This window comes from Capra hircus, chromosome 11 (genome assembly GCF_001704415.2).
Source record: "Capra hircus breed San Clemente chromosome 11, ASM170441v1, whole genome shotgun sequence".
NCBI lineage: Eukaryota > Metazoa > Chordata > Mammalia > Artiodactyla > Bovidae > Capra > Capra hircus.
Window position 1 is genome coordinate 93,276,074 of NC_030818.1, and position 72,089 is coordinate 93,348,162.

Consider the following 72,089-nt stretch of genomic DNA (forward strand, 5'->3'; position numbering starts at 1 on the left):
TAGAAGGTGAGAGGAAAAAAAAAAAGATGGGAAGGAAGAAATATTGAACAAGTCCCTTCATGGGGAAAGGATGGGAGAAAATCATCTTTGAGAAGGAAAGAGTGTCAAAGAGTATAAATTTATCCATCATGAGGATTAAAATGTAATAATATAGAGCCCATTTTCTCTCAAGCAAAGCAAAACTGTATTTGAAAACTGATTATATGCAAAAATAGTCATAAGCTGTGGTAGTATTCTTCTGACTTTTTCAATACTCATCTCTATATCTTGGTTATTTTCCAATATTTTAACATTATTCTCATCAGAATCTGAGCTCTGCAGATCCTGTTCAGACAACGTGGAGAGATCAAGGATGCTGATTCTAGAAGACACAGAGAGGAGTAGTTCGTTTAGGAGAGAGATGAAGAAATACACATATGTAGATTTGAACAACTCAAAACACCAAACTAAACTGAAATTTGGGAGAGAAACAAAACAAAGGGAAGAATTCCTGGAGTGAGATAGAAAAACATCTCAGATTTCCCAGTTCCCACCTGTACTTTAGGAACATACAGAGTCCTGAAGAAAGGAGAGAGCTAAAGTGTCAAACTCCAATTGTGCTATTCTTATCTTTCTTCTTTAATGAAAGCACCAAGGAACACATAGTCTTCCCTATTTTATCAGTATCTGAATGTTACAGATATGTTTTATATATTACCTTCTTAATTTAAATTCTATTTCTAGTCTTTTCCCCTGTGTTGATGAATCACAAAGGTTGAATCTGAGATGTATAAATCTGAACCTCTTTTTCTCTGTCCCAAGAATATATCTTCAACATTCTCACAAAATAAATTAGGTCCCCTGTCCCACATTTCTTGCACCTGGGGGCCGAAATGTCTGTCCATACCCTCTCCAATTACATGACTATATTCTCCATCTAAGCTTTATTATTTTCACTCAAAAACATATCTTTCTGTGTCATCATTGTCAATTCCTCCATCCCATTGCTTTTTTTGACTATGACATTTGAACCTCACTCTATTCTTGGTATATTTTGAGTACCAGTATCACATTGCTTTCTACAAGAGGATTATGTGTTTACTTATTTCCTATTCCCTTTCTGTTTACTCTTAGGGCACAGTGTAACCTTAATCACACCTTTTCTTTGTACTTAATGTACACTCAGGTTAGAAAATTTGGGTGGAACTGTGTTTCTTCTCCACATTCTCACAAAACTGCTGCTAAGTCACTTTAGTCGTGTCCGACTCTGTGCGACCCCATAGACGGCAGCCCACCAGGTTCCCCCGTCCCTGGGATTCTTGAGGCAAGAACACTGGAGTGGGTTGCCATTTCCTTCTCCTCTCGCAAAACTAGGGCTTCCCTTTTTGTCATTTTCCATAAAGGCTTTTCTGTAGAACAGCTCACCCCAGTGAGACAGCGCCATTTACATGCACTCATTCTGGAATTCTACCAACCCCAGGAGACTCCAATTTTGTTCAGATGAAATATTATTTAGAATGGGCTGAGCCCTTATATCTTCCTTTATCAACTGGGATGGTAGCACAGGTGGTTCCTCCTTCTTCCTTATATCTAAATCTCACTGAGGCTAAGACTGTAAAGCATCTAAAAACAACTGTGCCTGTAGGGAAGGTCTGTCCCTTAGGGGACACAGTGGCCTTGCATCACATCAACAGTTAGACAAGAAAAACCTTAAGGGGAACTCAGTTCCCATATCAGCATCTCAAGAAGCCATCTCTCCTAACCTAGCCTTTCTATAATTATCAAGTGTTTGTTATCAATGCCAACATTTTAACTCAGCTGAATTAATGACAAGACATGAGGCTTTATGATACAGCAGTGGGACAACTTCAGTTGTTATCATGGTTCCATTCTGCTCGCCAATGACTTTCTCAGTTCCTGCCCTCACCCGATTAAATTATTTTGATGGGTTGGGAAATTTATAATACTCCATGAAGATCTTCTATCCTGTTTCAGTGATTTTTCTCCTGGTGATGTATTTTTGTTGATGTAAACCTTTACCTATTAGGGGCTTCCCTGAAAGCTCAGCTGGTAAAGAATCTGCCTGCAATGCAGGAGACCTGGGTTCAGACCCTGGGTGTGAAGATACCCCGCAGAAGGGAACAGGTACCTACTCCAGTATTCTGGCCTTGATAATTCCATGCGCTATATAGTCCATGGGGTCACAAGGAGTTGGACACGACTGAGCGACTTTCACTTTCATTTTCACCTATTCAGTCCAGTTCAGTTCAGTTCAGTTGCTCAGTTGTGTCCCACTCTTTGTGACCCCATGGACTGCAGCACACCAGGCCTCCCTGTCCATTACAAAATCCCAGAGTTTACTCAAACTCATGTCCATTGCATCAGTAATGCCATCCAGCCATCTCATTCTCTGTTGTCCCCTTCTCCTCCCGCCTTCAATCTTTCCCAACATCAGGGTCTTTTCAAATAAGTCAGTTCTTCACATCAGGTGGTCACAATATTGGAGTTTCAGCTTCAACATCAGTCCTTCCAATGAACACTTGAGACTGATCACCTTTAGGATGGACTGGTTGGATCTCCATGCAGTCCAAGGGACTCTCAAGAGTCTGCTCCAACACCACAGTTCAAAAGCATCAGTTTATCAGCGTTCAGCTTTCTTTATAGTCCAACTCTCACATCCATACACAACTACTGGAAAAACCATAACCTTGACTAGACGGACCTTTGCTGGCGTAGTAATGTCTCTGCTTTTTAATATGCTGTCTAGGTTGGTCATAACTTTCCTTCCAAAGAGTAAGTGTCTTTTAATTTCATGGCTGCAGTCATCATCTGCAGTGATTTTGGAGCCCAGAAAAATAAAGTCTGACACTGTTTCCACTATCTATTTGCCATGAAGTGATGGGACCAGATGCCATGATCTTTGTTTTCTGAATGTTGAGCTTTAAGCCAGCTTTTTCACTCTCCTCTTTCACTTTCATCAAGAAGCTCTTTAGTTCTTCTGTGCTGTCTGCCATAAGGGTGGTGTTATCTGCACACCTGAGGTTATCTATATTTCTCCCAGAAATCTTGATTTCAGCTTGTGCTTCATCCAGCCCAACATTTCTCATGATGTAATCTGCATATAAGTTAAATAAGCCAGGTGACAATATACAGTCTTGACATACTCCTTTTCCTATTTGGAACCAGTCTGTTGTTCCATGTCCAGTTCTAACTGTTACTTCCTGCATATAGGTTTCTCAAGAGTCAGGTCATGTGGTCTGGTATTCCTGTCTCTTTCAGAATTGTCCACAGTTTATTGTGATCCATACAGTCAAAGGATTTGGCATAGTCAATAAAGCAGAAATAGATGTTTTTCTGGAACTCTCTTGCTTTTTCCATGATCCAGTGGATGTTGGCAATTTGACCTTTGGTTCCTCTGCCTTTTCTAAAACCAGCTTGAACATCTGGAAGTTCATGGTTCACGTATTGCTGAAGCCTGGCTAGGAGAATTTTGAGCATTACTTTACTAGCATGTGAAATGAGTGCAGTTGTGTGGTAGTTTGAACATTCTTTGGAATTGGCTTTCTTTGGGACTGGAATGAAAACTGCCCTTTTCCAGTCCTGTGGCCACTGCTGAGTTTTCCAAATTTGCGGGTATATTGAGTGCAGCACTTTGACAGCATCATCTTCCAGGATTTGAAACAGCTCAACTGGAATTTCTTCACCTCCACTGGCTTTGTAGTGATGCTTCCTAAGGCCCACTTGACCTCACATTCCAGGCTGTCTGGTTCTAGGTGAGTGATCACACCATTGTGATTATCTGGGTCTTGAAGATGTTTTTCATCTACTAGAGTTCTGAAAATATTGATTCTGATGGCACTGGGTTGGCCAAAAAGTTCATTTGGGTTTTTGCAACATCTTACAGAAAAACCCAAATGAACTTTTTGGCCAAATCGATACTTGCCAGTTTTTTCATGTTTTGAAGGAGGAACTGCCCCTGGAGATTCATCCTCTTTTTTTCTTTTCTTTCTTTTGTTGTTGTTCCAAATGCCTCTGCTGGCATTCAAAGTCTCCTGGCTTACAGTGTTTGTCCTTCATGGCAACCTGACCTATCGTCCAATGAATTACCTAATTTTATTCAAGTCTTCACAAATTGGCTTCTAAAATCAATGATAAAAATCTCACCAGACTATTTTGTAGAAATGGAAAGCAAATCTAATATTGACTTGAAAGGAACCATGGGTTCCCAAAACAGTCTTGAAAAATACTGAAGAACAAAGGCGAAGGGCTCATGTGTTTCTATTTCAAAATTTATTTTGAAACTACAGCAATGAAAATAATATAGAAGTCCAGTGGTTAAGACTTCATATTTTCACTGCCAAAGGTCTGGGTTTGATCCCTGGTCCGGGAACTAAGATCCGAAACAAGCGACATGGTACAGCTAAAAATTTAAATAAATAAACACTTTGTGAAAAATACACTTAAAAAAGAATATGGTACATACAAAATGATAGACATATAGGCGAATAAAATATAGTTGAGAGTCTAGAAAAGACCTATTTATCTTTTCAATTGATTTTTTTTTCTTTCGGCTGTGTGTGTCTTAGTTGCAGCATGTAGGACATTTTGATGCGGTACACAGACTCTTTAGTTGTGGCACATGGGTTCAGTAATTGCCAAGGGCTTAGTTGCCCCATGGCATGTTGGATCTTAGCTCTCCAACCAGGGATCAAACCCCTTGCCTGCATTGCAAGGCAGATTCTTAACCACTAGACCACTAGGGAAATCCCTGTCAATTGATTTTTGACAAGGGGACAAAGAATACTCAGTGGAGAAAGGATCATTTCTTAAACAAATGATGTTGGGGAAACTGAACAAACACATATTAAAAAATAATAAAGCTGAACCTTTGTCCCCCACTGTGCACAAAAATTAGCTCAAATGGATTAAAGGCTTAAACATAAGACCTGACACCATAAAACTGCTAGAAGAAGATAGGGAAGAAGGCCATTCCTATTGATCTGGGCAACTGTATATGACAGTGGCTGTATATAACAACAAAAGCACGAAGAGCAGAAGTAACAGTCAAGTGTGACTGCATCGGACTAAAAAGCTTCTGCACAGCTAAAGAAACATTGAAAAGTCAACATACAGAATGGGAGAAAATATTTGCAAACCATAATCTGACAGAATTCAATAACAACAACCAAAAACATCTGATTAAGAAAAACCAATACAGTATTGTAAAGTAAAATAAAGTAAAATTTAAAAAAAAAATAAAAAGGCAAAAAAAAAGAAAGAAAGAAGCATAAGGTCTGAGTAGATTCTTTTAAAAAAGACATCCAAATAGCCAACAAGTGCATGAAAAGGTGTTCAACATCACTAATCACTGACAGTGAAAGTGAAAGTTGCTCAGTCGTGTCCGACTCTTTGTGACCTCATAGACTATTCAGTTCATGGAATTCTCCAGCCCAGAATACTAGAGTGAGTAGCCTTTCCCTTCTCCAGGAGATCTTCCCAACTCGGGGATCGAACCCAGGTCTCCTGCATTGCAGGCAGATTCTTTACCAGCTGAGCCACAGAGGAAGCCCAAGAATACTGGAGTGGGTAGCCTATCCCTTCTCCAGCAGATCTTCCTGACCCAGGAATGGAACCAGGGTCTCCTGTATTGCAGGCAGATTCTTTACCAACTGAACTATCAGGGAAGCCATTGGGGAAATGCAAACTAAACCCACAACAAAACAGCACTGCACACAGGTTTGAATGGCTATCATCAAAAACACAAGTGTTGGCCAAGATGTGGAGAAAAGGGAAACTCTTGGGCACTGATGGTGTAAATATAAATTAGTATAGCCACTATGGAAAACAAAAAAAATTTAAATATAACTACCATGCAATCCAGCAATCCCACTTCTGGGCATATCCTGGCACTCCCATGTTTATTATAGCATTATTCAACATAACCAAGATAGGGAAACAACCTAAGTGTCAATCAATGGACAAACAGGTAAAGAAAATGTGATACAAATATACAATGGAATATTACTCAGCTATGAGAAAGAAGGAAATCCTGCTATTTGCAGAAACACAGGTGAACTATGAAGACATTATGCTACATTAGGTCAGTCAGAGAAAGACAATGCTGTATGATACCACTTATACATAGAATCTAAAGAAAATAAAATCACAAAAACAGAGTAAAATGGTGGTTACCAGGAGTTGGGGTTACAGGTAGAATTGGGAAGATGTTGCTTAAGGGAACAAACCTACAACTAGTAGATACAAAAGCCTTGGAAATAATGCACAGCAGACTAAATATAGACAATACTGTATCATAAACTCCTAAATTTCTAAGCAACTAGATCTTAATTGTTCCCACCACAAAAGAGAAATGATAATTATATGCTAGAGGGGATACTGGTAATCAAACTACAGTATATAAATGCAACAAATGAACACATTGTACACCTTAAACTTACACAATGACATATGTTAATTACATATCAATTAAAAATGTTTTGATTATCACTGTAAATTTAAGAGATCACAAAATAGAGGTCTATGTCTAGTTCTTAAAAATCTAAGTACAACCAATTTATTTTATCTATTGTTTAAATAGTTCAGTTTCCTGTATTATGCAGCAAAGTATTTAGCTTGCATTTTCTTCATATATTTTACTTTAATAAATGTAAATTAAAATTAACTGAAAATATTAATATACAAAACAGAATTCACATGCATCAGAATAAGACATTCATAACATGAGAAGCCCATGGAAACTGGGGCTCAGGTGTGGAATAATAGAATCATGGCCCCCGTTTCACACTCACTTCTGGGCATATATTTGCTCACTTAATGAAAAAGGTAATAAATTGACATCTCTATTTACCCAAACTTCTCTTCCACTAACTTTCTCACATACACCAACCCGCTCCCCACAAACCAGCTCACAGAATTCAATGTGACTGTAATTAACTTCACTGTCTTTGCTTTAGCTCAGAATTTCACATCATTCCCATATTTCTGCAACTGGAATTACATAACCCAGGCTTAGTGATGCACTTCTATCCTCTGAAGATAAATGGCCAGAGGGAAAATTCTGGAGGCTTGCTAATGAGGAAGCCCTGAGCATGTGTGGCATGAATGTGGGAATTTTCACAGCTGTCAGAGCACCAGATCAACAAGAACTAAAACTGGAGTTCCATAAATTGCCCAGGCCATTCCCCGCTTTCAACTCCAAAAGCAGCCCTGCTCAAATCTGCCCACTTCTTTCTTCATCTAACAAACATGACTGTTTGTTGTTGCTGTTCAGTTGCTCAGTCATGTCTGACTCTTTGCAACCTCATGGACTGCAGCACCCCAGGCTTCCCTGTCCTTCATCATCTCCCAGAGCTTGCTCAAACTCATGTCCATTGAGTCAGAGATGCCATCCAACTATCTCATCCTCTGTTACCCCCTTCTCCTCCTGCCTTCAATCTTTCCCAGCATCAGAGTCTTTTCTAATGAGTCAGCTCTTCACATCAGGTGGCCAAAGTATTGGAGCTTCAGCTTCAGTATCAGTCCTTCCAATGAATATTCAGGGTTGATTTCATTTAGGATTGACTGGTTTGATCTCTTGTGGACCAAGGGACTCTCAAGAGTCTTCTCCAACACCACAGTTCAAAAGCATCAGGCTAATCAGGAGGCCACCTTCCCTCCTCTAAGCAGCCTATGGAATGCACTCTTGACATCCTTGTTGCGAAGGCTGTACACAAAAGGGTTGGCCAAAGGAGTAATGGATGTGTACATCACAGCAGCCACCATGTCCTGATCCTGAGAGCTCTGGGAAGGAGGCTGGAAGTAGACCCAGATGATGGTGCCATAGAAAAAGCCAACCATGGTGAGATGGGACCCGCAGGTGGAGACTGCACGGCGGCGACCAGCTGCTGAGGGCAAACGTAGGATGGTGGCCCCAATGCAGACATAGGAGAGTACAATGAGGGTACAAGGGCCCATCATGAGGAAGCCTCCCTCCAAGAATATGGCCAGCTCATTGGAATGGATGTCAGAGCAAGAGGCTCGCAACAGTGGTCGGTGGTCACAAAAGAAGTGGAGAAGGCGAACGTTGCCTTCGGCATCCGCAGCCCAGGAGAGAGGCAAGAGGAGACCCACATGCAGCATGGTGTGCACCACAGACACCACCCAACACAAGGCCAGTAAGCGGGCACAGCATTGGCGATTCATCACTGAAGGGTAGTGCAGAGGGTCACAGATGGCCACGTATCGATCCAGAGCCATGACAGAAATAACAAGTGTGTCTGCAACACCAAACACATAGAAGAAGAATAACTGGGCCAGGCAGCGGGCAGCAGGAATGGCTGGGTCATGAGTGACCAGATGGGCCAGCAACTGGGGCAGAATGACCGTGGACAGCCCCATGTCTATAACTGAGAGACCATGGAGCAGATAGTACATAGGTGAGTGGAGCCTGGAGTCCCGGGAGATGAGCAGCACTAAAGTCACATTCCCCATCATGGTGATCAGGTAAATAGCCAGGAACAGGACAAAGAGGACAACGGGGGGGACTTCAGCTCCTGAGAACATGAGAAGCAAGAACACTGGAGAATGTGAAGCATTAGGGGCACAGCCCATGATGAGTGACAAAGAGCCCTCCTGAAAGAGTTTGAATCAAAAAGCAAGTCATGGGTCATAGGTTACAGCACATAATAATTCTAGTTAATTTATGTATATTCTTCAAGCTCCTTAAAGACTTAAATTCAACTGAGCACTACAGCCCTTCCTAAGTCTATGGCTTTACTCCCTGAATTTGTTATAGAATTTTTTCCTTTCCTTCTTCCTTTCCATCCATTCTAATGGGTTCTTCTGTGTAATCCACATACCCTGATAAAGTCTCTTGTACTATAAAAACCCTTCATTCAATACTGTCTTTTCGCCCAACTACCAATTATTCCTTCCAGTGACAAACTTCACAAAAAAATTTCTATACTCACTGCCTCTAGCGCCTCATCTTCTAGCCACACTTCATCACCTGACCATCTTCATGATTTTTTCTGTATGAACCTGTAAGGAATATATGTATTATTTAATATGTAACATATGAAGAAATGGATCTTTATAAGTAGTTGGTTTTTGTAGCAAAATTGCTTCAGGTTGTCATGAACTAGCTTGTTTTTCCCTTTTATTTGATTTGGTTTGTTAACAGCATCATCATTTTCATCGATGGACCAAACCAAAATCAGGGGGACTCTCTCCATCATCTCCCCTATCCAATCACTCCTTGACTTCTTTTCCCTTACAGTAATCACCTACCTATAAAATCTTCCTCTTGTAGCATCATATGAGCCCACTGGAGAGCACCCACAGGTAACGACTGCTACATTCTTCCCAGAAAAGACTAATTCAAACCCTTGCTCATCCCTCGGAACCCTCTCTCAGGACTGACATCAGACTGTATCCCTCCAGACTTAATTGTCTAAGATTGTCTAACCCAAACTAGAAGCCTTTCAAGATGACACAGCTCATGCACCCTCCTTGGATCTAGCTATCCCAAGAAAAACTCATAATCTCATTCCAACAAATTCTGGAAATACAGCCTTCTCAAATTGTTCTCCATGCACTGGCAGGAATTGTATGTGGACCCTCCCCAAATGTTCATTAAGGCCTTAAATAACACTTTTAGATGTATCTTCGTTTCCAAACTTGTTTTCTTAAACTATCTTTTCATTATTGATTTTTACTATAATAACATTGTGATCAAATAATTAAATCTCTATTAGATTATTTCTTAGAAGCATTTTGAGACTCACTTTGTGAACTAAAATGTGGCTAAATGGACCTATGGAATGCAGAAAGTGGCCCCACAATAGGCTCACAATTTTTAGAATTGACAAGGCATTCTCAGTGAATGATGGATTATTCACCTAAATACTGTACTATATGTATATGTATTTTTTCAGTTCAGTTCAGTCACTCAGTAGTGTCTGACTCTTTGCGACCCCATGAACCACAGCACGCCAGGCCTCCCTGTCCATCACCAACTCCCAGAGTTCACCCAAACCCAAGTCCATTGAGATGGTGATGCCATCCAACCATCTCACTTTCTGTCGTCCCTTCTCCTCCTGCCCTCAATCTTTCCCAGCATCAGGATCTTTTCAAATGAGTCAGCTCTTTGCATCAGGTGGCCAAAGTACTGGAGTTTCAGCTTTAGCATCAGTCTTTCCAATGAACACCCAGGACTGATCTCCTTCAGAATGGACTGCTTGGATCTCCATGCAGTCCAAGGGACTCTCAAGAGTCTTCTCCAACACCACAGTTCAAAAGCATCAATTCTTCGGCGCTCAGCTTTCTTTATAGTCCAACTCTCAAATCCATACATGACCACTGGAAAAACCATAGCCTTGACTAGACAGACCTTTTTTGACAAAGTAATGTCTTTGCTTTTCAATATGCTATCTAGGTTGGCCATAACTTTCTTTCCAAGGAGTAAGCATCTTTTAATTTCATGGCTGCAGTCACCATCTGCAGTGATTTTGGAGCACAGAAAAAGTCAGCCACTGTTTCCACTGTTTCCCCATCTATTTGCCATGAAGTGATGGGACTGTATGCCATGATCTTCGTTTTCTGAATGTTGAGCTTTAAGCCAACTTTTTCACCCTCCTCTTTTACCTTCATCAAAAAAGCTCTTTAGTTCCTCTTCACTTTCTGCCATAAGGGTGGTGTCATCTGCATATCTGAGGTTATTGATATTTGTCCCGGCAATCTTGATTCCAGCCTGTGCTTCCTCCAGCCCAGGGTTTCTCTTGATGTACTCTGCATACATATATTTTAACTGTGATCTACTCATGTTACACAGCACTTGAAACCAGAACCCCGTGCATCAAGAAGCTTAAGTCTTCAACACATATTAATTGAAAACTGCCAGATCAGGATGTTAGAAAAGTACGGCAGATATGAATTTTTAAGATGTGAAAATACTGTGTTATTTTTATGAAACAGATATAATAGATATTATGACTACTTTATTTAGGATAGTGGGTGCCTTCTTTGGGGAAGGAAGAAAGGTAGAGGATAGCATAAACAAGTAGTATGGGTTTTATTGTATCTGTAACAGTTTATATTTTCAAAATAATAATTGAAACCAAAAAGGGAAAATGTTAAGCTTTGTTAAAGTTCGATATTAAGTGTAGGAACTTCATTGTCTTGGTCTCACTATATTTTTCTATAATTAAACTTTTCCAATTAAAAATATAAACAGTAAAAGCAAGGATAACCACTGAGATATGAGAATATTTTCCTATATTTTCTTTATTCATTCTATCATAAGACTAAGCACACCATTCTAACTCAAAATAACATCCACCATCGTCAAACCACACATTCAGCATCAGGACATTTAAGCCAGTATATCACGGAGAATCCAAAATTAGGTAATATTCATCTTAGAACTGGGAGGCTCAGGTTTAGCTTCAAAATAATTTTCCAAAACCTTATGGAAAAAGAAAGATGTCACAATACATGTGCACTGAAACTGTCAGACCTGCAGTAAGCTAATGAGCCACAAAGTTTTCCTAACTTGTTTTTCTGCAATCTAAGTTATATTCCATGTTTCCGGTTACCATTCCCATTTCTCTTCTCACTCGAATAAGTTCTATGGTGATTTTCTGATGGAAGCCCTTTGCTTAGAGTTTGATTCTAAAGATCTAGAGTGAGAGAAAATTTTTAGGCAGGACTCTTATAATAACGGGGAGAAATCTTAAACCAAATTGTAAGAAACACAGGTAGAGTAACCATCACTGCCTATGTTCCTCTGGCATCAGGAACTCGGGACTAGGTTAATCATAACACTAGGTTGATGCTATAGCCTCTTCATTGGTCTAAGCATCACGTTCTTGCTTTCTCCTTTGGCTTTGAGTATGATTAAATGAGCATTAACTTATTATTTGACTCAGAGGCTAGAATATTGATGATAATTCATACCTACTTCTATGAACATTATCCATCACCTCTCCTTGTCACTCTTCACCTAAGATAACCAACTTCCTGAATCTCAACTCCAAAGCAGCCTGCTCAAATCTGTCCACTTCTTTCCTCATCTAACCAACATGGCTCTTTGTTGTTGTTGTTTTTCAGTCGCTCAGTCATGTCGGACTCTTTGTGATCCTGTGGACTGCAGCACACCAGGCTTCCCTACCCTTCACCATCTCCCAGAGCTTGCTTAAACTCATGTCCATTGAGTTGGGGGTGCCATCCAACCATCTCATCCTCTGTCACTCCCTTCTCCTCTTGCCTCTTTCTTTTGTCAATATATGCTTATATTTGTTATATATCTGCTAGAGGTATTCTGAGAATATTATTAAGTTTCAGATGATCTGAAATTGGTAAAAGAGTAAAATCCTTTAAGTAAGTTGTGGTTATCTGATTTTATGCCTCAATATTATATTACTTAGATTCACTGATATTACTGGCTATAGCTGTTTATTTGTCTTTCATTGCTATGTAACAGCCTCTTGTGTGGATACACCACAATGTATTTAACCATTCACTGTGATGTGTATTTGTGTTGTGTACTTGTTTCTGCTATACAGTATGGGCCTAGGCTGACATAAGTTTATATATCTGTGCTCCAAGTTTCTAACTTTTTTACGTGACCAAGTGTCTTGACTAGTCCAAGTCTTGTCCAAGTCTCAGATTCCTTTACCAAAACATGGACATAGAAACTATGTTTGCAAGGTTGTTAGAATACGATAAAATGCCAATTAGTGTTTTTAAATTGTAATTCATATCTTATGCTCTATCAACTATTTGCTGCATTTCATACATTTAGTATAATTAGTCTACTTACAAAATAATTCATTTAAAGTTTTGCTGCCAAGGTTATCAGTGAACAATCTTCACCATATACAATGATATTTAACAATGTTATTGTTAGTAGTAATAGTAGTAATAATAAGTAACATGTCTGGAGTTCTTGCTCCAACACAGCACAATGCACTCTACATGTATGATTTTATTAAATCTGTACTGTACACTACTTTATTCCTCACTTTACAGATGAGGAAACTGAGGCAGAGAAATTAAGTAAACTAGCTTTAATACTCAGAGAAGGCAATGACATCCCACTACAGTACTCTTGCCTGGAAGTTCCCATGGACGGAGGAGCCTGGTAGGCTGCAGTCCATGGGGTCGGAATAGTCGGACACGATTGAGCGACTTCACTTTCCCTTTTCACTTTCCTGCATTGGAGAAGGAAATGGCAACCCACTCCAGTGTTCTTGTCTGGAGAATCCCAGGGAGCCTGGTGGGCTGCCGTCTCTGGGGTCCCACAGAGTCGGACACGACTGAAGCGACTTAGCAGCAATAGCAGCAGCAGCTGTAATACTGCACAGCTAGTCAATGACAGAGCTCAAATTGTAACACAGAGAACTGGACATCCTGACTATTGCTTCTCTCAACTCTTCTTCATTTTCCTTCTCTACTTATGGCATTATTAATCACTATCCATCCCCCCATTCTGGACATTTGTTCTCTTCTAATCTTACTGCGGCAAAACTGTGAATTTCATCTTGCTTCTCTCAATGGTTGGTTCCTTTCTATCTACTTGTTTTCTCTTTTCTCATTCCCTTCACCACAAAGGGTCCCCAAGAGCAAACCTGAAAAAACATGTCTATTCCTAGAGCCTTATTGACCAACTTAATACTGACTATTCATAAATCCATATCTCCAAACCTAGCTGACCTCACTGCTACTGTAAAGAGCTAGAGGAGCCATGCTATAGTTCTGATAAAAATAAAGTTCATAAGGAAGCAGAGTATATAGGGAGGACTAAGAATATAGATGAAGGAACTAGAGAGAACAGTGAGGATTGGAAGAGAATACAAGAGACAAGAACCATCCAAAAAAGCACAAAAGGAGGTGGTATATGGAACAAGGAATAAAATACAGGTCTAATTACTACAAATCATCCATATTGGAGACTTTTGATAATTTATAAGAGCAATTGCCAAGACTACTTTTCTCACAAAGCACGGTTGTTACTTTATATAATGATGGGCAACTGTAATCTGTGTCTTTGGAAATGTCTGAGAAAAGAGAGAATGAAAGCATTGGGTTTTAAAAGATTCATCTGATACCTGAATTTTCCTATAATGCCCAGGAAATAATTTTGGCTAGATCAAAGGGAGAAGATAATCACATGATCCAGAAGATCATTTACTTATCATCCACTTATTGATTAATTTGTCTATTATACAAATATTTCTTTTCTGTAAGACAAGCTACACAGACTCTGTCATGAAGAAACCACAGTATGGAAAGAAAGTAAGACCAATATTGGATGAAAAGCAGTGTGATAAGTGACTAACATAAGCAAAGGGGCTTGTGGTACTTACTTGGAGCAGGTCCGGTCTCAGCCTTAGGTGAGGTCAGGGATGGGATGAGGTGAAGAAGAGATTCCTAGGAGTGAGCAAAATCATAGCAGGTGTAACATAAAAACTCTCTGCATGCTGTGTCACTTCAGTCATGGCTGACTCTGTGCAACCCTAGGGACTGTAGCCTGCCAGGCTCCCCTGTCCACGGGATTCTCCAGGCAAGAATACTGGAGTGGGTTGCCATGCCCTCATCCGGAGGATCTTCCCGACCCAGGGATAGGACCTGTGTCTCTTATGTCTCCTGCACTGGCAAACGGTTCTTTACCACCAGCACCACCTGGGAAGCCTCTTCTAGTTGGTACCAAAACTGTTCTCTGTTTTACTCAGTGAACAGCTGGCATTCTGTATGAATAAAGTGAATGTGATATAACTACGTGTGTGCATGTGTGGGTACATACATGCATGTTGTATATAAGCTTCATGTATATGACAAAAAGTCAGAAAATAATTATTGAAAAGCAGAATTTACTCTCAAATTAGTTTCTTCTAAACTTTTGTTCCTTGACATTCCATCGTTCTAAAAATAATTGTGTGGATTCCATGAAGAGATGATTGAAAGGAATGCCGAGTGTCAGAGATATAGAAATGAAGATGCAATAGAGAAAAGAATTAAAGGGAATGGGAAACAAAGCAGTGGGAAAGGGAGGATGAAAACATAAGATGAAAGAGTTACAGAGTGAATGGGTGAATGGAAAGAAAATAAGGAAATAAGAGAAGGAACTTTTGAAATGAAAAGAGAGAGAAACATAATTAAGGAGGGGAAACTTTTTAATGATTGGGACAGAGACCAGGAGCAGAAATAAAGATTTGGGGGAGAAAGAAGGAAGGCACGTGGATGACCACTAGGAGAAGGGTGGGGATGTGAAAAGAATAGGAGAGCAGAATGGAGGGGGTCAAGAAATGGTGCAAATGAAAGAGAAGAGTAGGCGGGTGTGAGAAATGGAACATCAAGTGAGAATGAACAGAAAGGAGGGCTAGTGAGAGAGATTGTCATGGTGATGAGAGAAGGCAATGGCTGTAACATAAAGGAAAAAGGATGATGTTTAACAGGATGTGTCCAGAGTGAGAGAGGGGTTATTGATATAGAAAGATAAGAATTGATCAGGAGAAAACAGGGGCTAGTTTTCCCACTCACACAGTCACCTGGCATAAAGCACTTTGACCCTGGACTTTGTGGCTTCAGCTTTCTGAGATCAGGGATCTGGCCATGGTGCTGAATAACAGAATAAATTCCAGTGCATGGGGCTGAAAGTCAGGACTAGGGAGGTGAGGTGGGATTTAGAGATTGTGGGGCCCTAGAGACCTCTCCTCTAGAGCCACCTGGGGGAAGTCAGGTATATTCCCTGCCATTGCAGAGAGCAAGAATGTATGGACATACTCTCAAGGGAAGGCTAAATGTACTTCAAGTCCCTGGCAACAACTTCATGCCACTGATCCTGATGGGATGGAGACAACTTGATCAGTGTTCAGGCAACACAAATGGCAGACTCTTGTGTCTCATTACCCAGATCACTCACTCAGTCTTCACTGTATTTTCTTCCTGTGATATAATAAGCATGATGTAAGGGCCTAAATTATAGCTCTGGAGACAAATAGAGGTAACTATATTTCTGAGATATAGCACTTACAAATTTTGCTCATTTGCAATTATTTCACACTTCTTAACTCTAGTCTGGCCTTCCCTGATAGCTCAGTTGGTAAAGAATCTGCCTGCAATGCGGGAAACCTGGGTTCGATTCCTGAGTTAGGAAGATCCACTGGAGAAGGGGTAGGCTACCCACTCCAGTATTCTTGGGTTTCCCTTGTGGTTCAGCTGGTAAAGAATCCAAAAAATATAGGAAATTCACAAAACTTAGTTTTAAAACCCTCAAATAACCCAATTTTTAAATTGGCAAGAAATTTGAATAGGTATTTCTCCAAAGAATGGGCTCCCTGATAGCTCAGGTGGTAAAGAATCTGCCTGCAATGTGGGAAACCTGGGTTCGATCCCTGGGTTGCAAAGATCCCCTGAAGAAGGGAAAGTCTACCCCCTCCCGTATTCTGGCCTGGAGAATTGCATGGACTACAGCCTATGGGGTCACAAACAGTCAGACACAACTGAGCGACTTTCAATTCACTTCACTTCACTAAATCTAGTCTACGTAGAAAGTGCTAATAACACCTAATTTTTAAGTAAATGATTGCTTTAAAGATTAGAATATTATATATAAAGTTCTGGTTATAGAGACTGTCATGTAGTGAAAGGCTCAGATAATAATTGTTCTTGTTGCTGCCACCACCACTACTGCTACAGTCACTGTGGGTGTTACACAACCAAAGTGAATTCAGGTTTTCCAGGCTGGTAGGGTGCACTTTGAAAACCTCAATTCCTCCATTTGACTTTGTGCTCCCTGAAGGACAGGGCTGTGGTTAATTCACCTCTGTATCCAGTGTTGAGCATGGTATCTGGCACAAAACAAGCACTCCAGAAAGAGTGGCTGGATAAGTGACCAGCCAGTGACAATCTTCTCTCATTCACCCTGGTTCCCTACAGCATCCCCCTCAAAAAATGCCCTATCTTGCCTGTCGTTCTCCAACAGAGTATTTACCAAGAGTAAATATTGATGACATTAAGGAATTGTTTTTCCCATTACTTCCTCTGCCTTCACAAAGAATTAGTTAACTCATTCTCCAATCCTATTACTAAGTTACTTAAACATCCATAATCCATAAGAAAGAGGGATCCATGTGTTATTGAAGCTTTTATAATAATAAAATACACAGTCACACAGTTTTATGGTGCTTTAATCCTTTTCAGGTGAGACAGAACAGATACAATGCTCACTTGATTAAATCATTAGAATCAGGGACTCACGACCAGGCTTTGATCTCTGGCTACAAGCAATGTACTGGACTCTGGAGGCTTCTTTTTAGAAGCCTAACTAATGAAATTCCAGAGCTTGTATTCATATGTTTACTTCCAGTGGCAATTACAACAAAATAAGATAAAAATGAGGTCACCCAATTTTGATGTTGTTAAGTGATTCTGCATACCACTAAAATGGCTTGTCCCAATGTAAGCATGAAATAATTGCCCAACATCTTTAATAATATGGCTGCTGGCACTGTTTATAATAGCCAGGACATGGAAGCAACCTAGATGTCCATCAGCAGATGAATGGATAAGAAAGCTGTGGTACATAAACACAATGGAGTATTTCTCAGCCATTAAAAAGAACACATTTGAATCAGCTCTAATGAGGTGGATGAAACTGGAGCTAATTATACAGAGTGAAGTAAGCCAGAAAGAAAAACACCAATACAGTATACCAATGCATATATATGGAATTTAGAGAAATGGTAACAATAACTCTGTATGTGAGATAGCAAAAGAGACACAAATGTATAGAACAGTCTTTTGGACTCTGTGGGAGAGAGTGGGGTGATTTGGAAGAATGGCATTGAAATACATATAATATCATATAAGAAACAAATCGCCAGTCTAGGTTCGATGCAGGATACAGGATGCTTGGGGCTGGTGCACTGGGATGACCCAGAGGGATGGTATGGGGAGGGAGGTGGGAGGGGGGCTTCAGGATTGGGAACACGTGTACACCCATGGTAGATTCATGTTGATGTATGGCAAAACCAATACAATATTGTAAAGTAAAAAAATAATAATAAAATAAATAATAATATGGCTGCTGAACAATTTAAGTTTAAAGACTAAACTATTGGAATTGAAACACATTTTATAAAAAAAGTCCTTAATGTCAACTATTTTTAAGTCTTTCAAACTTTGATTTAGCATTAAGAAAGCAATTTAAAGTGACAGAAATTAATTCATAACTTTTACGCTTCTGAAGTTATTAGTTAAAAGGTATTTCTTAGTTTACACATTCCAATTTAAAGAAAAATGGAAATAATTATAAGAATTGTGATTTGTTATGAGTTAATTTTTGTTACCATTTCTAATATTTATTTATTTCACTTGAGAGTCAACTAGCAAATTCTATGTTGAAATTGAAAGTGTTTTTCAGTATCTTTCATAAATAAAGATAAATCCAGATGCTATTTTCTGTAATTTCAGAAATAACTAGATTGGATACTATTTAATGTGGATTTATGTAATAGTGCAACCCATACTTACCTTCCACTAAAAACTGTCGAATGACCTTCATTAAAATTGATTTTATATGATTGATTACTAGAAAGTTTAATTAAGTACCTGGTTTTATCTGAAACTAGTAAATAAAGATTTGAAATTATTAATATCATTTTGTCATATAAAAATCTCTATCTGCATTTACAGTATTAGCAAAATTAAAAACCAGGAAGATTTAAGTTCAGAATTGTACTTGAATTTAAGACCCCACTGATAATGCCACCATTATTGATTTAGTTTCACTTAAACTTTTATTAGTCTTTTTATTTTAAATGTATCTACAATACTTGGCTTAAATTTAGGTTGTATCTGTATTGAGGTTTTTAAAGTTAAAACTGTATATTAATATATTTATTAAGGCTTATAGTTTTCTGTTCATTCATATGATGCTGATACAACAAAACATGTTAACCCAGGGATTCCAAGAGAATTTTTTCATTTGAAAGGAATTTGTATATTGCATAAGTTTGATGACTACTGTTTTAGATGATTTACCAAAAAGTGATCCAACAGTGACCATCAGTATATTAATGTATATTGCTTGAATCCCCCGGGAATGGAAAGATATCAGGGGCTAATTTACATCTCTTCTTTCCTCAAGTTGTAGAACATGCAATATAGCTTGTGATCACCATGCAGAAGTCAAAAACTTGCTCCAAGCAAAAGTTGCACTCAGTGTCCATTACACTAGGCTGTAATTTCCACAAACTGGGACTCACTTTGGGTCCTGCATTCCTGTGGTCAAAACAGCCAGAAAGAAACTCAGGACTCAGGCCAGCTAGAGGAGACTGATCATCAGGTCTGTGAAGGATGGGTGCTGGAGAAGAGGCGGTTGATGACATGTGGTAAGTTGACCAAGATGAAAAAGGAACACATCTCTCAAGGACAGAAAAGGCTCTGTGAGAAAATAATAACAACATTGAAGCTGAAGATCCAATACTTTGGCCACTTGATACAAAGAGCTGACTCGTTGGAAAAGATCCTGGTAAAGACTGAAGGCAAAAGGAAAAGGGAGTGGCAGAGAATGAGATGGTTAGATAGTATCACCAACTCAATGGACATGAATCTCAGCAAACTCCGGGAGATACTGGAGGACAGAGGAGCCTGTCATGCTGTAGTCTATGGGGTCACAAAAAGTTGGACATGGCTTAGCAAATAAAACACCAGAATAATAACAAAATACTGGTTAACATGCTGAGTATTGATCATGTGACAGACATCATGCTAAACTATCATATATTTTGTTCATTTTGTACTCACAAGAGCACTCGGGGGTCAGTACTATGAAAGGTAGCTTAGTGTTTAGGCTAATAGACTGGGAAGTTGTAACCCCACCTCTATCCCTTACCAACTATGTGATCTTGGGCAAATGTTCTAACCTATACAGACCTCAGTTTTCTCATCAGTAAATGAGGGTAATAACAGTTCATACCTCATGACATCATTAATTAGTAATCAATGAAGATCATGGCATCCGGTCCCATCACTTCATGGGAAATAGACAGGGAAACAGTGGAAACAGTGTCAGACTTTATTTTGGGGGCTCCAAAATCACTGCAGATGGTGACTGCAACCATGAAATTAAAAGACACTTACTCCTTGGAAGAAAAGTTATGACCAACCTAGATAGCATATTCAAAAGCAGAGACATTACTTTGCTGACTAAGGTCCATCTAGTCAAGGCTATGGTTTTTCCAGTAGTCATGTATGGATGTGAGAGTTGGACTGTGAAGAAGGCTGAGCACTGAAGAATTGATGCTTTTGAACTGTGGTGTTGGAGAAGACTCTTGAGAGTCCCTTGGACTGCAAGGAGATCCAACCAGTCCATTCTGAAGGAGATCAGCCCTGGGTGTTCTTTGGAAGGAATGATGCTAAAGCTGAAGCTCCAGTACTTTGGCCACCTCATGCGAAGAGTTGACTCATTGGAAAAGACTCTGATGCTGGGAGGGATTGGGGGGCAGGAGGAGAAGGGGATGACAGAGGATGAGATGGCTGGATGGCATCACTGACTCAGTGGACATGAGTCTGAGTGAACTCCAGGAGTTGGTGATGGACAGGGAGGCCTGGAGTGCTGCGATTCATGGGGTCACAAAGAGTCGGACATGACTGAGCGACTGAACTGAACTGAACTGAACTGAGATTATGTAAAGTGCTTAAAACAAGTCCTTAATCACAGGAAACAGTACCCAAGAATTCTTATTCCTGTTGAAATACTTCAAAAGTAGATAATTGAGGTTCTCTACAGTCTTAACAGAGATTCAGAACTGCACCTAAATTTAAAATCTCCACTATTAGTGCCACCAATTTTATTTGGTTTCATTTAAGCAGCATCATATGTCTTTAAATTAGTGTTCCTTATTTGAAATGTGTCCACAACACTTGGCTTGAATTTAATTTGTAGCTCCATTAAAATTGTAGAGTTAAAATAATATGCTAATAAATTTACTAATAAACTTACTATTGTTTCTTTACTCTTTGCTATATAAATAAATGTCTTTGTTAAATTTAACAATGATTCAGTTCTTAGCATGTCTGAAACCAGACCTATCTTCTTAACCACCAACTTTAGCTCTTTCCTATGACTGTGCTAAGTGAAGTTGTAAGAACATATTTCTCCAACTTCCCAGTCTTTCTCTTACTAATTTTTAAAGGAATCTATTCTTGTTAAATATAAAGATTTTGTTGTCAGGACACTATTCAACTTACTCATGCTCAAGATACTCTTGGAAAGTAGGGAAAAAGCAGCTCTCATTTATCAGAAAACCTACTTACTTCGACTATGGACTAAATAATTCACTCATCCTGACATTTTGCTTTCAATTTTATTGAAGTATAGTCAGTTAACAATGTTGTGTTAATTTCTGCTGTACAGCAATTTGACTCAGTTATAAATATATATTTTTCATATTCTTTTTCATTATGGTTTATCACAGGATATTGAATATAGTTTCCTGTGCTCTACAGTAGGACCTTATTGTTCATTCTTGTATTTATTTAAATTGATGACCTATTATGTGTAGGGATGAGCTTCCCTGGTGGCTCAGCTGGTAAAGAAGCTGCCTACAATGCAGGAGACCTGGGTTTGATCCCTGGGTTGGGAAGATCCCCTGGAAAAGGGAACAGCTACCACTCCAGTATTCTGGCCTGAAGAATTCCATGGACTGTATAACCCATGGGGTCACAAAGAGTCAGACACAACTGAGTGACTTTCACTTTCACTTATGTGTAAAGCATTCTGATGAGTATTAAGGATGTACCAGTGAAAAATAATAAATTTTACCCCTAATAGATCCTCCATTCTAGCGAGGATGAAAGATTAAACATAACGTCAAGTGTCATGTGAATAAAAGAGAAGTACAGTTACAAATGAGAAAAGTTTCACTAGCATTATTCTACATCATTGAAAGGACTGATGTTGAAGCTGAAACTCCAATATTTTGGCCACCTGATGCGAAGAGCTGACTCATTTGAAAAGACCCTGATGTTGTAAAAGATTGAAGGCAGGAGGAGAAGGGGAGGACAAAGGATGAGATGGTTGGATGGCATCATTGACTCACTGGACATGAGTTTGGGTGGACTCCGGGAGTTGGTGATGGACAGGGAGGCCTGGCGTGCTGCTGTTCATGGGGTCGCAAAGAGTCGGACATGACTGAGTGACTGAGCTGAACAGAACGTATGGATGACTGAAACTATAAGAACGAAGAGGTTCATTCCTGCCCCCCAATTTGGAGACAATATGCTGAAACTAGCTCAAAACGTCAGTCTGAATCCAATTTCTCCACTAAATCATTGTCTTCTACATGGGAACTCAGTGTCCTGCTAGTTCAAGAATATTCCTTTTCTCTCTGCTCTAACCAGACAGGGTCAATTTCTTGGGGTTCTGACAATGTTTTTGTTCTGAAATTCCACCAAATTCCCTATTATGTCTTACAACTATATTCTCCCTGGAAATACATTCTCAGAGAAGGTACCACTCCCTCTCATCTTCCATGATATCTCTCCATTTTTCCAAGTCCTCCACTGCTATTCACATTTATCTCCTAGGCCAATTGTTTTGAAAACACTGAAGAAATTTTTCAGCTCTTTGTATATATAAAGTACAATAGGGGATCAGGAAGGGACATCTAACTCTAACTTAGGCTTCCAAGGGCTCAGACTGTAAAGAATCTGCTGGCAATGTGGGAGACCCAGGTTTGATTCCTGGGTCAGAAATATCCCCTTGAGAAGGAAATGGCAACCCACTCCAGTATTCTTGACTGGGAAGTCTCCTGCACAGAGGAGCCTTGCGGGCAACAATCCATGGGGTCACAAAGAGTCAAATATGTCTGAGCAACTAACATTTTCACTTTCAACTTTAACTTACATACATTAAGTGTGAGATAGCTAGATATATATCACATTCTCTTTTTCTATTCATCCATCAATGGACATTTTGTTTGTTTCCACATTTTGGCTATTGTAAATAAATCTGAAATGAACATGAGATGTTCATTTGTGATGAGTCATCTCAGAGATTTTGATTTCTTTTCCTTTGGCCATATACTCAAGACATAAGATTGTTCAGTCTTATGATCATTCTATTTTAAATTTTTTAAGGAACTTGCATGCTGTTTTTCATAAAGACTATATCAATTGACATTCCCACCAGAAGTGTTCTTGGGTTCCTTTCTCTCCACTTCCTCACCAACACTTGCTGTCATTCATCTTTTGGATAGTAGCCATTCTAATAAGCATGAGGTGATATTTCATTGTGCTTGTTACCTGTATTTTATTGATGACTAGTGAAGTGGAGCGCTTCTACTTGTTGTCTTTTTGGATGTCTTCTTTGGAGAAATGCCTATTCAAATCTCTTGCCAGTTTAAAAACTGGGTTATTTGGGGGTTCTAGTACTAGGTTCTATGAGTTTCTTATATTTTTTGGATATTAAGTCCTTATCAGATATGGCTGAAAACGCTTTCTTTCATTCCATAAATTGCTTTTCATGTTGTTGATTGTTTCCTTTTCCAGAAAAGTACAAGCATGCCAAGGATTTTCAGAAACATGGGGACAGACGGGGCTACTTGGAGAAGAAGGCATGAAATATCCGCTTGGTTCCTTAGAGGAATACCTTACTTTCTCAAATATAATTGAGAAAATTGACTGCCTTTTACTTGTTTTCCAAATTGAACTCTAGGGACTTGAAGACAGGGCACAGGACAAAGGCACAGAGCATGTCACTGTAGGTCATCCGAAGGGAAGAGCCCTGCAGTTACCCACAAAGAAATCACTCTGATTCAGGAAGTGTTTCTTAATGATCAGGTAAGTCCTGGGCATCTGCGTCTATGGTTGATATAGTTCTAGGGACAAATTCACACTTAAAAATAAATATATTTGCACATATACAGACAGCAATGTTAGAATCCACAAGGTGGAGGCCTAGCATACAGTAAAAAGATATAAAATAAAGAAGTTCTCTGTCCATGTCATGCTGGATCTATGTCTCTGTTTCCATCTTCTCTTCTCAAATAACTTGCTGAGGCAGGAAGGATATATGTACAACAGCAATGGGAAAGAAAAGCTTGCATGATAGTATCAGAATTCAGCATCCAAAGTCCAGGATGAGTGATGGGGGCATCACACAAATACAAAGTACAGATGATTCAAAAATGGACAAGTAATTACCCAGACAAATTTATCCACTAAAATTTCTAAACAAAGACTTTTTCCTGTGCCCCAAACTCTGCCCAAGCCCTACCACGATGAACCATGTTTGGCAGAAACCAACAAAATTCTGTAAATCAATTATCCTTCCATTTAAAAATAAATGTTTTTTAAAGAGTGAACTCTAAGATAAACTATGGGCTTTGGGTGATTATGGTATGTCCATATAGATTCATGCTTGTTAAAAAAATGTTTCACTCTACTGAGTGATGTTGATAACACACAAGGCGAAGCATGTGTGGGAGTAGGAAATATATGGGAAATCTCTGTATCTCCCTCTAAATTTTGTTATAAACCTAACACTGCTCTAAAAAATATGATTATTGAAGAATGCAGATGTTAAAAAAGGAATTCTCTATCTCTGTCCATTTCTCTCTCTGTTCTTACTACCCCTCTTATAACCTATTTTCCCAACATCTCTAAGTAGCTCAGAAACTAAAAAGGAGGTAGAAAAAAATATTTCACCCTGAATTCTCTACATTATTGGAGGAAAGAAACATCACAGGTAAATATTGTTCTTACCATATCTCAGTGAGAATAAAGCTTAAATGTACTAGGAAAATGCATGCTTCAGATGAAAGGAGAGTCTATTAATTTATATTTCACTTCCCTTTAGCAAAATCAAAACTATGAGATGGGACAACATATCAAGTCCCTCTGAATTTATCCTACTGGGGCTCTCCTCTAGGCCTGAGGACCAGAAGCCTCTATTTGTCCTCTTTGTTACCATCTACCTGGTCACTCTGATGGGAAACCTGATCATTATCCTGGCCATCTATTCAGATATTCACTTACAGACCCCCATGTACTTCTTTCTGAAAAGCCTGTCCTTTGTTGATATTTGCTACACAACAGTTATTATTCCAAAGATGCTGATGAACTTCTTATCAGACGCAAAGACCATCCTCTACAGTGAGTGCATGACCCAGACATACTTCTGCCTCTCCTTTGGTAATGTAGATAGTTATGTCCTAGGGGCCATGGCCATTGACCGTTACGTGGCCATATGCAAACCCTTTCATTACATCACCATCATGAGCTATAAATGTTGTGTCCTTCTACTGATAATCTCCCTCACCATCCCATTTCTTCATTCACTCCTTCATGTCCACTTGCTGAATCAACTCACCTTCTGTGCCTCCAACATTATCCATCACTTCTTCTGTGAACTCAAGGCAATGCTAAAGTTGTCCTGCTCATCTACGTATGTCAATGAGATAGTGATAAAGACAGAAGGACTGTGTGTGGTCATGGCCCCCTTTATGTGCATCATTATCTCTTATCTGAGGATTCTCACCACTGTTCTGAAGATCCCTTCAGCTGCTGGGAAGTACAAGGCCTTCTCTACCTGTGGCTCCCACCTCACCGTGGTGAGCCTGTTTTATGGGAGCATCAGCTACGTCTATCTCCAACCTCTGAACAGCTACACCGTCAAGGATCGGATAGCAACAGTTATCTACACTATGTTAACTTCCATGTTGAACCCTTTCATCTACAGTCTGAGAAACAAAGATTTGAAACAGGGCTTGGGGAAACTGATAGGTAGGATAAAGTCACAATGACATGGGTTTTATGCTAAGTCTTGGGCAATTCTGCAGATTCACTATTGCCTGATTGCAAGTTCTTGGTGTTTGTGATCAACTGAGAAATTTTAGTAAAGGTGCTTCATGAATGATGGGAAAATATTAACTGAATATAATGTTTCCCCTGACATTTCCTACATTGAACCCAATGATATCCATCATTGTTGTTGTTTAGTTGCTAAGTCATGTCTGACTCTTTAGATTATTATATAGGAAAACATCAAAGTATGTGATCGTTTAATAGTATTTTGAACTATACTGAGGTAGGGAAATTAATGAATACAGACATTGTTTATGATGGAAAATTGACACAAGGTCTTTGAAATGAAATTTGTCAATATATATAATGTACCCCCTTTGACCAGAAATGCCATCTAGAATTTTAGCCTACAATTGTGCTTGTGGAAGCCAAACAATAGTAGCTAAATGTCTATCTACTTGTCTCTTATTATATACACATACGGTTGAATGCTACAAAAAAAGAAGCTGTTAAAATGAATGAACCTATATTCATTCATCCAAGAAATCACTGTATGTGCTTATTATGTTCAAGCAGTGTTCTAGGTGCTAGGATACAACAGTGAACACAGAATCCCATCATGGAGTGATGCGCCAGTGTAAAGTTTAAGTTTTCCATTTATTGACATACAACAATGTTCAATATATATTGTGAACTGAAAAAATTTAAGGAACAGAACCATACGCATTTTTAGATATGTGGGTGAGTGGATGTGAATGATTGTAGTGCACAGACTGTCTGTTTTCTGGATGCTTACCCTAGAAATTGCTATTTGGTTACCTGCCCCTGGATGGTTCCAGGATGAGAGAAAAACTTGTTTATCAGTCTTTAGTCCTCAGCACTATTTGAATTTTTATTCATACATATTTTTAATACATATATTTTTAAAAGTTTTAAATAGCTACTTAGCCACCTAGGCTTTTTATGTGTGACTGATTTCAGACCAGATCATCATGCCCAGATTTCTCTTCCATGAAGATACCTTTCATGCAGATTTGGACTGACACAGACTTCCTTCCTAAAAGTTCATGGTGATGGTCAGGTGGTCATATTGCATGCTTTTTTATGTTGTAAATGACATCATGTCTTCCTCCAAGACATCATACTAACCATTGGCAAAGGTCATACAGAAGTTGTAGGATGTTGAGATATAAATAATAAATATTTGTCATATTCTTAAGACTCTGTCTGGTATAGAGCACTCAAAAATGTTAATAGCTATTATTGTTGTATTAGTGGCTAGATTTCCTCACCTATCTGGGTACACTCTACTGCATATTTCAACATGCTGTTGTTCAGTCCTGAAGCTGTGTCTGACTCTGTGACCTCATGGAATTGCAGCACGCCAGGCTTCCCTGTCCTTCACTATCTCCCTGAATTTGCTCAAACTCATGCCCATTGAGTCGATGATGCCATTCAACCATCTCATCCTCTGTCACCTCTTCTCCTCCTGCCTAAAATCTTGCCCAGCATCAGGGTCTTTTCCAGATTCCAATGCTAATCCAAGTGTGATCAGTCTGAGTTTTTTTGGCCCCACAGACTATAGACCACCAAGCTTCTCTTTTCATGGAATCTTCCAGGCAAGAACACTGGAGTGGGTTGCCATTTCTTACTCCAAGGGATCTTCCCAACCCAGGGATTGAACCCCCATCTCTCGCATCTCTCCTGCATTGGCAGGCAGATTCTTTCCACCTGGGAAGCCCATGCTAATAAAACCTTCGAAGAAACAAAACAGATATATGAAACTGTCTAGAAACAGCTCATTAAAATTGACATTTTTGAATTGTTAGCTAGCAGAGTTTTGATTTAGCATAATGTTTTAATTTTTCTGCACCAAAAACTCGGCGAAGGCAATGGCACCCCACTCCAGTACTCTTGCCTGGAAAACCCCATGGACAGAGGAGCCTGGTAGGCTGCAGTCCATGGGGTCGCGAAGAGTCGGACACGACTAGCGACTTCACTTTCACTTTTCACTTTCATGCATTGGAGAAGGAAATGGCAACCCACTCCAGTGTTCTTGCCTGGAGAATCGCAGGGATGGCGGAGCCTGGTGGGCTGCCGTTTATGGGGTTGCACAGAGTCGGACACTACTGAAGCGACTTAGCAGCAGCAGCAGCAGCAGCAGCAGCAGCACCAAAAACTAAATTCTTCATTTTATTAATGGCATTTTTACTAACTCCTTATGTAAATAGACATGATCTTCATTAACATGGTTGAAATTCCAATGTGAAAAAAGATTAAATAAAGAACTGGATTAGAATCGCATAATACCAATAAAGGTAATTCATCTCATCAATGTAACATTATTCATCTATTACTTTGTTTTCAGTTTAAATTGTTAGTATAGTTTACATGACATTTATTTGTAAAAAACTTTATTTTCTGTTGTTTGGAGAGCTGAAGTTTATAAGCAATATAGTTCACTTCAGTTTAGTCGCTCAGTCATGTCTGACTCTTTGCGACCCCATGAATCGCAGCATGCCAGGCCTCCCTGTCCGTCACCAACTCCCGGAGTTCACTCAGATTCACGTCCATCGAGTCAGTGATGCCATCCAGCCATCTCATCCTCTGTCATCCCCTTCTCCTCCTGCCCCCAATCCCTCCCAGCATCAGAGTCTTTTCCAATAAGTCAGCGCTTCGCATGAGGTGGCCAAAGTACTGGAGTTTCAGCTTTAGCATCATTCGTTCCAAAGAAATCCCAGGGCTGATCTCCTTCAGAATGGACTGGTTGGATCTCCTTGCAGTCCAAGGGACTCTCAAGAGTCTTCTCCAACACCACAGTTCAAAAGCATCAATTCTTCGGCGCTCAGCCTTCTTCACAGTCCAACTCTCACATCCATACATGACTACTGGAAAAACCATAGCCTTGACTAGATGGACCTTAGTCAGCAAAGTAATGTCTCTGCTTTTGAATATGCTATCTAGGTTGGTCATAACTTTTCTTCCAAGGAGTAAGCACCTTTTAATTTCATGGCTGAAGTCACCATCTGCAATGATTTTGGAGCCCAAAAAATAAAGTGTGACACTGTTTCCACTGTTTCCCCATCTATTTCCCATGAAGTGATGGGACCAGATGCCATGATTTTCATTTTCTGAATGTTGAGCTTTAAGCCAACTTTTTCACTCTCCTCTTTCACTTTCATCAAGAGGCTTTTCAGTTCCTCTTCATTTTCTGCCATAAGGGTGGTGTCATTTGCATATCTGAGGTTATTGATATTTCTCCTGGCAATCTTGATTCCAGCTTGTGTTTCTTCCAGTCCAGTGTTTCTCATGATGTACTCTACATAGAAGTTAAATAAGCAGGGTGACAATATACAGCCTTGCTGTACTCCTTTTCCTATTTGGAACCAGTCTGTTGTTCCATGTCCAGTTCTAACTGTTGCTTGCTGACCTGCATACAGATTTCTCAAGAAGCAGGTCAGGTGGTCTGGTATTGCCATCTCTTTCAGAATTTTCCAGTTTCTTGTGATCCACACAGTCAAAGGCTTTGGTAGAGTCAATAAAGCAGAAATAAATGTTTTTCTGGAACTCTTTTGCTTTTTCCATGATCCAGCGGATGTTGGCAATTTGATCTCTGGTTCCTCTGCCTTTTCTAAAACCAGCTTGAACATCTGGAATTTCACAGTTCACATACTGCTGAAGCCTGGCTTGGAGAATTTTGAGCATTACTTTACTAGCGTGTAAGATGAGTGCAATTGTGTGGTAGTTTGAGCATTCTTTGGCATTGCCTTTCTTTGGGATTGGAATGAAAACTGACCTTTTCCAGTCCTGTGGCCACTGCTGAGTTTTCCAAATTTGCTGGCATATTGAGTGCAGCACTTTCACAGCATCATCTTTCAGGATTTGAAACAGCTCAACTGGAATTCCGTCACTTCCACTAGCTTTGTTCGTAGCGATTAAGAGTAAAGCTTGTTTTAAGTTTATACATATTAAGTAACATCACAAAAATACACCTACATAAAACAATAAAAATGTACATATATTTGTTGTAGTTATTTGTGCTCTTCCTTTAAAACAGACGTTCTGATTGTGTGAGCTTGAGAAACTCTGCTCTTTCACTTCATTTGGATCTCTGCTCAAATATTCCTCTTTCAGAGAGCCCTTCCCTGACTGTGCTTTCTGAAATGCTACCCTCCCTGTCGCACTATGTTCACTTGTTGTACATTTTTTTACAATGCCCCATGTGACTTTGCGATGTATTATATTTTTATTTGTTTAATATCTGCCTTTCCTCACTAAAATTCAAACTCTGTGAGTACATGTGCTTTATTTTATTTACTGCTGTATTTCTAGAACTTACTAAAGTCCCTGGTACACAGCAGACCTTCAGGATATATTTACTGAATGAATGAATGAAAACGTTCCTTACAGTTCTGGGCGGAGCTGGAATTGAATGAATTCTTCACTTTGGACTCTTCACGAATAGCCACATGCAAAAGAATGAATTTGTACCCTAATCTTATGCCATATACAAAAATCAACTCAGAATGGAATAAAAACTTAACTGTAAATCCTGGAACTGTAAAACTTCTAGAAGAAAACACAGAGAAAATTCCTTGTCATTGGTCTTAACAATATTTTTTTTTAGTATGACATTAAACGTGTAGACAACAGAAGCAAAAATAATTAAGCAGAACTGCTGAAACTAAAAGGTTTCTACACAGCAAAGGAAACCATCGACAAAATGAAAAGGCAAGCTACATAACGTGAAAAATATTTGCAAACCATACATCTGATGAGAGGTTAATATCCAAAATATATAAGGAGCTCATACAACTTTGTGGAAAAACAAGTAACTCAATTAAAAACTGGTCAAAGCACAACTGAATAGACTTTTTTCCAAAGAAGACACACAAATGGAAAAGATGACCAGCATCACCGCTAGGGAAGTGAAAATCAAAACCATAATAAGTTATCATCACACACCTGTTGGAATGGTTATTACTTAAAAAAAAGAAAAACTTTTTTTAAGATTAAAAAAAGGAAACCCTGTACACTGTTGGAAGAAATATAAGTGGGTAAAGAATCTGCCTGCAACGCAAGAGACATAAGAGTCTCAGGTTCAACTCCTGGGTTGGGAAGAGTGGGCATGGCAACCCACTCTAGTATTCTCATCTAAAGAATCCCATGGATTGAGGAGCCTGGCAGATTACAGTCCAAAGGGTCTTAATGTTTGACAGAAAACAACAGAATTCAGCAAAGCAATTATCCTTCAATTAAAAAATAAATAATAAACTATAAGCAAGGGGAAAAGACAGCCTTCAGAATGGGAGAAAATAATAGCAAATGAAGCAACCGACAAAGAATTAATCTCAAAAATATACAAGCAACTCCTGCAGCTCAATTACAGAAAAATAAATGACCCAATGCATAATACTAGATGCTTGGGGCAGGTGCACTGAGATGACCCAGAGGGATGGTACAGGGAGGGAGGAGGGAGGGGGGTTCAGGATGGGGAACACATGTATACCTGTGGCGGATTCATGTTGATGTATGGCAAAACCAATACAATATTGTAAAGTAATTAACCTCCAATTAAAATAAATAAATTTATTTTTTAAAAAATTGATTCAGTCACTTCCTAGTTGTGTTACATTGGGCAATATATTTCACCTCTCTGAGTTCAGACTCTTCATCTTCAAAGTAAAGAAAATAAGGCCACCTACCTCATAAAAATGATGCAATAATTAAAAGAGATACTATATTTGCTTCAGTTAGGGGAGTGGATAGCACAGAGAAAGTACTCACTAAGTTATTAATTTGTGACATTTCTCTTTTTTTTGGCTGTGCCATGAGACTTGTGGGATCTTAGTTCCCCTGACCAGTGATTGTACCTGAGCCACAGCACTGAAAGCACCAAGTCATATCCACCAGGCCACCAGGGGATTCCCTAATTTGTGAATTTTTAAATTAATGTATAAGCAGTCAGGGACTTCCCAGGTGGCTCACTGGTAAAGAATCCTCCTGTCAATGCAGGAGACACATGTTCAATTCCTGGGTCAGGAAGAATCCCTGGAAAAGGAAATGGCAACCCATGCCAGTATCCTTGCCTGTGAAATCCCATGGGCAGAGGAGTCTGGCGGGCTACAAGCCATGGGAATGCAAAAGAGTCAGATACAACTTATCAACTAAACAACAACAATAAGCTGTCGGACAAACAGATTGAGTTATTACTTAGAATGGAAGTCCAAAGTGTTAACAGAGGACAGAAGACAAGCCCAGTGCAATGGTAGATCACCAAGCAAAGTGTCCTGGAAGAGGCTGATTTTAAGCGTCCCAGGTTAGGCATCAAGATTGCCGGGAGAAATACCGATAACCTTAGATATGCAGATGACACCACCCTTATGGCAGAAAGTGAAGAGGACCTAAAAAGCCTCCTGATGAAAGTGAAAGAGGAGAGTGAAAAAGTTGGCTTAAAGCTCAACATTCAGAAAATGAAGATCATGGCATCTGGTCCCATCACTTCATGGGAAACAGATGGGGAAACAGTGGAAACAGTGTCAGACTTTATATTTTGGGGGGCTCCAAAATCACTGCAGATGATGATTGCAGCCATGAAATTAAAAGACACTTACTTCTTGGAAGGAAAGTTAGGACCAACCTAGATAGCATATTCAAAAGCAGAGACATTACTTTGCCAACAAATGTCCATCTAGTCAAGGCTATGGTTTTTCCAGTGGTCACGTATGGATGTGAGAGTTGGATGGTGAAGAAAGCTGAGTGCCAAAGAATTGATGCTTTTGAACTGTGGTGTTGGAGAAGACTCTTAAGAGTTCCTTGGACTGCAAGGAGATCCAACCAGTCCATCCTAAAGGAAACCAGTCCTGGGTGTTCATTGGAAGGACTGGTGCTGAAGCTGAAACTCCAAATACTTTGGCCACCTCATGCAAAGAGTTGACTCATTGGACAAGACCCTGACACTGGGAGGGATTGGGGGCAGGAGGAGAAGGGGATGACAGAGGATGAGACGGCTGGATGGCATCACCAACTCGATGGATATGAGTTTGAGTGAACTCTGGGAGTTGGTGATGGACAGGGAGGCCTGGCGTGCTGTGATTCATGGGGTCGCAAAGAGTCAGACATGACTGAGTGACTGAACTGAACTGAGGTTAGGCATAGTAGATGATGGTAAATAAACAAAGGCATGATAGTATAAATGGGTAAGGGAGCAATGAGTCATGAAGAACAGGATATTCTTGGGTGATGGTTGTACTGGAAGAAGGAGGAATTACCTTGGGAATTCCGCAGTGCACACAAAGTGAGATGGCCCAAATGGAACATGGACTCAAGATTCCATAAAGCATAAAATATATTCACCGGGTGGTTTTCCTGACTGGAAAACCAAAGATCATACACCAGTATTTTACAAGTAGACCTGGGGACAGGAGAGTAAAGAGTAAATTCTGGTATCTAAAGTCTTCACCTTATGAGTTTTTATGTTCTGAAGTTCTAAGAATGTTACCCAACCAGGGGCTTCTTCAAAGCCTGGGAGATGGAAAAGTGACTGATGGCATGAAACTTTCAAGTCTTTTTAGTCTAAAGCCATGTGGACTCTGAAAAAATGACCCCCCCCCACCTTATATATTGTCTTTTGGTGTGAACAGTACAGAATGATACTAAGGATGATACTCAGGAAGATTGGGAGAGCTAGTCACTGTGGTCTCTACCAACGTTGCAAGGGTGTTCTTTTTGGCCTGAAGGAGCTGAGTCAAAAGGATGATTTCCAGGAGAGAATGAAAGCACTGACACTCCCCGGCCTCCATGGGGAAGAAACTCCAAAACTTGAATAGTTGTTGCCTTGTTTTCTAGTGTCTCCTCCATGTGAACTTCAGGGACTTCTTGAAAGTCTCCAAGGATGCTCCCTAGAGAGAGGGTGACGTCTATGAGTGTCTACAGTGCCCTTAGCATGTGGAGGGCCCGGAGGAGGCAAGAAAGACACCTTTCAGATTCATGAGGGTTGGAATCCTGTCTAAGATCAGGTACCTTTCCTGTAGTTTTTCTGGGAGGCCTGTAACTAAGACAGGAAACTGGAAAAGAACTGCACCAACACAGAACTGCATCAAACACAAACAAGCACATACCATTTTAGATCAGGGGTTGGGCACCAAGGATGGGATTGATATTATCGTTAAAAAGAAATGTTTTTTATTATCCTATGATCTCCGTCTGCCTATCTTTTATGTCTTCCTGCTTATTGTTTCACTCCAATAAGTTTTCACCAAAAAGTGAAGAGCATGGAATAATTACTGGGTGATCTCCCACTTTGATGTCTTTTCAGATGATTTTCAGCATCTAGAATAATTTACGCAGAGAGAAACATCTGAATTAAAGAAAATCATCATTCTGTTAGCTGGCAATTAAACAGGAGAGCAAACTACTGACCACGCTTCCATGAATAAGCTCCTGAAAATACTCAAACAGAAAACAGTTTTTCCACTCTCATTCCCTCTCCCTGTCTCTCTTCTCTTTCCCATTTCTGTAATACTTTTGCTTTACATAGAAAACTGAAAGGAGGTTAAAGTATGTATTGATTTCTGAATTCTCAACATTAATAGAAAGAAGCTACAGTCCAAGTAATGGTAATATTCTTAGTTGTTCTAATTGCTGATAAGAAGAAGAAATGGAAAAATTCTTAGAATTTATCATATGTTGGAAGAATCCTTCATAATGATGACTTCTCTTTAGGTGAACCCAAAACTATGGGAAGAACTAACATAACATGGCCCACAGAATTCATCCTCCTGGGACTCTCCTCTCGACCTGAAGATCAGAAGCCACTCTTTGTAATGTTTCTCCTCATCTACCTCATCACAGTGATAGGAAACCTGCTCGTCATCCTGACCATCCACTCAGACACTCGCCTCCAGACACCCATGTACTTTTTCCTGAGTGTCCTCTCCTTTGTTGACATTTGCTCTGTGACTGTCATCATCCCCAAGGTGCTAGCAAACTTCTTAGCAAAGACAAAGACAATCTCTTATGGTGAGTGTTTGACTCAGATGTACTTCTTTATTGCTTTTGGAAATACAGACAGTTACCTCCTGGCAGCCATGGCCATTGACCGTTATGTTGCCATCTGCAACCCCCTCCACTACATCACCATCATGAACCAGAGACGCTGTGTCTTGCTCCTGGTCCTTTCCTTCTGCATTCCACAACTCCATTCTCTCTTGCATATTCTCCTGACCAACCAACTCATCTTCTGTGCCTCCAATGTCATTCATCACTTTTTCTGTGATGACCAGCCAGTGCTAAAATTGTCCTGTTCCTCCCATTTTGTCAAGGAAATCACAGTCATGACAGAAGGATTAGCCATCATAATGACCCCCTTTTCATGCATCATCATGTCTTATTTGAGAATCTTCATTACTGTTCTGAAGATCCCTTCAGCTGCTGGGAAGTGCAAAGCACTTTCCACCTGTGGCTCTCATCTCACAGTGGTGACCCTGTTTTATGGAAGCATCAGCTATGTCTATTTCAAGCCCCTGTCTAACTATACAGTCAAAGATAGAATAGCAACAATTGTCTACACCATATTGACTCCAATGCTAAACCCATTTATCTATAGCCTGAGAAACAAAGACATGAAGCAGGGCTTGATGAAACTCATGCACAGAGTGAAAGGTCAATAAGAGGAGCTGAGGTCTTAGTGAAAGCGAAAGTCAAGTCGCTCAGTCGTGTCTGACTCTTTGTGACCCCATGGACTGTAGCCTACAGGCTCCTCTGTCCATGGGATTTTCCAGGCAATAGTACTGGAGTGGATTGCCATTTCCTTCTCCAGGGGATCTTCCAGACCCAGGGATCAAACCCGGGTCTCCCACATTGTAGACAGACGCTTAACCATCTGAGCCACCAGGGAAGTCCACCAGGAGGTCTTAGTAGAACCCTACAAATCTCTTGCTCCTGACTGAAGGTTTTTAATATGTCTGTGATTAGATTCTGAAGGATGGTATTTTCAATGGTGGTTCATTCCTGATAAAAAGAATGCTTATTGCATGTGTTGAAGCTAGTAGGTTGAAGCTACTCCTGAATATGATGCCTCCATCCCTGTGGTCTCTAATATCATCTGGCTGGGACAAAGACTACCTGAATCTTGTTCTCTGTGCCTAGATCTAAATCTGAATCAAACTTTCATTCTCCTTTCACTTAACCCTGTGCTCAGTCACTCTGCCATGTCCAACTCTTTGAAACTCCATGGACTGTAGCCTGCCAGGCTCCTCTGTCCATGGAATTTTCCAGCCAAGAATACTGGAGCAAGTTGCCATTTCCTGCTCCAGGGGATCTTCTAAACCCGGGAGTCGAACTCCCATCTTCTGCATTGACTGGCAGATTCTTTACCACTGCACCACCTGGGAAGCCCCTCACTGAACTCTAACCCTGCCAAAATCCCTCTTGGACTTGAGTTTAATCACTTCAAACTCCTGAGTATCGTTATTCACAGGGCTTCCCAAGTCATGTTAGTGGTAAAGAACCCACCTGCCAATGCAGGAGACATAAGAGATGCGTGTTTGATCCCTGGGTCAGGAAGATCCCCTGGAGGAAGGTACAGCAACCCATTCCAGTATCCTTGCCAAGAGAATCCCATGGACAGAGGAGCCCCGCGGGCTGAAATCCATAGGGTCACAGAGTCAGACATGACTGAAGCAACTTAGCACACACACGCACCCTTATTCATAAGGCTGAGTTTTCTTATGCAGTCATTTAAACCTGCGTGTGTTTGTGTGTGCGTGAGAAAGACAGACTTCAGCACATTAGTCCAAAGGCTCCTCAATAAGAAGATCTCTGTCTCTGATTATAAAGATCAGAATGACTCCTTCCTCTGCACCACCTCAAAGACTCAGGACCTGATTTCTAAAATTATTATATTAAAAAAAAAAAACAGCCTACCAGATGACTCTTGATGAACCAGTTCCAGGCCACATCCGTAAGTACCCATCATTTCAGTGTTCTTCCTGCTTTCCACCGGTCGCAACTAAAGAAACATTATGCCCTTCCTTATTCATTTAATTTGACCTGAATTCAACTGCACCACTTTCCCAGGCAGTAAATATCAGGTACCAGTTACTCTAGTAGTAGGTGTTTTCAACTACTGGGGATTCTTCTTTCTCAACAAATTTAAGTCAAGCTACAGAAAAACCAAGTTGAGTAGGAGAAAATGCTTTTGTTCATTGGTAAGTTCTGAAAAATATTAAAGTCACTGCTAGTCCATACATTTTTTAATTTGGAAATTTAGAGGTTTGTGAATCCATTTGTCTGTTCAACTAATTTCTGTTTCTTGTCCACCATATGCCAGCCTACCAGACTTGGAAACAAAGATTATGTGCTAGTTCATAAGTCAACAATCTGATGGCCTAAAAATCTGTGGGATCCCAAGGAAACAAAATAACAGACAATGCAAGGATTTGGAGCAAAATGTTGTACTATTTGGATTGTTTGAGTTTACAAAGTATAGAAGAACACACGCTTTTTTAATTGAAGTATAATTTTAATTGAAGTTTTATTTATAATGTCTTAGTTTCAGGTATACAGCAAAGTGATTCAGTTATATATATATACATATGTCAGATTCTTTTCCATTATAGGTTATTATAAGTTATTGAATATAGTTCCCTGTACAATACAGTAAATCTTTGTTGTTTGTGGACCATGCATACTTTTAAGGAACAGGTGTCAAATTAACAAATATCTTCAGACTTAAGTAAGAAGAGACTTTATTTGAAAGGATTCTTGCAAGAGGGAGGAAAGACCTAGGGCAATAGAAGGGAGGCTGCTATTTCAATTGGGAGGAACCCCCACCATGAGATCTGCAGGGGTCTCAAAGGTCAGAAAGAAAATGACTTTTTTAAAAGGGAGAAGAGAATGAGGCCAGAAAGAACTACGCATAGAAAAGTGGGATGAACCCGTGGCAGCAGTGAAATTGGACAGTTGATCAGGGTAAGTTTTTCCCTGAGGTCAGTGGATGCTACAGAGGAGTCACTAGGAGGGGCTGTATTCTGACTCTGGCTGAGGGTGGGTCAAAGCACAGCCATTTTCCATGACACAAAAGGATGGATGGGTTCTTCTAACTTTGTCTTCCAGGAGCACAGGACTTGGGTAAAATTCAACATTGCCAAGGGAATTTTTGTAAAGGGTAATTGTAAAGATTCACAAGGCAGAAAAGTGAGACATAAGTCTCAGCTGCACAAACACAGATCTAAGACAATAAATCTTAAGTGTTTTCATCATACACACACAATAACTAGGTGGTGACAGATGTGTTGACTAACCTTATTGTGATAATCATTTCACAGTATCTAAATATGTCAAATCATCACACTACACGTCTTAAATTTACACAGTGCTGTCAGTTATGGGCTTCCCAGATGGCTCCGTGGTAAAGAATCTGCATGCTAATGCAGAAGCCACAGGAGGCTCGGATTCAATCTCTGAGGCCGGAAGACCTCCTGGAGGAGGAAATAGCAACCCACTCCAGTATTCTTGCCTGAATCCCATGAATACAGGGGCCTGGTGGGCTACAGTCCATGGGGTCGCAAAGAGTCAGATACGACTGAGTGACTGAGCATGCGCACGAGTTATTTTGTCATTACTCCAAAGGGAGGTGATAGCAGAGGGCTGTCTGTCAGCAGCTCCCCGCCCTCCAATTACTGGGGCAAATAAGTCCTTCATTCCTAAGAGAGGATCAGGGAAATGCATGACAATATCCATCACAGGTACTTAACACAGCAATTGCTCGTCAGTGTTGTTTACTGTCATTTTTATTAGCAGCAGCAGCAACAACAATATCATCCATAGGTTCTTGTTTTTCCTCCAGACACTGAGGATCAACTTTCCTCTGCTCAGTTGAAAAAATCATATATATTGTGATCCCTCTCTTCAATCTTAGCCCTATCCCACTGGTGCTATGTGTACGTCAATCATTGTTAGGCCGTAATAGGTACACACTGAGAAAAACCACTGGGCGTCTACTATACACCAGTCTCTGTCTTAGATGCTGGTGATCCAGTAATAAATGAAATGAAATATGTCCCCTCCCTCATGGGTCTTTCAGACCAACTGATATGGAAGAAGTCATTACAAGTAGGATGAACATTGTAAGAAGAAATTAAGGGGGTCTATATCAGCAAGTCTTTTCCTTCACAATCCAATGAGGTCGACCTTATTAATTCTGTTCTATGGATTAAATATACTGGGGCTCGAAGAGAAGTGCCTTGCCTCAAGTCACTCAGCTTATAGGACAGGGAGCAGGAATTCAACGATAGATACACTGCCAACAAGATCATGCTCTCTCAGGTATCTGGGTTTGTTCCCATGACAGGAGGGGAAATGCAAGTTGCTGGACCCCAATTAAAGTACCAAGGTATATTTAGGTTTAGAAATAGAGTCATTTAATTCAAAATATCTTTCTTAACTTCATCAGAAGGGGTACACTGACTTGTGATTCTATCTCTAAACTAAAAGTTGCCCCACTCATTTATAATTTGGGGAGAAAGGAAGACCCAGGAGAGTAGAAAAACATTTTTTAAACCAAAGACTTCATCTACAGTTTAGTTATACTGGCAACAATGAATGAAAATGCACTGTATAACAAACCCGCCTACAAGGTTAATGAGAATGTAATTTGGCACAGCCACTAAAGAGAGCAATATGGAGGTTCCCTAAAAAACTAAAAATAGAGCTACCATATGATCTAGCAATGCTACTCCTGGGCATGTATCTGGAGAAAATCATAATTCAAAAAGATACATGCACCCCAGTGTTCACTGAAGCGCTATTTACAGTAGCCAACACATGGAAGTAACCTAAATGTCCACCAACAGATGGATGGATAAAGAAGATGTGGGGTATGCATATGTATATTCAATGGAATACTGCTGCTGCTGCTGCTGCTGCTAAGTCACTTCAGTTGTGTCCGACTCTGTGCGACCTCATAGACGGCAGCCCTCCAGGCTCCACCGTCCCTGGGATTCTCCAGGCAAGAACACTGGAGTGGGTTGCCATTTCCTTCTCCAACAATAGAATACTACTCAGCCATAAAAAATAATGCCATTTGCAGCAACATGGACAGACCTAGAGATTATCATACCAGGTGAAGTAAGCCAGACAAAAACAAATATTATATGCTATTGCTTAAATGCAGAATCTAAAAAAAAACAAAACAAAACAAATGAACTTATAAACAAAACAGAAATCACATACATAGAAAATAAATGTGGTTCCAAAGGGGAAGTGTGGGAGGGATAAGTTAGGAATTTGAGATTAACATATACACACTACTATGTATAAAACAGATAACCAACAAGGACCTACTGTATAGGACAGGGAACTGTACTCAATATTTTGCAATAACCTATAATGGAAAAGATTCTGAAAAAGAATATATAATTATGTATATATTCAGATACATATATGTATCACTTTGATGCACTCCTGAAACACACACCATTGTAAATCAACTACACTTCAATTTCAAAAATGTACTTTGTAAACAGTCATTATCTCCTCTCCTAGTCATGTTTGATGACTTTTTACAGTTATCTAAAACAAATTTTCACTTTTGATGACTGAATAAAAAGCAATTTAAGAGCAGAAAAGTCTTACCTCTAATATTAACTGGAAAGAAAAGGCAATAGAGCAAGCCTGCATTTATGATAAGCATAGTTAAGTCTAACTGACATTGAGACCTTCGTTTCAATATGATTAATTGGTTAGCAAAAGACCTTTGTTGAGTTCTTTCTATTTTTTATCATTTTATAGACCAACATCTGAAAAATGCTCTTTTAAGTTCAAAGGATAAGTTTCATAATCTCTTTTTGATTAGGACTAATTATCTCCTTACAGAAAAAATTTTCTGATATTATTTTTTATTCTCAAAGAGGAGCCTTAGATTAGTGTGTTTCCACATTTTCCCTTTGATAATTTACTCTGTCTTATTATGACTTGTCAAATCGCAATTATTAAGAATTTTTGTACATCTTTTTTCCATTCTTCCTTTAGAACCCTGAGATATGAGTATTGTCCCAGTATTTACATCTTCTTGAGGTATTGACTCTTTTACCAATGAATAATGTCCTTCTTTACCCCTTGAAACATTTTTTTTTTTACTTAAAGTCTATTTTGTCTGATAATTACCAAAGCCATCTCAGCTCTATTTTGGTTAATATTTTCACTGAGTATCTTTTTCTACCCTTTCACTTATATTTGTGTCCCTGGATCTAAAGTGATCTCTTGTAGACAGTTTATGTTTAGATCACATTTGTTTGATTTAATCCAGTCAGCCATTCACTGTCTTTTTAATTAAATAGTTTAATTCATTTGCATTTACATTTAAAGTAATAATAGCTAAAGAAGGACTTAACTTCTGCCAATTCCCTGGTGGTGCAGAGGTTAAAGCATCTGCCTGCAATGTGGGAGACCTGGGTTCAATCCCTGGGTTGGGAAGGTCCCCTGGAGAAGGAAATGGCAACCCACTCCAGTATTCTTGCCTGGAGAATCCCATGGACGGAAGAGCTTGGTGGGCTACAGTCCACGGGTCGCAAAGAGTCGGACATGACTGAGCGACTTTTATCTATCTTTATCTACATGTCTTATGTCTTTCTTGTTCCCCAGATCCCCATTACTTTCTTCTTTTGTATATAATTTATTTTTTTAGTTTACTGTTTTGATTCTCCTCTTATTTCCATATATATATATATATATATATATATATATATATATATATTTAACTATTTCCTTCATACTACCCTGGAGATTGCATCTTATATTTATTACACCCCAGTTTGAATTAATATCAATGTTCTGGTATTTAAAACTTCTCAATAACGATAGTAATTAGATAAAGACATATCATTTTGATGATAGTTAAACCTAATTCCTCCATAGCAGTCTGTTTCTTCTTTTCTAGATTAGTAAAATATTTTCTTTAGAAATGAAACCTACTAATTACACCATCTAATTACAGTAGAGTTCTCAGGAGAAGTGACTAGCAGAATGAGTGCTAATTACAATGACCTAGTGGTTTGTATTTATTTAGGTCTCTACTTTGACACAAATATGATAACAAAAATGAATATTTTACTTTAAAAAATATAGTCCAGTATTATAGGAATAAATATTGACATTTTAGAATTGGAATGAAATGAATAAGAAAAATGTTAAATAATATAGAACCAAAGAACTAAGGGAATTTTTGTTACCATCTTCTAACATTGGAAAATATTGCTTAGGCAGTTATCTTAGTCCATGCTTAAGTCAATATCATAAGTATTTACTGAGCACTCTGCAGTAAGGGCTGCCCTTGTGGTTCAGCTGGTAAAGAATCTGCCTGCAATGTGGGAGAGCTGGGTTCGATCCCTAGGTTGAGAAGATCCCCTGGAGAAGGGAATGGCTACCCACTCCAGAATTCTGGCCTGGAGAATTCCATGGACTGTATAGTCCATGGGGTCGCAAAGAGTTGGACACAACTGAGTGACTTTCCCTTGAACTTGAACCTCTGCAGTAAAGGATGGGTGCTAGGTGCTATGGGATTCTAATCTGTTAGATCCAAGGGAAAATTATGTCTCTTTTACTTAGAGCTGTATATCCTCAGTGGATAACAGAGTGTATAGCTCATGGTAAAGACATAACAAACACTTATGGACTGATGCGCTCATAGATGAACTGAACATTATTCTTACCTCCTTAACTCCAGATTATTGTATATAATTAAATCTAATCTACCATCAATTATAAAATACATTATCTTAATATGCCAGTGAGAAAAAGGCTCCCAATTATTTGTGACACACCATAAACTTAAATGAACCTCAATATGAGATATTAAAGTATAAAAAAAGGTGTCTTAAAATTAATAAAATATGGCTTTACTGATGAAATAGCTGGCTCATGAACAATATATAGCACATCGTGTCTGGAATAAGAGACTTCTCAGGTGTCTCAGTAGTAAAAGAATCCTCCTGCAATGCAGGAGACATGGGTTCAATCCCTGATTTGGGAAGATCCCTAGGAGAAGGAAATGGCAACACACTCCCGTATTTCTGCTGGAAAATCCTGTGGACAGAGGAGCCTGGCGGGCTACAGTCGGGGCTGCAAAGAGTCAGACACGACTGAGCGACTGGACACGCATGCTCATCTGGAATAAGGCCTGGATTTGATTCAGGGCTCCAAAAGCTTTCGTGTTTAATCTGACAAAGAAAAAATAAGGCAATATTTTAGCTTCCTTAGTAAATAGAAGCCTGTTTCTTAACATAAAAATTTTAATTTTGTCAAAGAAAAGAGAGAGGCCTTTCAGGGTAGTAGTTCAACTATACAGTTTGGCTTCAAAGAGTCCTTGATTCAAGTTATATTTTGTCGGCTATCTTATTTTTTTTAAGTCACTATACAATGAAGAAAATAAGTGCACATGTTATGAGGCTGTTGTGTGGTTTGTGTCAGAGAGACTTATAAATTCCTGAGTACATAAATGTTAGTTGCCTTCCTTTAAGTGAAAGATTATGTAACAATAAACATGATTTGTGTTTAATGAAAATTCATGTGCTGAGGGAGCAGAGAAGACAGATATATCATTCTAATCAGATCACCAAGGAATGCTCCCTATAGGAGGCTGCATTTGAGCCTGGAGATGCAGGTGAAGGGAGAAATGCAAGACAGTGTGGTGGTTGAATTGTAAGATGTGATCAGGAATCACTAGCTGACAGGACATGAGCAACATGTATTTGGTGAGGCACATTAAAACCCTGATGTAGGGATTCTGTGTGCTTTCATGAATTAAGAAGAGTCAAAGATTTGAAACTGGTGGTTTTCCATAGTGGAGGCAGCTAGGAATGGTAATCAAATATCTGAGCAGACTTGGGGTCACTACGGAAGGGTGATCTAAGGTTGGGTTCAAAAGCTATGATCCTCCCTTTTGTTAGAGGATAGTGACATAAAGCCACGGCTACTGAACTAACAGCTGTATCTAAATTTGGGAGAGATGGAGAGACAGTAGTTGTCCTTTGTTAAAATGGAAGCATTCAGGGAGGCCAAATGGAGACTTTATAGGCTCAAGGGGGATCTTGAACCCAGATGTCCCTGCCTGGTACTCCATCCTCAGGGCTACATGGGACACCGCCCAGGTAAGCCCTCAGAGGGGTTGAAGAGCCAGGGATGGAAAATTATTGTCCCTCTTAGATACCTATGTCAAGATTAACAGAGGTTACACTAGACACACAGGTTTGAAGAAAGGGACTTGGGGCCATCCTGGGAGGCAGAGCATATAATTCTTCTGGATCCATGGAGATGATCCCGCACAAAGTTAATGGATGTTTGTCTCCTTACTCTCTCCTCCACCGAACACCAGGGACTTGGTGACACAGTATTAGAGGATGCTCCCAGGAGGGAAGCAAGAGCTGTAAGTATCTGCAGGTTATGAAGGATGATAAGAATCCAGGGAAGGGAGCATCAGATGGAAGAAACATTAGGAAATGGTCTGCAGTCAATCAGGTACCTTTTTGTATGCTGTCTCTTGGCACAGTTTTGTCTTCTTTTTGACGAGTCATCCCACGGTGCATAAGTAAGGGAAGGGTGGAATAAACAGATGAGGCAAGACTTCAAAGTTTTTCCCAGGTAAGCAATCAACTTTGAGAATGCCTGCCAAGAAGCTGTGAATCTCTGATCTCAGAGAGATAATTAGTCATCACTGGATACTAAATAAGTAATTGGTCATCACTAGAGACTAAATATGTTCATGCAAATGTTGAGTTTTTATGTCTATACTCCAAAGCTGAATCTTCCTTTACCCATCTGTCTGTGAGTCACATTTCTCTGGCCTCAGGACATGAACTATCAGTCAAGGAACAGGGAGATTGGGGCGTTCATTTTCTCATGCAAGTTCACTCCCTCTTTCTCACTTCTCCTTCCCCATCTCTCTTTTCACTACAATTGTTTACATTCAATTCAGTGTGCTTTAGATGACTTCCTCGCTCCATTATCTATGATGTGGAAAGAAGCATCTTGATTCAAAAAGATTCAACTGCAAACTAGATGAGATGACTGTCTTATGATTATCAAGATGTGGGTTAGTCACTGATAATCCTTAATCAGAAGCTGACCTGAACCTGATTCACAGACTGCATCTGTGGTTCCTGTGATTATGAGCCACAGAGTAGGGAAGAGGGAAAGGAAACCAACTCTCAAACCCCTTTTTCTCTCTGTCTCTCTCTCACCAATGCTGCCCCGGATCTGTTTTCTATAGCTCTCCATCACAAAGATTTTTTTAAAAAACAGTGAAAACATACTTTGACCCTGGTTTCTCCATATTCAGGGGAAAAAAAACATTACATTAAAAACTCTATTTATTAATAACTTCTCAGTGTAAGAACAAGATGGAAAGATGCATGTCCCAAATGACGAGAACCATCCATTGACCTTATTGTTTATCTGCAGGTGCATTCAAGTCCATGGGAATGTCCAACCTAACAAGACTCCCTGAATTCATCCTCTTGGGACTCTCTTCTCGCCCTGAGGACCAGAAACCACTCTTTGCCCTTTTTCTCATTATGTACGTGGTCACTTTGATGGGAAATCTGCTCATCATCTTGGCTATCCGCTCTGATCCTCAGCTCCAAAACCCAATGTATTTCTTCCTGAGCATCTTGTCCTTTGCTGATATTTGCTACACAACAGTTATAGTCCCCAAGATGTTAGCGAACTTTTTATCAGAGTAAAAGACCATTTCTTATGCTGCACGTCTGGTGCAGATGTATTTCTTCCTAGTCTTTGGAAATATGGACAGTTGCCTCCTGGCAGCCATGGCCATTGACCGCTATGTAGCTATCTGCAATCCCTTGCACTATGTCACTGTTATGAACCATGGACGCTGTATGTTGCTACTGGCCTACTCCACAGCTTTCTGCTACCTTCACTCCCTCCTGCATGTCCTCCTGGTGAATTGGCTCACTTTTTGTGCATCAAATGTTATCCATCACTTTTTCTGTGATGTCAACCCTGTTCTGAAGCTGGCCTGCTCTTCTACCTCTGTCAATGAAGTTGTCGCCATGTCAGAAGGGTTGGTTTCTGTGATGGCCCCATTTGTCGGCATCGTCATCTCTTACCTGAGAATCCTCATTGCGGTCCTCAAAATTCCCTCAGCTGCTGGAAAACGCAAAGCCTTCTCCACCTGCAGTTCCCATCTCACTGTGGTGACTCTCTTCTATGGGAGTATTTGCTGTGTCTATTTCCAGCCATTGTCCAGCTACGCTGTCAAAGATCGAATAGTAACAGTCAACTACACTGTACTGACACCAATGCTGAACCCATTTATCTACAGTTTAAGAAACAAAGACATGAAACAGGGCTTAGAGAAATTGCTAAGCAGGATTAAGTTTCAAATGAATAGGCTTTCTACTACAAATTCCAACAAAATCCGTGGAACCTGATTGAAATGTGTCTGTGTGGGTGTGGTGCACATGTGCACACTCATGCACACACACATCAGCATCTGAGGAAAGTCTTTTATGGAGAAATACTCTTTCATCAATTGGGTGCACAGTTTTCCACCCTGTGGTCTCCATCATGCCGTGGTTGGATAGTTCTACCCATGTCCTGGTACCTATGCTAGAACTGTAGACTCACTCCATGATACCTCTCCATTCTAAAAAAATCACATCCCCTTTGTTCCTTCTATATTTACTTGGAACTGTCCATTTTTCCATCTATTTATAACTTCAGCCAAGTTTAGCTATTTGAATTTTTGTACACATCTATGGAGAAATCTATTCAAGCGCAAAGATATTTATGCATACATAACCACTCTGTTCTATTTAAACTTTCAGGCATTTTTTGCAGGTGTGTCTGTGTGTGTGTATTTGGTCGGGGGGCGGTGACCTCCCTATCAGACGAGCCCCGGGATCTCCTTACCTGTGTGTTTTTCTCTCTGAAAATGCCTATATTTCCATGTCTTTTTTATCTGCTTATTTTTTCAGAATGAAGGAAGATTTATTTATTCTGTGTAATCAGAAATGTTTCCTGTAGCCCCTGGATGCAGAATCAAAAATCAATGGATGAATTTCAATTAAAAAAAATAAAGATAAATGGATGTAAACTAATAGTTACAAGCATTTGGTTTAGAATGCCTGATATGAAAGAACCTTTCAATTTAGGTGGGGAATGAATCATATAGAAAAGCAGAATCAGAGAGAGGAAAACAAAAACTAGGGCCTACATTTATATGTCGAATCCAAAAATCAAAGCTAATGAATAAATAAAACAGGAACAGACCACAAATACAGAGAACAAACCACTGGTTGCCAGAGAGGAAGGGCAGTTTGGGGCAAGTAGGAATGGGAAAAATAGGTGAAAGGGAATAAGATATAAAATATCTTATTAATAAATGTCAGTTATAAAATAAAGTCACAGGCAAGGGATGTAATGTACAAAATGGGAATATAGCCAATAACATAATAACTTTGTATGGTGTACATTCTATCAGTTCAGTCACTCAGTCATGTCCAACTGTTTGCCACCCATGGACTGCAGCACACCAGGCTTCCCTCTCCATCACCAACTCCCGGAGCTAGCTCAAACTTATGCCCACTGGCAGATGGTGATGCCATCCAACCATCTCATCTTATGCTATCCCCTTCTCCTCCTGCCTTCAATCTTTCCCAGCATCAGTGTCTTTTCTAATGAGTCAGTTCACATCTGGTGGCCAAAGTGTTATAGACTATAGTGTATAATCTATAAAAATATCAAATCACTATTGTTCACCTGACACTAATATAATATTATAAGTCAACTATACTTCAATAAAAAAAGGAAAAGAAAGCAGTCAGATGAATTACTATGCAGTATGTTGTTATAGGTAAGGACAGTTTGGGTGACTTTCTCTCCTGGTGTTTGTACTTTAACAAATGGAATTGTTTAAGTCAAACAAATTAATTTCTCATGGTATGTTACACAAGGAATTGATGGATGACCTTAAAGTTTTAAATGATAAAATAAAGAGTGTTTAAATCCCTTTGATTTTGCTTCAATCATCCCTTACACAGGTAAAATTTATGAAATTCATAAATTGAAATTATAATAATCCCCAGGATCTCAGAATGTGACTTATTTGGGGATAAGTTCTTTAAAGAGGCAATTAAGTTAAAATGCAAAGAACTGACTCATTGGAAAAGACCCTGATGCTGGGAAAGATTGAAGGGAGGAGGAGAAGGGGATGACAGAGGATGAGATAGTTGGATGGCATCACCAACTCAATGGACTTGAGTTTCAGCCAGCTACAGGAGTTGGTGATGGACAGGGAAGCCTGGCATGCTGAATCCCATGGGGTCACAAATAGTCAGACACAACTGAGTGACTGAACTGAAGTTAAAAGGATGTCATTAGGATGGACTCTACTACTGTATGGTGTCTATAAAAAGAGATTAGGACACAGATACACACAGAAGGAGGACCATGTGGTACTTATTGTCTCAAATGTTTAATCCACAACACAAGTATTCCACATGTCTTCCATTCTGGCAATTACATTAGTTTTCAAAACCTGAAAGTCTCTGATTCATGGATAAATCCAGTGGAATATAAAACTAGGAAATTTCCATAACCTCTAGCTTGCCTGGGAATAAGACCTAAACTTAACTAGTAAGAGACTGGGGTGCAAAAGTCAGAGCAAATGATCAGAATGATTAATAGGTTCCCCACTAAAGCAATGAGGTATACAAAGTGAAAAAGGACAAAGAGAGGCTTCTAGTCCTCAAACCAGAAGAGTCTCTGGAAGATTAAATCAAACTGTATAGTTGAGATTCACTTGTAGATACATAAAAATTTTTAATAAATTCTGCCAGATTAGAATCTTAGCAATTCACAGTCTCCAGAAAAACATGAAGACTACATTTCTCCATATCTCCACCAATACTGTATGCTACTAATTTATAAAGATTTAAAATCTCAGTCTGATGATGGACAGTGGCATCTTAGTGCATTTCTCCCTACTGAAGCAGAAGAGCAAACTTCCTATCATTATTGAGCTTTTGCACCATCTTTTTAAACTGGACATCCCAGGTGGCTCAAGTGTCTGTCTGCCAATGCAGGAGACACAGGTTTGAACCCTGGGTTGGAAAGAACCCCTGGAGGAGGAAATGGCAACACACTCTAGTATTCTTGCCTGGAAAATTCCATGGACAGAGGAGGCTGGTGGGCTACAGCCCATGGGGTCGAAAAGAGTCGGACACAACTTAGTGGCTGAACACAGCACACTTCCTTAAATGGCCTAAGTATTTTGCCCTTTGGGGAGATTGTTGTAATTTTCTTGTCAGCTTGTAGGACCTCTGTAAATTGAGAATGTTAAAAGTGTGTTTGCTTATATATTTACAAATATTTTTCTTCAAATAAATTACTTGTCCTGTAGTTTCAATTTTTAAAATCAACATTTTTTTATTTTCAACATAGACTAGTTTATTCATCCTTTCTTTTACATTCTGAGTGAGAAGGTAAGCTATGTAAATAATAATAAAACTTGTTCTAGTATTTTGTAAATAGTCTTGATTTGGACTTATAATTTTAATCAAGCTGAGTAGAGACTTTTGGAGGGCACAAACAAAACCTTGTGTGCACCAGGAGCCAGGAAAAAGGAGCAGTGTCCCCACAAGAGATCAAACCAGTCAATCTTGAAGGATATTAGTCATTGAAAGGATTGATGCTAAATCTGAAGCTCCAATACTTTGGCTACCTGATGCAAAGAACTAACTCATTGGAAAAGACCCTGATGCTGGGAAAGATTGAAGGCAGGAGGAGAAGGGTATGACAGAGGATGGGATGGTTGGATGTCATCACCAACTCAATGGACATGAGTTTGAGCAAGTTCCGGGAGTTGGTGATAGACAGGGAAGCCTGGCATGCTACAGTCCTTGGAGTCGCAAAGAGTCGGACATGACCGAGTGACTGAACTGAAGAGTGCAATTTTATACGACCCTTATAAATCTATCATTCTGATTCCAGGATTATTTTAAAGCACCCTTTCTCACTAAATTAAAAAGTCACCAATATCACATACCTGATAAGTTCAGTGAACTAAAATGGGCTGGAATGGGTGAATTTCACTCAGATGACCATTACATCTACTACTGCGGGCAATAGCATTGAAACGTGTATTATCATATGTGAAATAGATCACCAGTCCAGGTTCAGTGTATGAGACAGGGTGCCCAGGGCTGGTGCACTGGGAGGATCCTGAGGGATGGGATGGCGAGAGGGGTGGGAGGGGGGTTCAGGATGGGGAACACATACACCCATGGCTGATTCATGTCAATGTATGGCAAAAACCACTACAATATTGTAAAGTAATTAGCCTCCAATTAAAGAAGAAAAGAATCCCTTAGAAGAAATGGGAGTAGCCATCACAGTCAACAAAAGAGTCTGAATTGCAGTACTTGGATGCAATCTCAAAAACGACAGAATGCTCTTGGTTCATTTCCAAGGCAAAGCATTCAATATCACAGTAATCTAAGTCTATGCCCCAACCAATAATGCTGAAGAAGCTGAAGTTGAACAGTTCTATGAAGACCTACAAGGCCTGCTAGAACTAACACCCAAAAAAGATGTTCTTTTCATGATAGGGGATTGGAATGCAAAAGTAGGAAATCAAGAAACACCTGGAGTAACAGGCAAATTTGGCCTTGGAGTACAGAATGAAGCAGGGCAGAGGCTAATAGAGTTTTGCCAAGATAATCCACTGGTCATAGCAAACACGCTCTTCCACCAACAAAAGAGAAGACTCTACACGTGGACATCACCAGATGGTCAATACCAAAATCAGACTGGTTATATTCTTTGCAAACAAAGATGAAGAAGGTCTATACAGTCAGCAAAAATAAGACTGGATGCTGACTGTGGCTCAGATCATGAACTCCTTATTGCCAAATTCAGACTTAAATTGAAGAAAGTAGGGAACTACTAGACTGTTCAGGTATGTCCTAAATCAAACCCTTATGATTATACAGTAGAAGTGACAAATAGATTCAAGGAATTAGATCTGATAGAGTGCCTGATGAACTATGGATGGAAGTTCATGACGTGGTACAGGAGGCAGGGATCAAGACCATCCCCAAGAAAAAAAATGCAAAAAGGCAAAATGGTTGTCTGAGGAGGCCTTACAAATAGCTGTGCACAGAAGCAAAAGGCAAATGAGAAAAGGAAAGATATACCCATTTGAATGCAGAGTTCCAAAGAATAGCAAGGAGAGATAAGAAAGCCCTCTTCAGTGATCAATGCAAAGAGATAGAGAAAAGCAATAGAATGGGAAAGACTAGAGATCTCTTCAAGAAAATTAGAGATACCAAGGGAACATTTCATGCAAAGATGGGCTCGATAAAGGACAGAAATGGTATGGACCTAACAGAAGCAGAAGCTATTAAGAAGAGGTGGCAAGAATACACAGAAGAACTATCCAAAAAGATCTGCATGACCCCGATAATCACAATGGTGTGATCACTTACCTAGAGCCAGATATCCTGGAATGTAAGTCAAGCAGGCCTTAGGAAGCTTCACTATGAACAAAGCTAGTGGAGGTGATGGAATTCAAGTTGAGTATTTCAAATCCTGAAAGATGATGCTATGAAAGTGCAGCACTCAATATGCCAGGAAATTTGGAAAACTCAACAGTGGCCAAAGGACTGGAAAAGGTCAGTTTTCATTCCAATCCCAAAGAAAGGCAATGCCAAAGAATGCTCAAACTACTGCACAATTGTGCTCATCTCACATGCTAGTAAAGTAATGCTCAAAATTCTCAAAGCCAGGCTTCAACAGTTAGTGAACCGTGAACTTGGAGATGTTCAAGCTGGATTTAGAAAAGGCAGAGGAACCAGAGATCAAATTGCCAACATCCACCTAGATAGCATATTCAAAAGCAGAGACATTACTTTGCCGACTAGGCCCGTCTAGTCAAGGCTATGGTTTTTCCAGTGGTCATGTATGGATGTGAGAGTTGGACTGTGAAGAAGGCTGAACACCAAAGAATTGATGCTTTTGAACTGTGGTGTTGGAGAAGACTCTTGAGAGTCCCTTGGGCTGCAAGGAGATCCAACCGGTCCATTCTGAAGGAGATCAGCCCTGGGATTTCTTTGGAAGGAATGATGCTAAAGCTGAAACTCCAATACTTTGGCCACCTCATGCGAAGAGTTGACTCATTGGAAAAGACTCTGATGCTGGGAGGGATTGGGGGCAGGAGGAGAAGGGGACGACAGAGGATGAGATGGCTGGATGGCATCACGGACTCGATGGGTGTGAGTCTGAGTGAACTCCAGGAGTTGGTGATGGACAGGGAGGCCTGGCATGCTGCGATTCATGGGGTCACAAAGAGTTGAACATGACTGAGTGACTGAACTAAACTGAACTGATTGGATCATCAAAAAAGAGAGTTTCTGAAAAACATCTACTTCTGCTTTATTGACTATGCCAAAGCCTTTGACTGTGTGGATCACAATCAACTGTGGAAAATTCTGAAAGAGATGGGAATAACCAGACCACCTCACCTGCCTTCTGAGAAATCTGTATGCAGTTCAGGAAGCAACAGTTAGAACTGGACATGGAACAACAGACTGGTTCCAAATCGGAAAAGGAGTACATCAAGGCTCTATATTATTACCCTGCTTATTTAACTTATACACAGAGTACATCATGAGAAACGCTGGGCTGGATGAAGCACAAGCTGGAATCAAGATTGCCAGGAGAAATACCAATAACGTCAGATATGGAAATGACACTACCCTTATGGCAGAAAGCAAAGAAGAACTAAAGGGCCTCTTGATAAAAGTGAAAGAGGAGAGTGAAAAAGTTGGCTTAAAACTCAACATTCAGAAAATGAAGATCATGGCATCTGGTCCCATCATTTCATGGCAAATAGATGGGGAAACAATGAAAACAGCAAAAGATTTTATTTGGGGTGCTCCAAAATCACTGTAGATGGTGACTGCAGCCATGAAATTAAAAGATGCTTGATTCTTGGAAGAAAAGTTATGAACAACCTAGATAGCATATTAAAAGGCAGAGACATTACTTTGCCAACAGAGGTCCATCTAGTCAAAGCTATGGCTTTTCCAGTAGTTAGGTAAGGATGTGAGAGTTGGACTATAAAGAAAGCTGAGTGCCAAAGAATTGATGCTGTTGAACTGTGGTGTTGGAGAAGACTCTTGAGAGTCCCTTGAACAGCAAGAAGATCAAACCAATCCATTCTAAAGGAAATCAATTCTGAATATTCATTGGAAGGACTGATGCTGAAGCTGAAGCTCCAACACTTTGGCCACCTGATGAGAAGAACTGACTCATTGGATAAGACCCTGACGCTGGGAAAGATTGAAGGCTGGGGAAGAAGGGGACAACAGAGGATGAGATGGTTGGATGGCATCACCAACTCAATGGACATGAGTTTGAGTAGGCCCTGGGATTTGGTGATGGACAGGAAAGGCTGGCGTGCTGCAGTCCATGGGGTTCACAAAGAGTTGGACATGACTGAGTGGCTGAACTGAACTGAACTGTCTATTTCTGGACTCTTCATTCTGTTCCACTAATTTAATTATCTCTATTTTTGTCAAGCCCGAATGTTTAAGGACCATAGCTATATTTAATACATACTAAAGTACTTCTTTCTTTGAATATGATATTTCAAAATTATTTTTTACAATTCTCACACATTTATTTCTTTATGTGAACTTTCTAAAGGTGATAAACTGTACATTTTTTTCTCCTAACCAGTCCTGCTCATGTGTGGGATCACAAATAAATCACAGGATTAAGTGGACTGTATGTAAAGTGCTTAGACCAGTAGCTGGCTATTAATAAGCATTCAATAAATGTTATTTTTGTCATTACTGTCACTTGTCTGTTCTTTTCATAATGCCAAATGAGATGGAACACTCAGATTTGATCACAAGAAGATAAGAACTTGCTTTTATTTTAAGCTATATAAACAAATCTAGTTTAGAAACAGTGGTGCATCCTGTATCAAACCTGGACTGGCAATTTCTTATATGATATTATACATGTTTCAGTGCCATTCTCCCAAATCATCCCACCCTTTCCCTCTCCCACAGAGTCCAAAAGACTGTTCTATACATCTGTGTCTCTTTTGTTCTCTCACATACAGAGTTATCATTACCGTCTTTCTAAATTTCATATATATGCGTTAGCATTGTAATAAGCCTCCAATTAAAATAAATAAATTTAAATTAAAAAAAAAAAGAAACAGTGGTGCAGCAGTAAATGACAGCTTGCAGAAAAGAGCAGTGAGTGGTAGCTGGAAGCAAGATCTTAGTTTCCCAGACCGAGAGTCCTAACCGCTGGATCACAGGCGCCAGCAGTTAGGAGTAGGGTTCTCAGTCGTTAGCTTCCTAATCAAGAACAAATTCAGGCAAGGAGGCAGATGGTAAAGAGTAAAGTAAAACCTTTATTGAAAAGAAGAGTACATGTGGAAAAGCACATAGGCAAGCTCAGAGAGAGAATCACACTTTTGGGAAGCTTAAATCCTTTACAATGGGGCATTTTTCCAGACCTTTGTCTTCCCTCATGCTAATCATCGTGCTTTCTCCCCCACCCTCACCTCCCACCCCCGCCTGGTTAATTTGTCTCAGGACTTTCCCCTGGGGTGCACACTCACACCTTAGCCAAGATAGATCTCAAAGTGAAGGCTTCTGGAAGGAACAAGACTCACTATGGTCTGGAATTATCCTCTGACCTCTGATTCCAGGAAGCCTTTATGCACATGTATAGAGTCTCCCTTATCCTTTACTCAGGGTTTTTGCCTCTCTTTGTCCCTGCCATGATTATTCCCATGAGATGTTTACAAGAGAAAAAGACTGGCTACTTACCCTGTATCTGTTGTTACTTCCATTTTAGAGGGCAAACAAGAGGCTGGTTGTAAATTCCTCAACTGGAGCCCACCTATCTCTTGCCAAAGGAAGTGCAAATAGGAGGCTGGCTGGTTGTAAATGTCCAATCTGGAGACCATCTATCTCTAACCTCAACAGAATATTCTGTTACCTGTCCAGAGTCCTCTGCATTAGGATTCTATCCTCAAAATACAAATAACAATAACGTGTTACTTTGCTTCCGCTTTGCCATTTTCCTTTGGGCAGCATTTTCCTTAGAAACCTCATGGAAAGAGGCAGCTGGACCTTTTCAAGTTTTCCTGAGTCCCTTGCCCATAATGTCCTCTTAATAATTTCCACCACCTGGTGAGCTAGAATATACTTTTAATCATTTATTTTAATAAATGTATAGGTGCTAGTTGATGTACAGTAGATCATCATAGTAATGAAAAGTAACCAGCACAAATCAATCACCTACAATTCTGACTGATAGGAATTAATCACCTCATTTCAAAGATGAGGAAACCGAAGTTCAAAGAGGTGAAGCGACAAAGTCATGAACAGGTAAGTGGTAATCACAACTCAAACTCAGAATTGATTAACGCTAAATCCCAACTGCATCCCCAAACGTTATCAGGAGAAATGGTAAATGTCTAAGGCCACGTCTTAACCTGCATGAAGATGTAGTCAAGGCCGTTCCCCAGAGTCCCTCCTCGGTTTGTTTCTGGAAGAGTTCTAAACCAGATGAGCCAATGTTCTGATCAGATCGACACTTCTGCCCTTGAGGAAAGGTATATTTTTCTAACTAGACAGGGGCATGGGTGGGCCTGGATAGTCTGTTTCTCTGACTGATGACTGTGTTGGGATCAGGTGTGACCAAGGTTACACTGAAAGTGACTTGCTGTGCTAAGAGGCTCCAGCCTTAATTCCCAATCAACAATTCACAAGGAGAAGCCAAACTTTTACCTCCAGACTTTATTTAATTAGGCTGTAAGGAGCTGCCCTGAGTGGTTAATTAGCATCAGAGTCAAGTTGCCTAGAGGTTCACTAGCAAAATCTCCCCTGAGTCTTGTTAAGAAAGCTGAGAGTGCACCTGTCCCTCTAAGGGAGCTTCTGCAGTGATAGTAGCTCAGAAACTTTTCTGACACGTTGTCATGAGAGAGGTCTCCTGGTTTTCTCCCGGGCTGCTCTCAAGGGGCCGTATTCTGCTTTAATTCTAGAAAGAGGAAACGGGATGCCTTAACTCAAAGATTTGCCTCCTGACACCAATCCCTCAGGGCAACATTGGAGGGAGCTACTAAATAATCACTTTAGAGGAAGGTAGTTTTAAACTGTTCTAGGCATGGCTCTTTCCCTTGTATTCTTTGAATAACATTATCTTTGAGGCATCTAATTCAATTCCCCCATTCTTCTGGTCTCCTTATCAAAAACATTTGTTAGAGTGTCTACTTTCATCTAAAGCAGTGATTCTCTACCTCCCCTGAATCAGCATCATCTGGGAAGCTTTTAAAACAATCATCAAATCCCTTATGACTATACAGTGGAAGTGAGAAATAGATTTAAGGGACTAGATCTGATAGACAGAGTGCCTGATGAACTGTGGATGGAGGTTCGTGACATTGTACAGGAAACAGAAATCAACACCATCCCCAAGAAAAAGGAACGCAAAAAAGCAAAATGACTGTCTGAGGAGGCCTTACAAATAGCTGTGAAAAGAAGTGAAGTGAAAAGCAAAGGAGAAAATGACAGATATACCCATTTGAATGCAGAGTTCCAAAGAATAGCAAGGAGAGATAAGAAAGCCCTCTTCAGTGATCAGTGCAAAGAAATAGAGGAAAACAATAGAATGGGAAAGACTAGAGATCTCCTCAAGAAAATTAGAGATACCAAGGGAACATTTCATGCAAAGATGGGCTCAATAAAGGACAAAAAAAGTGTAGGGACCTAACAGAAGCAGAAGATATTAAGAAGAAGTGGCAAGAATACACAGAAGAACTGTACAAAAAAGATGTTCACAACCCAGATAATCATGATGGCATGATCACTCACCTAGAGTCAGACATCCTGGAATGTGAGGTCAAGTGGGTCTTAGAAAGCATCACTACGAACAAAGCTAGTGGAGGTGATGGAATTCCAGTTGAGCTATTACAAATCCTGAAAGGTGATGCTGTGAAAGTGCTGCACTCAATATGCCAGCAAATTTGAAAAACTCATCAATGGCCACAGGACTGGAAAAGGTCAATTTTCATTCCAATCACAAAGAAAGGCAATACCAAAGAATACTCAAACTACCACATGATTACACTCATCTCACAAGCTAGTAAAGTAATGCTCAAAAGTCTCCAAGCCAGGATTCAGCAATACATGAACCATGAACTTCCAGATGTTCAAGCTCGTTTTAGAAAAGGCAGAGGAACCAGAGATCAAATGGCCAACATCCACTGGATCATGGAAAAAGTAAGAGAGTTCCAGAAAAACACCTATTTCTGCTTTACTGACTATGCCAAAGCCTTTGACTGTGTGGATCACAAGAAACTGTGGAAAATTCTGAAAGAGATGGGAATACCAGACCACCTGACCTGCCTCTTGAGAAACCTGTATGCAGGTCAGAAAGCAACAGTTAGAACTGGACATGGAACAACAGATTGGTTCCAAATAGGCAAAGGAGTACATCAAGGCTGTATATTGTCACCCTGCTTATTTAACTTATATGAAGAGTACATAATGAGAAACACTGGGCTGGAAGAAGCACAAGCAGGAATCAAGATTGCCGGGAGAAATATCAATGACCTCAGATATGTAGATGACACCATGCTTATGGCAGAAAGTGAAGAGGAATTAAAGAGCCTCTTGATGAAAGTGAAAGAGGAAAGTGAAAAAGTTGGCTTAAAGCTCAACATTCAGAAACCTAAGATCATGGCATCCAGTCCTATCCCTTCATGGCAAATAGATGGGGAAACAGTTAAAACAGTGTCAGACTTTATATTTTTGGGGGCTCCAAAATCACTGCAGATGGTGACTGCAGCCATGAAATTAAAAGATGCTTACTCCTTGGAAGGAAAGTTATGACTAACCCAGACAGCATATTAAAAAGCAGAGACATTACTTTGCCAACAAAGGTCCATCTAGTCAAGGTTTTTCCAGTGGTCATGCATGGATTTCAGAGTTGGACTATAAAAAGCTGAGTGCCAGAGAATTTATTCTTTTGAACTGTGGTGTTGAAGAAGACTCTTGAGAGTCCCCTGGCCTGCAAGGAGATCCAACCAGTCCATCCTAAAGGAGATCAGTCCTGGGTGTTCATTGGAAGGACTGATGTTGAAGCTGAAGCCCCAATACTTTGGCCACCTGATGCAAAGAGCTGACTCATTTGAAAAGACCCTGATGCTGGGAAACATTGAGGGCAGGAGGAGAAGGGGACAACAGAGGATGAGATCATTGGATGGTATCACAGACACAGATTTGGGTAGACTCCGGGAGTTGGTGATGGACAGGGAGGCCTGGCATGCTGTTGTTCATGGGGTCTCAGAGAGTTGGACACATCTGAGCAACTGAACTGAATTGAACATGTATAATATTGTATGGATATATTATATTGTATGTCTACCATATAGATAATAATTTCTACAAATCCTTTGCTTCTGTTTTAACATCATTCCTGGCATCATTTACCATACATCATTCATCACACATGTTTTCACTTTTATGTAGTCAAGTCAATCTTTCCCTTTAGAGCTTTAGGATTTATTTTATATTTACATTTTGTGGAAGGTTTAGTCCATCCCCAAGATTCTAAAAATATTCTCCTATATTTTCTCCTTATTTTCTAGATTTTTGCCTTTTTAGACCTCAAATCCATCTGGAATTTATTTTTATACATGGTATAAAGTAGAAATCTAAACTTAAATTATTTATATATTTTTATAGATATTATATAGCTATAAATTTCAATTATATATTCACATCTTCCAATTGAATATTGTCAGACAATTTTCTTTTCTGCCAGATTCAAAAAGGCTAAATGTCTTTTTATGTAGGTCTGTTTCTAAATTCTACTCTGTTCCATCAATTATATTGCATAATCCTATACCAATATTTGGAGAAGGAAATGGCAACCCACTTCAGTACTCTTGCCTGGAGAATTCCATGGACAGAGAAGCCTGGTGGGCTGCTGTCCATGGGGTCGCACAGAGTCAGACACAACTGAAGCGACTTATCATGCATGCATGCATTGGAGAAGGAAATGGCAACCCACTCCAGTATTCTTGCCTGGAGAATCCCAGGGATGGAGGAGCCTGGTGGGCTGCCATCTAAGGGGATGCACAGAGTTGGAGACAACTGAAGCAACTTGGCATCAGCAGCAGCAGCATACCAATACTATGCCATTTTAATTAACAGAGTTTTATTGTATGTTTTTCTGACTGGGAAGAGAAATTCACCCTGACTGGTTTGTTTTTCAAAATTATTTTTTACTTGTGTACATTTTCTCTCCTTGATGAGCTTTAGAATAATTTTGACCTATTCTATAAAGATTCCTACTTGAATTTTATGAGTGTATTGAATATAAGAAATGATTTGGGGAACTAACATTTTTACCATATTATCTGCCCATCCAGCAATATGGATTATATGATCACCCTCTACTACCTACTACTTATGGGGCTTTGCTGTTAGCTTTCTTTTGAGATACCACTCCTGGTGAGACTTTTTCTATCAGCAAATTATAAACAGAATACCTCTTCACTATTCTGGGGGAAGCCCCTGAACCAGAATATTAGAATTGCAGAGTTTCAGATTGAGGTAGTATGCATTTTGTTAAATAATATAAATGACCATCTTCACTGAACTGCAGCATCTCTGGGGAGATTACTGATATTAGCTCCTCTGTAGGGTGTCTGAATCTGGAAAACCTACAGTCCTCTGGTGTGTCCAGATACAGTCTGTTACAGACTTGAACTTGGGGAAAATGAGAACATGGAAGAGAGGAATGTCCTCTGCAAGAAACAAATGTGCCTTAAGTTTATGTTGCCAGGATAAGGAAAGAAAAAATCAGAATGGAATTCTCTTCATTTCCAACTCATGGAGTAGGAAATGGCAACCCACTCCAGCTTTCTTGCCTGGTAAATTCCATGGACAGAGGAGACTGACAGGCTACTGTCCATGGCATCTCAAAGTGTTGGATGTGATTAAGCACATATCTTGAGTTATTTAGAATTCAGAAGCTAATGAATTTAATTATTTATAAATCACCCTAATGTCAAGATATTTAATAAAGAATTTTCTGTTTAAAGAAAAAGTGCATAGTCAATGGCATCTATGGACAGTTAACATAAGCATCCACTCTGTTTTTCTGCAGGGCAATCTCTTTGTGTTACCTTCAAATCTTGGTAGAGTCTGTTAATACACAGCCCCAAGCAGTGTGTATAATGGTTCCTTGCTGTTGCTAACCAAAGGTACTACATTATCCCCTGACAATTTCCTTAAATTCTACCCCCACCTTTGAAAATAATCCTTTTTTCAATCTCCTCTCACTTGGAGTGTTCCATCTCTTTCCCTCTTTGACTGACTGGCATAAGGCAAAATATGCTAGAGACAAATAATTCACAAAGTGAGAGGTGTTAAGTCCTGAGCTAGGGCAGTGGCAGTGGAGCCTGGGAAGTGAGACTAATTTGAGAAGTTCTAAAGAGGAAGTTTTGACCAGACTTAGTGATGGCTGCTGGAGAAGTCACTGGCAACCCACTCCAGTACTCTTGCCTGGAAACTCCCATGGACGGAGGAGCCTGGTGGGCTGCAGTCCATGGGGTCGCTTAGAGTCAGATACGACTGAGCGACTTCACTTTCACATTTCACTTTCATGCATTGGAGAAGGAAATGGAAACCCACTCCAGTGTTCTTGCCTGGAGAATCCCAGAGACGGGGAAGCCTGATGGGCTGCCATCTATGGGGTCGCACAGAGTCGGACATGACTGACGTGACTTAGCAGCAGCAGCAGTGATGGCTATAGTCCATGGGGTCACAAAGAGTCAGACATGACTGAGTGACTATCACTCACTCACAGTAATTAATTAAATGGGGGAGAAGAAGGATGGTAATAAGAGGGAGAACTTTAAAGTCTATTTTCAAGTTCCTGACTTTAATGACCCAGTGGTTGGCCATACTAGTCATGGGAAAGGGAGCAATTTTGATGTGTGAGTAGCATTTGATACAGGTAGATAGATAGAAATATAAGTCCTCTCAATATTTGAAGCATATTGATCCTTAAGTGGGCTTTCCTGATGGCTTGGTGGGTAAAGAATCTACCTGCCAACCAAGAAGACACAAGAGACATGGGTTCAATCCCTGGGTCCAAAAGATACCCTGGAGAAGGGAATGGCCTGGAGAATTCCATGGCAAGAATACAGACTGCATTCACCTTTTTCTCAAGTGCACATGGAACATTCTCCAGGATAGATCACATCCTGGGCCATAAATCTAGCCTTGGTAAATTCAAAAAAAATTGAAATTATTTCAAGCATCTTTTCTGATCACAATGCAGTAAGATTAGATGTCAATTACAGGAAAAAAATTAAAATATATATACATAGGGAGGCTAAACAACACGCTTCTGAATAACCAATGGATCATGGAAGAAATCCAAAAGGAAATCAAAATATGCATAAAAGCAAGTGAAAATGAAAATGCAACAACCCAAAACCTATGGGATTTATAAAAGCAGTACTAAGAGGAAGGATCATAGCAATACAAACTTACCTCAAGAAACAAGAGAAAAATCAAATAAATAACCTGTTTACACCTAAAGCAACTAGAAAAAGAAGAAATGAAGAACCCCAAAGTTAGTAGAAGGAAAGAAATCATAAAAATCAGACCAGAAATAAATGAAAAAGAAACAAAGCAGATTATAGCAAAAAAAATCAATAAAAACTAAAATCTGGTTCTTTGAGAAGATAAATAAAAGACAAACCATTAGCCAGACTCATCAAGAAAAACAGGGAGAAGAATCAAATCAACAAAATTAGAAATGAAAATGGAGAAATCACAACAGGGACAACACAGAAATACAAAGGATCATAAGAGACTACTATCAGCAACTATATGCCAATAAAATGGACAACTTGGAAGAAATGGACAAATTCTTAAAAAAGTATAACTTTCCAAAGCTGAACCAGGAAAAATAGAAAATCTTAACAGATCCATTACAAGTACAGAAATTGAAACTGTTTGTTTGTAAACAAACAAAAGCCCAGGACCAGATGGCTTCACAGCTTAATTCTACCAAAAATTTAAAGAAGAGCTAATACCTATCCTACTCAAATTCTTCCAGAAAATTGCAGAGGAAGGTAAAGTTCCAAACTCATTCTATGAGGCCACCATCACCCTAATACCAAAACCAACGATGACACACAAAAAGAAAACTACAGGCCAATATCACTGATGAACATAGATGCAAAAATTCTTAACAAAATTCTAGAAAACAGAATCTAACAACATATTAAAAAGATCATACATCGGGAACAAGTGGGCTTTATCCCAGGGATGCAAGGATTCTTCAATATTCACAAATCAATCAATGTAATACACCATATTAACAAATTGAAAGATAAAAACCATATTATTATCTCTATAGATGCAGAGAAAGCCTTTGACAAAATTCAACATCCATTTATGATAAAAACCCTCCAGAATGCAGGCATAGAAGGAACATACCTCAACATAATGAAAACTATATATGATAAACCCACAGCAAACATTATCTTCAATGGTGAATAATTGAAAGCATTTCCCCTAAAGTCGGGAACAAGACAAGGATGTCCACTCTCACCACTACTATTCAACATAGTTTTGGAAGTTTTAGCCACAGCAATCAGAGAAGAAAAAGAAATAAAAGGATCCAGATTAGAAAAGAAGAAGTAAAACTCTCACGGTTTGCAGATGACATAATCCTCTACATAGAAAACCCTAAAGACACCACCAGAAAATTACTAGAGCTGATCAATGAATGTAGTAAAGTTGCAGGATATAAAATTAACACACAGAAATCCCTTGCATTCTTATACACTAACAATGAGAAAACAGAAAGAGAAATTAAGGAAACAATTCCATTCACCATTGCAACAAAAAGAATAAAGTACTTAGGAATAAAACTACCTAAAGAAACAAAAGATCTATATATAGAAAACTATAAAACACTGGTGAAAGAAATCAAAGATGACACAAATAGATGTAAAAATATACCATGTCCATGGATTGGAAGAATCAATATAGTGAAAATGAGTATACTATTCAAAGCAATCTCTAGATTCAATGCAATCCCTATCAAGCTACCAATGGTATTTTTCACAGGGAAAGGCAAGTCGCTCAGTAGTGTCCGACTCTTAGTGACCCCACGGACTGCAGCCCACCAGGCTCCTCCCTCCATAGGAGTTTCCAGGCAAGAGTATTGGAGTGGGTTGCCAGTGCCTTCTCTGATTTTTTTTCTCACAGAACTAGAACAAATAATATCACAATTTGTATGGAAATACAAAAAAAACTCAAATAACTGAGGCAATCTTGAGAAAGAAGAATGGAACTGAAGGAATCAACCTGCCTGACTTCAGGCTCTACTACAAAGCTACAGTCATCAAGATAGTATGGTACTGGTACAAGACAGAAACATAGATCAATGGAACAAAATAGAAAGCCCAGAGATAAATCCATGTACCTATGGACACCTTATCTTTGACAAAGGAGGCAAGAATATACAATGGAGAAAAGACAATCTCTTTAATAAGTGGTGCTGGGAAAACTGGTCAACCACTTGTAAAAGAATGAAACTAGAACACTTTCTAATGCCATACACAAAAATAAAGTCAAAATGGATTAAAGATCTAAATATAAGACCACAAACTGCAAAACTCCTAGAGGAAAACATAGGTAAAACACTCTCTGATGTAAATCATATCAGAATCCCCTATGACCCACTTCCCAGAGTACTGCAAATAAAAGCAAAAATAAACAAATGGGACTTAATTAAACTTAAAAGCTTTTGCACAATGAAGGAAACTATATGCAAGGTGAAAAAACAGCCTTCAGAATGGGAGAAAATAATAGCAAATGAAGCAAATGACAAAGAATTAATCTCAAAAATATACAAGCAACTTATGCAGCTCAATTCCAGAAAAATAAGCGACCCAATCAAAAAGTGGGCAAAATAGCTAAACAGACATTTCTCCAAAGAAGACATACAGATGGCTAACAAACACATGAAAAGATGCTCAACATCACTCATTATCAGAGAAATGCAAATCAAAACCACAATGAGGTACCATCTCATGCCAGTCAGAATGGCTGCTATCAAAAAATCTACAAACAATAAATGCTGGAGAGGGTGCGGAGAAAAAGGAACTCTCTTACACTGTTGGTGGGAATGCAAACTAGTACAGCCACTATGGAGAACAGTGTGGAAATTCCTTAAAAAACTGGAAATAGAACTGCCATTTGACCCAGCAATCCCACTGCTGGGCATACGCACCGAGGACACCAGAATTGAAAGAAACACATCTACCCCGATGTTCATCGCAGCACTGTTTATAATAGCCAGGACATGGAAGCAACCTAGATGTCCAGTGGCAGAAGAATGGATAAGAAAGCTGTGGTACATATACACGATGGAATATTACTCAGCTATTAAAAAGAATGCATTTAAACATTATCCTCAATGGTGAAAAATTGAAAGCATTTCCGCTAAAGTCAGGAACAAGACAAGGGTGTCCACTTTCACCACTACTATTCAACATAGTTCTGGAAGTTTTGGCCACAGCAATTAGAGCAGAAAAAGAAATAAAAGGAATCCAAATTGGAAAAGAAGAAGTAAAACTCTCACTGTTTGCAGATGACATGATCCTCTACATGGAAAACCCTAAAGACTACACCAGAAAATTACTAGAGCTAATCAATGAATATAGTAAAGTTGCAGGATATAAAATCAACACACAGAAATCCCTTGCATTCCTATACACGAATAATGAGAAAGTAGAAAAAGAAATTAAGGAAACAATTCCATTCACCATTGCAACGAAAAGAATAAAATACTTAGGAATATATCTACCTAAAGAAACTAAAGACCTATATATAGAAAACTATAAAACACTGATGAAAGAAATCAAAGAGGACACTAATAGATGGAGAAATATACCATGTTCATGGATCGGAAGAATCAATATAGTGAAAATGAGTATACTACCCAAAGCAATTTACAAATTCAATGCAATCCCTATCAAGCTACCAGCCACATTTTTCACAGAACTAGAACAAATAATTTCAAGATTTGTATGGAAATACAAAAAACCTCGAATAGCCAAAGCAATCTTGAGAAAGAAGAATGGAACTGGAGAAATCAACCTGCCTGACTTCAGGCTTTACTACAAAGCCACAGTCATCAAGACAGTATGGTACTGGCACAAAGACAGACATATAGATCAATGGAACAAAATAGAAAGCCCAGAGATAAATCCACACACATATGGACACCTTATCTTTGACAAAGGAGGCAAGAATATACAATGGAGTAAAGACAATCTCTTTAACAAGTGGTGCTGGGAAAACTGGTCAACCACTTGTAAAAGAATGAAACTAGATCACTTTCTAACACCCCACACAAAAATAAACTCAAAATGGATTAAAGATCTAAATGTAAGACCAGAAACTATAAAACTCCTAGAGGAGAACATAGGCAAAACACTCTCAGACATAAATCACAGCAGGATCCTCTATGATCCACCTCCCAGAATTCTGGAAATAAAAGCAAAAATAAACAAATGGGATCTAATTAAAATTAAAAGCTTCTGCACAACAAAGGAAAATATAAGCAAGGTGAAAAGACAGCCTTCTGAATGGGAGAAAATAATAGCAAATGAAGCAACTGACAAACAACTAATCTCAAAAATATACAAACAACTTCTGCAGCTCAATTCCAGAAAAATAAACGACCCAATCAAAAAATGGGCCAAAGAACTAAATAGACATTTCTCCAAAGAAGATATACGGATGGCTAACAAACACATGAAAAGATGCTCAACATCACTCATTATTAGAGAAATGCAAATCAAAACCACAATGAGGTACCACTTCACACCAGTCAGAATGGCTGCGATCCAAAAATCTGCAAGCAATAAATGCTGGAGAGGGTGTGGAGAAAAGGGAACCCTCCTACACTGTTGGTGGGAATGCAAACTAGTACAGCCACTATGGAGAACAGTGTGGAGATTCCTTAAAAAATTGCAAATAGAACTACCTTATGACCCAGCAATCCCACTGCTGGGCATACACACCGAGGAAACCAGAATTGAAAGAGACACATGTACCCCAATGTTCATTGCAGCACTGTTTATAATAGCCAGGACATGGAAACAACCTAGATGTCCATCAGCAGATGAATGGATAAGAAAGCTGTGGTACATATACACAATGGAGTATTACTCAGCCATTAAAAAGAATTCATTTGAATCAGTTCTGATGAGATGGATGAAACTGGAGCCGATTATACAGAGTGAAGTAAGCCAGAAAGAAAAACACCAATATAGTATACTAACACATATATATGGAATTTAGGAAGATGGCAATGATGACCCTGTATGCAAGACAGGGAAAGAGACACAGATGTGTATAATGGACTTTTGGACTCAGAGGGAGAGGGAGAGGGTGGGATGATTTGGGAGAATGACATTCTAACATGTATACTATCATGTAAGAATTGAATCACCAGTCTATGTCTGATGCAGGATACAGCATGCTTGGAGCTGGTGCATGGGGATGACCCAGAGAGATGTTATGGGGAGGGAGGTGGGAGGGGGGTTCATGTTTGGGAACGCATGTAAGAATTAAAGATTTTAAAATTTAAAAAAATTTAAAAAAATTTTAAAAAATAAATAAATAAAAATAAAAATAAAAAGAATGCATTTGAATCAGTTCTAATGAGGTGGATGAAACTGGAGCCCATTATACAGAGCAAAGTAAGTCAGAAAGAAAAACACCAATACAGTATGTTAATGCATATATATGGAATCTAGAAGGATGGTAACGATGACCCTATATGCAAGACAGCAAAAGAGACACAGCTGTAAAGAACAGACTTTTGGACTCTGTGGGAGAAGGCAAGGGTTGGATGATTTGAGAGAATAGCATTGAAACATTTATATTATCATTTGTGAAATAGATTGCCAGTCCCGGTTCGATGTATGAGACAGGGTGTTCGGGGCTGGTGCACTGGGATAACCCTGAGGGATAGGATGGGGAGGGAGGTGGGAGGGAGGGTCAGGATGGGGAACACATGTATACCCATGGCTGATTCATATGAATGTATGGCAAAAACCACCACAATATTGTAAAGTAATTAGCCTCCAATTAAAACAAAACAAAAAACTAAAAGAGACATGCACCACAATCTTCACAACAACACTATTTACAATAACCATGATATTGAAACAACCTAAGTACCCCTAAAAAGATGAATGAGTAAAGAAGAAGTGATATATATAGATATGTGTGTGTGTGATAGACTACCCAGCCATAAAAAAGTATGAAATTCTGCCATTTGCAACAGTATGGATGGGCCTATATGTTATTATGCTTAGTGAAATAAGCCAGGTTGAGGAAGGCAAATACACTACATTATCACTTATATGTGGGATCTAACATATAAAACAAATGAATGAATATAACAAAACAGAAACAGATTCACAGATACAGAAAACAAACCAGTGGTTTCCAGTGGAGTAAGGCAAGGGGTGAAAGGCAAGATAGAGGTAGAGGATTATGAGATACAAATTACAATGTATAAAATTAAAAAGCAACCAGGATATATTATACAGCACAGTAAACTATAGCCATTATTTTGTAATAACTGTAAACCGAGCGCAATCTATAAAAATATTGAATCATTATTTGTACACCTGAAATTAACATAATATAATAAATGAACTTTACTTCAATAAAAAGAAGTAATAGAAACTATCCAAGCAGGTAAAAGCAATAAACATTGGAATGTGTTCAAGAGGCAGTGAAAAGCCCCATGGGACTTGCGCAACTTGAAAGCAAGAAGAATAAGATCAGAAAAATAGAGCCTGACCTCAGTCACTATAGCCACCCTCAATGGTGCACCTGAAAAGACTAAGGATGAGAAAGCGCAGGACACTGGCCCCAGACAGCTGAGTTTCATATCAAAGGAACAATTTTGAAACTGCAGAAATGTGTCTCTAGGGGTTTTGAGGAACTCCTGTTCTTTATGTCTCAGCACAGAGAGAATTTGGCGAGAGACAAAGTGATAGATATGAACTGATCTATTAGAATAGGACACTTGTGAGGCTTACAACTGGGCAGGCAAGAGGGTGCTTGTCCAAGAACTTAGTGGGCTACAGTGTTATAATCAATGGAAACCTGGGGAGAGAAAGAAGACCACTTTCTTCCTCATTCTTAAGTAAATGTCAAGCTTCCATAATTAGCTCCACCTGTATAGTGGGCAGAGGAGTTTTCTTGTCCTTACATGATGAAGCCAGGACATTTGAGACACAATGGAAATGAGCAAAAAGGAGGTATCATATACTAACATGGTAAATCATCTCAGCTTTCAGTATAATTTCACCCTTTCCTTACATTTTTGCTTTTAGTGTGCACAAAGAAGCATGTCCTAGGAATCTTTAACTTACTGAGTCACTGGGCCTGAGCTTTATTCCACCATTGTTTTATTGTTTGGGGGCATGTCTCATGCTTCTGTGACCTGGTTTTGTTGAGAAGAGAGCCCGCTTGGTTTTGTAGTTAAGCAAACCTTCTTTCTTGAGTAATCATTAACTTACAGGGGTCTCCATACTTTTTTCTTTACTCATGATCCCTCAGTGGGATTAACTATTTAATCACCTACTTTGTCCCTATAAATTTCAATAAGCCCAGACTTTTGTGTCTTCCTATATATGGAAAGGGCTTCCCTGATGGCTCAGACAGTATCAGTCCTTCCAATGAATATTCAGGGTTGATTTCCTTTAGGATTGACCGGTTGGATCTTCTTGCAGTCCAAGGGACTCGAAACAGTCTTTTCAAACACCACAGTTCAAAAGCATCAGGCTAATCAGGAGGCTACCCTCCCTCCTCTAAGAGGCCTATGGAATGCACTCTTGACATCCTTGTTGCGAAGGCTGTACACAAAAGGGTTGGCCAAAGGTGTAATGGATGTGTACATCACAGCAGCCACCATGTCCTGATCCTGAGAGCTCTGGGAAGGAGGCTGGAAGTAGACCCAGATGATGGTGCCATAGAAAAAGCCAACCATGGTGAGATGGGACCCGCAGGTGGAGACTGCACTGCAGCGACCAACTGCTGAGGGCAAACGTAGGATGGTGGCCCCAATGCGGACATAGGAGAATACAATGAGGGTACAAGGGCCCATCATGAGGAAGCCTCCCTCCAAGAATATGGCCAGCTCATTGGAATGGATGTCAGAGCAAGAGGCTCGCAACAGTGGTCGGTGGTCACAAAAGAAGTGGAGAAGGCGAACGTTGCCTTCGGCATCCGCAGCCCAGGAGAGAGGCAAGAGGAGTCCCACATGCAGCATGGTGAGCACCACAGACACCACCCAACACAAGGCCAGTAAGCGGGCACAGCATTGGCGATTCATCACTGAAGGGTAGTGCAGAGGGTCACAGATGGCCACGTATCGATCCAGAGCCATGACAGAAATAACAAGTGTGTCTGCAACACCAAACACATAGAAGAAGAATAACTGGGCCAGGCAGCGGGCAGCAGGAATGGCTGGGTCATGAGTGACCAGATGGGCCAGCAACTGGGGCAGAATGACTGTGGACAGCCCCATGTCTATAACTGAGAGACCATGGAGCAGATAGTACATAGGTGAGTGGAGCCTGGAGTCCCGGGAGATGAGCAGCACTAAAGTCACATTCCCCATCATGGTGGTCAGGTAAATAGCCAGGAACAGGACAAAGAGGACAACGGGGGGGACTTCAGCTCCTGAGAACATGAGAAGCAAGAACACTGGAGAATGTGAAGCATTAGGGGCACAGCCCATGATGAGTGACAAAGAGCCCTCCTGAAAGATTTTGAATCAAAAAGCAAGCCATGGGTCATAGGTTACAGCACATAATAATTCTAGTTAATTTATGTGTATTCTTCAAGCTCCTTAAAGACTTAAATTCAACTGAGCACTACAGCCCTTCCTAAGTCTATGGCTTTACTCCCTGAATTTGTTATAGAATTTTTTCCTTTCCTTCTTCCTTTCCATCCATTCTAATGGGTTCTTCTGTGTAATCCACATACCCTGATAAAGTCCCTTGTACTATAAAAACCCTTCATTCAATATTGTCTTTTCGCCCAACTACCAATTATTCCTTCCAATGACAAACTGCAAAAAAATTTCTATACTCACTGCCTCTAGCTCCTCATCTTCTAATCACACTTCATCACCTGACCATCTTCATGATTTCTTCTGTATGAACCTGTAAGGAACATAATGTATCATTTAATATGTAACATATGAAGAAATGGATCTTTATAAGTAGTTGGTTTTTGTAGCAAAATTGCTTCAGGTTGTCATGAACTAGCTTGTTTTTCCCTTTTATTTGATTTGGTTTGTTAACAGCATCATCATTTTCATCCATTTGATGGACCAAACCAAAATCAGGGGGACTCTCTCCATCATCTCCCCTATCCAATCACTCCTTGACTTCTTTTCCCTTACAGTAATCACCTACCTATAAAATCTTCCTCTTGTAGCATCATATGAGCCCACTGGAGAGCACCCACAGGTAACGACGGCTGCACTCTTCCCAGAAAAGACTAATTCAAACCCTTGCTCATTCCTCGGAACCCTCTCTCAGGACTGACATCAGACTGTATCCCTCCAGACTTAATTGTCTAAGATTGTCTAACCCAAACTAGAAGCCTTTCAAGATGACACAGCTCATGCACCCTCCTTGGATCCAGTTATCCCAAGAAAAACTCATAATCTCATTCCAACAAATTTTGGAAATACAGCCTTCTCAAATTGTTCTCCATGCACTGGCAGGAATTGCACGTGGACCCTCCCCAAATGTTAAGGCCTTAAATAACATTTTTAGATGTATCTTCATTTCCAAACTTGTTTTCTTAAACTATCTTTTCATTATCGATTTTTATTATAATAACATTGTGACCAAATAATTAAATCTCTATTAGATTATTTCTTAGAAGCATTTTGAGACTCACTTTGAGAACTAAAATGTGGCTAAATGGACCTATGGAATGCAGAAAGTGGCCCCACAATAGGCTCATAATTTTTAGAACTGACAAGGCATTCTCAGTGAATGATGGATTACTCAGCTAAATATTGTACTATACGTATATATATATTTTCAGTTCAGTTCAGCCACTCAGCCGTGTCTGACTCTTTGCAACCCCATGAACCGCAGCATGCCAGGCCTCCCTGTCCATCACCAACTCCCAGACTTCACCCAAACCCATATCCATTGAGCTGGTGATGCCATCCAACCCTCTCATTCTCTGTCATCCCCTTCTCCTGCCCTCAATCTTTCGCAGCATCAGGATCTTTTCAAATGAGTCAGCCCTTTGCATCAGGTGGCCAAAGTATGGAGTTTCAGCTTTAGCATCAGTCCTTCCAATGAACACCCAGGACTGATCTCCTTTAGGATGGACTGTTTGGATCTCCTTGCAGTCCAAGGGACTCTCAAGAGTCTTCTCCAACACCACAGTTTAAAAGCATCAATTCTTCAGCACTCAGCTTTCTTTATAGTCTAACTCTCAAATCCATATATGACGACTGGAAAAACCATAGCCTTGACTAGACAGACCTTTTTTGACAAAGTAATGTCTCTGCTTTTCAATATGCTATCTAGGTTGGTCATAACTTTCCTTCCAAGGAGTAGGCATCTTTTAATTTCATGGCTGCAGTCACCATCTGCAGTGATTTTGGAGACCAGAAAAATAAAGTCAGCCACTGTTTCCACTGTTTTCCCATCTATTTGCCATGAAGTGATGGGACTGGATGCCATGATCTTCGTTTTCTGAATGTTGAGCTTTAAGCCAACTTTTTCACTCTCCTCTTTCACCTTCATCAAAAAAGCTCTTTAGTTCTTCTTCACTTTCTGCCATAAGGGTGGTGTCATCTGCATATCTGAGGTTATTGATATTTGTCCCGGCAATCTTGATTCCAGCCTGTGATTCCTCCAGCCCAGGGTTTCTCTTGATGTATTCTGCATACATATATTTTAATTGTGACCTACTCATGTTACACAGCACTTGAAACCAGAACCCTGTGCATCAATAAGCTTAAGTCTTCAACACATATTAACTGAAAACTGCCAGTTCAGGATGTTAGAAAAGTACAGCAGATATGAATTTTTAAGATGTGAAAATACCGTGTTATTTTTATAAAACAGATATAATATATAT

At 39.7% G+C, this 72,089-nt stretch overlaps 5 protein-coding genes across 5 annotated transcripts; 3 read left to right on the forward strand and 2 right to left on the reverse strand.

Annotated features, from left to right (window-relative positions):
- LOC102181033 (olfactory receptor 1B1-like) lies at positions 7,636-8,589 on the reverse strand. Its single transcript, XM_005702129.3, has one exon. The coding sequence runs from the start codon at positions 8,587-8,589 to the stop codon at positions 7,636-7,638; it is 954 nt and encodes a 317-aa protein (XP_005702186.2).
- On the forward strand, positions 24,858-25,790 carry LOC102176137 (olfactory receptor 1L1-like). Its single transcript, XM_005687108.2, has one exon. It carries the CDS (start codon positions 24,858-24,860, stop codon positions 25,788-25,790), a length of 933 nt encoding a protein of 310 aa, XP_005687165.1.
- Positions 34,388-35,462, forward strand: LOC102175865 (olfactory receptor 1L1). Its single transcript, XM_005687107.2, has one exon. It carries the CDS (start codon positions 34,530-34,532, stop codon positions 35,460-35,462), a length of 933 nt encoding a protein of 310 aa, XP_005687164.2. The 5' UTR covers positions 34,388-34,529.
- LOC102176702 (olfactory receptor 1L3-like) lies at positions 45,264-46,241 on the forward strand. The gene is given in 1 exon segment (XM_013967882.1): positions 45,264-46,241. A coding segment is annotated over 1 exon segment (978 nt).
- Positions 68,758-69,711, reverse strand: LOC102176434 (olfactory receptor 1B1). The gene has a single exon (XM_005687109.2). The coding sequence runs from the start codon at positions 69,709-69,711 to the stop codon at positions 68,758-68,760; it is 954 nt and encodes a 317-aa protein (XP_005687166.2).

Coding starts and splice junctions, on each gene's coding strand:
- LOC102176137 (XM_005687108.2), top strand. CDS start 24,858: ATGAGATGGGACAACATATCAAGTCCCTCTGAATTTATCCTACTGGGG.
- LOC102176434 (XM_005687109.2), bottom strand. CDS start 69,711: ATGGGCTGTGCCCCTAATGCTTCACATTCTCCAGTGTTCTTGCTTCTC.
- LOC102181033 (XM_005702129.3), bottom strand. CDS start 8,589: ATGGGCTGTGCCCCTAATGCTTCACATTCTCCAGTGTTCTTGCTTCTC.
- LOC102175865 (XM_005687107.2), top strand. CDS start 34,530: ATGGGAAGAACTAACATAACATGGCCCACAGAATTCATCCTCCTGGGA.